Here is a 72,089-nt window from a genome sequence, read left to right as displayed (position 1 = left end):
TGGCTCCTTGCTTATTTTGGTTCTTTATGTGGATGATAAGCTGATAGCAGGGAAAGCTAATGATGAGCAGGATGCTCTTAAGTCTCAGCTGAAAAAGAGCTTTGAGATGAAGGGTTTGGGACATGCCTCTCACATTTTTGGTATGCACATTAAGTGCGACAGGCATCAAGGACTACTCTACCTCTCACAGAGGGAGTACATTCATAAAGTCCTTGAGTGTTTCCGCATATAGGACTTAAAGCCTATTGGCTATCCATTACCTTCTTATGTGAAGGTTTCACAAGCCGATTGTGTGTAGATAGATGAGAAGAGGGCCAAGATGACCAAGATCCCTTATGCATCAGCTGTGGGAAGTTTCATGTATGCCATGATAGCCACTCGTTTAGATATTTCCTTTGCAGTTGGTGTTGTGGCACGCTATATAGCTATACCTGGCAAAAAGCATTGGGATGCCATAAAGGGCATCATGAGATACTTGAAGGGCACATTAGATATGTGTATTTGCTATGGTATCTAGGATACAGGAGTTGTAGGCTACACAGACTCCAATTAAGTAGGACATGCAGATAGTAGGAAGTCCAGTTCCGGCTATGTCTTTACCTATGTTGGAGATGCTGTTTCTTGGATGTCCAGGGTTCAAAAATGTATGGCTCTCTCTACCACTGAGGCCGAGTATGTTGCATCCACTAAGGCTTGCAAGGAGGCCATATGGTTGGGACGTTTGGTTCATGACCTTGGGATTGATACTATCCCTACGTTGCATTCGGATTCTATGAGTGCTATTCAACTAGCCAAGAATCTGGTCTTCCATGCGAAGACGAAACACATTGAGGTGAGATATCACTTCATACGTGGGGTTGTGGAGGACAAGTCTGTTGACCTTGTCAAGATCTCCATTGACAAAAATCCTATAGATCTGCTCCCAAAAAGCCTCACTACTGACTCTTTGCCTTCCTCAAGAGATTGATGGGCGTCGGATGAGATACCATTTTTTTTCCTCATCCTTTTGTACATGTGTACATTGTATTGTCTTTTCTTTTTCATTTCCCTCCTCACTAGGGCAGTTTCACCTTTAAGTGGGAGGTTGTTGGGGGTAAAGTCGCCTCTGCCTAGCCACCTGTGTATTACTACAGTGATAGTGCCCGCCACTGCACACTGCAAGTGGACACCCATCACTGTCACTTTATTATTTATTCTTTTAGTGACAATTTGAATAAAGGAAGGCCCGGTCATACATTGTGATTGTTTGAGAGATGCAAGTAGGTGCTAAAACTAAAGTAAAACTTGAAGCATTTATAGTCAAATTGAAGAGGCATCAAAGTTTTCCAAGAAAAAGTGGGTGGCGCAAACATGTTGGAAGTGTTTGTTTATCAATCAGAGCTCATTAGATGGTCCATTTAAAGAGGTGAAACTTTAGTTTAATGTAACTAGGCACCAAAATTAAAGCAAAAAATGAAGCATTCGTAGTCAAAATAAAGAGGTATCTGAGTTTACTAAGTGAAAGTAAGTGGCAAAATGCGTTGGAAGTGTCCGTTCATCAACTGGAGTTCCTTAGATGGCCCATTTAAAGAGGCACACCTTTCATGTTACAAAGTAGCTACCTAATCCAAAAGCTAGAAATAGCTTCAAGAAGGCAACTTAGTAGAAAATGATGCCAAGAATCCAACTGTGTTTTTAGATCTCAAATTCGAGTTTGTTTTGTCCTCTGATTCTTTAGTGCGCCTCTTTAATCCCTATGAAATGTCATATTGGAACTACCAAAAATGCAAGGAAGGAATAGCCTTGGCCATGAGATGCTCAATTTTTTCACTCCAAATCGCTACAAAAATCATGTAATGATGCATTTCATTGACAGTTTAGCTTTTAGTCTTTCTCTCTCATGACAATTGCTGTTCATGTGGACTGAGAGGATGAGAGCGAATGGGTGCTAAAATATGGTATGATGTGAAAACTCGAGCGAAGGAGCATGAAGGTGACTATTAGTGGGTTTTTAGAGAGCAGGGTAAAAATTAGAGACAAATGTTAGCCCAAACCCTATTTTTTGGGGTCCATACATCCAAAAATTTGTATCTCATACCGTTTGCTCAATTTTCTAAACTATTTATCTTTGATCAATGAAACATTTACCCACTTATCTACAAACTAATCATAGGAGTCTATTATTTTTTACCCTGGTTGAGCCTCAATGGTTGCCTAAGCGACTTCAAAATCATTTTTTAAAAAGCCATTTTCTAGAATATTTCTTTGCAAGTCTTAGTGTCAAAGGAAATTTGATTCTATCTCAATTTTCATAAAGGAATTAGGATGCATATGGGGGGGGGGTGAAATTTTATATGAAAGTATTATGTATTATATTCAAGTGTTGCAATTTTAAAATTTTAGAATTGGTGGTTATTATAATGTAAAAATTAATTAATCAAGTCATGTAAAACTCTTAAAATTAAGAAATATGATGATAGCTGATAAAATTGATGAAAGTAATGGTGCATATGGGGTAAAATAATGCATGTTGGTTACCATGACTATGTTTCACTGCCTTATGATCTGAATTTGCAAAACTATCAGTAACTATGATAATAATAAGTGTAAAAAATAATAATTATTAAAAAATTTAAACTTAGGAAAGTAGAAAAAATTGACGAATATCTAGTGAGAAATAGGGCATGGGTTTTAGCCTTAGTCTATGCTTGCTTTTGTGTTAAAGTGGTTAGCTAAGGGTAGGTTCTATATAAAATAACACATAAAATATAAAAAACGTATATACAAGGCATTGACATAAAATGAATGTTGAAATTTTACATCTTTTCAATGAAGAACCAAATGTTTGTACATCATAGTAAGTCATTTAGGGTTCAAGCAAATATTTGAAGGAGTGAAAGCATAGGTTAGCCCAATTCCATCTCTTCAATGCCATACTATACTCGAATGAATCATGAAAATAATGGTTTTGTATGTCATATGGCTACTTTATTTGTCAAAACTATTTGAGCACCATGTGGCATGACACATTGCATATAGATATAAACATATTATTAGAATGAATCTCCTAGATGTATAGCAATTATCTACAAACACATTGATCTATGTGGAGTGAAAGAGGATTGTTATCTGTAGGTTAGAGTGTTTATTTCTTGGGGAAAAATAATGCCATGTTATAAATAATCTCCTAGAATGATAAACATCAGGATAGGAGCATGTTACAATGTGTTATATGTTTCAGATGTGGAACATCTTGGCATTACTTCCTAGGTGTAGGAGAGTCATAGGGGCCAAAGCAGTCAGCTCAGGATGCCATTTATTTATGTGATTGGAAGTGAGATATTCATCTACGTGTGGAAAAATCTTGTGCTTGCTCTTTACAAGGATCAAAGAGATGGTTTGGGCCATACGTTGTACAAGTGGTGCATGATAATGCAATCTACACTACAAGATATAGACCTTATACCGGCGTTTAAAGCGACGAAAATACAAACAATAAAATTTGCCCCCATCATCGCAAAAAGCATCGTTATTGACGACGCCATAGAAACGTCGCTATTTGTGTCGCTATATGCGTCACATTTGCAATGCATATAGCAACGCAAATAGTGACGAAATGCGACGCATATAGCGACGTGCATAGCGAGGCCAATAGCGACGCGAGCAGTAAATTTGCGATGCAAATAGCGACGGTAACAGGGGAAAAAAAAAATTGTGGCAGGGCAGCAAGCTGCCCTGCCACATATAGCATTGTGTGCTATATGAGAGCCATACAAAATAGTTTCTGCACTACTGCATACAAAGCACTTGCAAACAAAAAGAACGTATACTGAAATCATAAAACTGATACATGAAATAAATACATGATCACATAAAATGTGATTTGTACAATCATAAAAGGATATCACTAATACATAGAAAATGTCTACATAGATCAGGCGACTAAAAACTAAAGGTGTGTGAGCTCCAAGGATCCAAGGGCGAGCTATCAATCCTCGTCCCCCGAAAGCTCGTCCCGTCGCAAAGGAGCATCGAATGGATTCTGCAGAAAAAGAAACAACATATCAATCCACCATACACTAATGCATTCAAATATCTCATGGTAACTACAGAGAAGAAAGATGAGTGATTTACAGGGCCGCCGCGTCTATACAATCAGTCGATCAATGCATTGAGACCGTGCCTCTCTGCATATTGAGTCTCAAGGCCTTGCGGATCGCGATTTGTAATGGAGTGCTGCAAAGAAAACAAAATGCTAACTGTTAGAAACATGATTGTCAGTACAAAGAATATTTCAAAAAAACAAACAAGTAAAACATAAGAGAAACTTACAAAGTTCTCCAAATATGTCCTGTGGTTGCCACTCCCAAGATGATGGACCACTCCGGCCTCGAGTCATGCCCTTGCCGCCTCCCGCTTGTTGACTCCAACATCCTGGCGAATCTGTAGCCTCCTCCCTCAGTCAGCGTCAGTCGTCTGCATCTAACCACTCGGGCTTTGCAACCCCACTCTTGATTGCCTTGCGTACGTCGGATCGTCTATGTGACATGTATGCATGCATGCAATCCATCATCCAGCCCGTAGAGAATCTATCTACTGCGGCTGGCACCGGAAACTCCTTGTGCAAGGATCCTACTATGTAGTCCTTGCTCCCCTCCGGTATGTTCTTCCAATGATCTAGGACGTTGTGCGGAAAAACTTGTTGGCACAACTCTCTCATGCGAGCCATCACCCTCCTTCCCTCATCATTCATGATGATGGCTCCTGACCTACTATCAACCAGGTATCCATAACCCCTAGGAGTCTGTCTAAGATGGGTCCTCTCCCATCTCCGTCCACGCTCCTGGGCATATCCAGGAGACCCCTCTACATCCGATGTACCGACGGGGGTAACCTCTCTTGGAGTGGCACTCAAAGGGATGCCACCAAAGGGGGTGCCACCAAAAGGGGTGCCACTTGCTGACGGCTGCACAAAAGCCGGAGTAACTGGAGTAGATGTCCCCACAGGTGTGACAAATCTTGGAGGTGACGTAGCTCCAGCTGAACGACGAGATGGAGACACCACATCCGTGTCTCCACAGCAGCACCCCCTGATCCTGATGCAGTCCCTCCCTCTGGCCCAAGTCGTGAGCGTCGAGATCGTCTGCTCGAAGCTGAAGCATCTGATCGCGCTGAAGCAGATCTAGTAGAGCGCCTTGACGAAGAACGAGACAGCTCCTGGTCTGCCATCTCTCTGAATCTCACGAGCTGGTCTGGAGACATGCGTGCCATCATGTCCTAAAACTCCTCATCGCTCATCCCTCGACTCATCCTGAAAATGTCACCTGCACAGATAAAAAATGGTGTTAGAATAATCAATTTAAACTATACAAAGCACAGTAATATAAATCATTTTTGAAAAATCCCTCTTAAAATGCATATCTTATGTACCTTTATGGAAGATCTAAACAACGAATTGAGTAATACAATTCTCCAAGAATGGAGTATTCTATGGTCCCATGTTAATCTCCTGACACAACTCTGCATACACTGGAAGGTCGATAGACATGTCACCACAAAAGAACGAGTCTGCCTCGTTCTCAAAAAATTCTTGGACTACTATATTTCCATCATTGTTAGCCGATGCGGGCTCCAAGCTTGTGGTGGCGCCTCCACCCCTTGTAATATCGACCCCTCTATTTGCATATTATCTTTATCTATGCCCGGAACATCGCTTTGATCATATACTCTCACACTTCGAGGAGTTGAAGGTATAACATACCACCATCGAGGTTGTCGGGGGTTTGGATAGAAGATTACCTGTTCACAAACACGTACAAAGCGAGTTCAAACCATTGTGACATAAACCATGTCGTATTACAATTAGCAAGCAAATGACTCTATGCACCTGTTCACAATGGGCCGGCAACACAAAGGTGTCGCGTAAATCCGTCCATTTTTTTTCAAAATCTATTTCGAGAAATCTAGATGGACCTCGTCGAACTGTTACTCCAGCTCCTCCAAGTACCACTTTGAACCACTGCATATCGAATAATATCATGGAGAAGCTACGGTAATCCACCGTAATAATACTTTGCAAGTTCCCAAAATACTCCATCTCATCCACAACCATGTTCGGATCCGTTGCTCGTCCTCGGCTCTCTTGCTCAAACCTTGCCATGACACCACAGTCCATTGTGAAGCGCATTTTGTCAATACGCTCCACGCGAAAATGCCGTCTGCGCGACCACGCTGCACTATATATTTTGTACTGTACATTGAAACACTCAAATTAGATGTCACATATAAAATTTAGATACAACATATTCTAAACCCCTCATCACCTTTGGACTACATCCCCTCGAGAACTCCCACTCCTCCATTGAGACCTCTATCCCTTCGCTGGATGTTGCGGTCAAGGCTCCATGCAACCATCGTGTTGACATAAACCGCGGCATCTCCTCCATGCCTTCGGGATATTGAATCGGTCGATGACGCGTACTGCGTCGGAATTCAGCTCGCGCTTCCTCTTGATCTTGCCTTGCAATCTGGTACTTGGTGAGCCACGTCTCCATGGAGGCATGGTGCAACATACAAAAGCGATTCACCTTCTCTTCCATTGAGGCATCCATTCTTTTTTCTACCCCATTTCCAACCACCACATCTCCAGTCAGTCTATCATCGTCCTTCAGCGTCCATAGCAATTCATTGTCTGGTTCCACCGTTGGTAGCCATTGTGAGATATGCACTAATGCCTCTGACACCAACCAACCTTCCGCCATGCTACCTTCTGGATGAGCTCGTTGTCGCACAAAGCCTTTTAGGGTTTTCATGAAGCGCTCCAGGAAGAACATCCATCGCGTATGGACAGGTCCAGCAATCTCCACTTCGTCCACAAGATACACAAGAAGGTGAACTTGTATCGTGAGCATGCTAGTGGGTAGGTATTTCTCAAAGAGACAGACCATATCCACTGCTCCCCGCCTTGCGGATTCAATAGACAACGTCTTAATCTCTTTCTGTGAGATTCATTGCATCAAATTCGATAACTTGTAAATGGCCCTGCGAATTTCTGGAGTAAGGCATCCTGCGATCACGATCGGTAGGAAAACCTGCCACAAATGAGAAAGCATTATGAATAATGGCCACTTTTCAAATTGCAAAATGCCCACGCTAATTGCAATCCATTCTGTTCACAAACCTGACATATCTTATGCCAATCATGGGATTTTAGCCCCGACAATTGGTCATCTTTAGAAAATGTGGACCTGAGAGAACGCATCATACCCGTTAGAGTGCGGATAGACTTGATTACTTGCTTCACAATGAGCTCTTCTTTGGTGGAAAAAACCCAAGGAGTGCGAGGAAGCTGTACTCCCCCTTCAGCATGCGACTGCGGCCAAAGCGCCTCCATCTTACCTACCTCCTTCAAATCCATTCGTGACCCTATAGTGTCTCTCTTTCCTGTGATGTGGTCCCATAGCAAGCTGCCCACATTCTTGAAAATATGCATGGGATCCAACAAGTGGTTGACCTGTAAGTGGGCCCAATATGGCAACTCGTAGAAAACTGAGAACCGTCGCATTCCATTTGGATGTGATTCCGGGTTTACTATTTTCAGCTCGTACCAGCTTGCAGCGTTCATACATGTTGGAGGTCGTCCAAGAAAACCTTCCCTGAGTTCATGATCCTCCGGCAAGAAAGCGGCGTGTCCTTGATATACCATCTTCTTCATGGTTCGTGACTTTCGGGAGTCTAACTGTGGCCCACACAATGGACATGCATGATAACCTGAGGTAACCAGACCTGTAAGGCGAGCCATGACCTAGTGAATACTTGATTCAATGAAATAAAATATAGATATTACCAGTGAGAACACAGGTCTGCTCACCTGAGCACTCTCCCAATCCCAGAAAGTCATGCATTATCTACATGAGAATGGCTCGAATGTTGGCTAACTGCCGCCGACCATCGCGCCTGCTCATATCTTGCACAGTGACCCCCTCCTCCCACAAAATCTTAAGCTCATCGACTAATGGACGAAGATACACGTCCATATTTTTTACTTTCTAGCGGCCCGGGATGAGCAAGCTAAGGATGAGATGTCCTTTCTTCGTAGAAAGCCATGGAGGGATGTTATAGTTGACAAGCACTATAGGCCACACACTGTAAGAAGTCGAGCGTAGACCGAATGGGTTCACACCATCCATGGCGAGACCGAGCCGAAGATTCCTTGGCTCTCGCGCAAAGCCTGGGAAGGTAGAGTCAATGTGGCTCTATGCACACGAATGCGCTGATATTCGTTGAACTCCATCCGTGGACATATTCTGCACATACCACGTTGTCAAGCTTACCATGCCAGACGTGCGAAACATGTGGTTTATGCGGGGGATGAGCAGAAAGTATTTGAGAACTTTTTAAGGGATGGTTTGCCCTTGCAAGTCCTATCGATACCTGTGAGCACTACACTTTGGACATGTCTCCATAGTCTCGTATTCATCTCGAAACAGTATGCAGTCGTTGATACATGCATGGATGTTATTGTAGTCCATGCCAAGCTTCCGTAAAACATGTCATGCATCATCACGAGACTCAGGTATGGTATTTGCGAGTGGTAATATATGATATTTCAATAACCTGAAAAAAAATCATAAAACACCTTGAAAAAGCACAAATTTTTGTAATAATACTGTAAAAATAAAAAAATCAATGAAGCCTATGTGCAAGGTACCTGAATAACTCAGTCACACTCGTATCGCTCCAACCGTATTTTGCTTGCATACTTAAGAGTGCAAGCAATGTCTTCAAGTGAGATACTCGGCACCCATCATATAATGGTATGGATGCTTCCTCTCTAAGCGGGTCAGATGTCTCAACATCCATGGGAATCAATGCATCGATCATTGCCTCCATCTTAGGCTCCAAGATTGTAGGTAGGTCGGGAAGGTTGTCTGTCTCCTCTGGCATTGACGGTATAGATGGGCCTTGCGAGTGGTGGATTGGCTCTTGCAATCCATCCATCGTACGTCCACGAACTCTTCTAATTGGCCGCAAAGGGTGCACTCTCCCTTGGGTCGAGACATCACCCCCTGGATAGAAAATTTGCCAACAAGACCCAATCTTATTGTGTATGGTTTTCAATTAGCTTGCGAGTACAATGCATGATTGATATTAACTTCAAATTACCATTTGCTGAAAATCCGCAATCGCTTGATCAATGATCTCAAATTGAAACTCGCCAAATCGTCATACGTGTTCTATAGACAATCGGCGTTTTTGTCTAATTGCCAACTTGCATTGAGAGCAAGGACATGGGACATGCTGATTAAGATACATCTCGTGATCGTGAACAATAAGACCTTCGTTTTCCATCTTATCTACATTACAGCAAACGAGGCTTAAATGGATAGCTTTATGGAGATGTACATCAAGTTGCAAGTTGACCATAAATCTTGCATTGTACATAGTAGTTGAGAGATTTTTTGATGTTATATCTCGGCCTTGTATCATGCTCAAGGATTTGTTTGTCCCGGTAGATAATTATTTGTTATTGTAAAAAACTGCACTAGAGGGCTTTGAGTATAAGTAATCCATTTATGAGCATCATTGAGGATCTCTTAGTCTAATAACAAATCAGTCTCAACAAAAAGCATCTTAGAAATGTGGTTTTTTTGTCCTAGGATCGCGTATTAAAATTAATGCCATCTATGAAATTTATCAACTATAGTAATAAAATTTATTTCAATCAATTCTACTCATAGTCATAAGACCTGAGAGAAAATATCATATACTCAATTTAAGGGATTCTTCTTCTATAACAATACTTTTGGGTTCATTTTGATGAAGTACCATAATGACCATTAGCTAGGATATCATTTTCTTTTAGTCCTTCCGTTGACTAGTTGGCATGATTTCTAATTTGTTATGCCTATAAAGTTAATACAAAAACAATGAATTATGCATATCACAATTAGATCCCCTACTTGGACATTATGAAGGACATGACCAATTTTAAGCCATCTTAAAGAGTCACCGATGTACGTGGCCCATGGCAAAGCACATTGCATACCATTATCAATAAGTCTATTGTCGTGCATCTTAAATCTCCTAATTAGACTTTATAAACGGTATGACTAATTTTTAGCCCCCTTAAGGAGTCGATGTAATGGTACCCATAAAAAAAGTAAAGTGGATACCATTACCATAATCATGGATATGCTATCATTCCAATATATGTTATCGTTCTCTTTCTCTCCCTCTCCCTCCCTCTCTTTCTCTTTCTCTCGTATTTCCTCTCCCTCTCACAATATATCTTAACACTCTCCAGAAGCAAAAGGGAGAGGGAGAGAGAGAATGCACTCTCCCTCCCTCTCCCTCTCCCTCTCGCTCTCTTTCTCTTTCTCTTTCTCTCCCTCTCTCATTTCCTTCCCCTCCCTCTCCCTCTCTTTCTCTCCCTCTCTCTCCCTCTCACTCTCTTTCTCTCTCATTTCCTCTCCTAAACAAGCAAAAAAGAAAGTGATTCAAACATTAAACAAGCAAGAGGGAGAGAGAGAGAGAATGCACTCCCTCTCCCTCTCCCTCTCCCTCTCTTTCTCTTTCTCTCCCTCTCTCATTTCCTTCCCCTCCCTCTCTTTCTCTCCCTCTCTTTCTCTCTTTCTCTCTCATTTCCTAAACAAGCAAAAAATAAAGTGATTTAAACATTAAACAAGCAAAAGGGAGAGGGAGAGAGACAATGCACTCTCCCTCTCTTTCTCTTTCTCTCCCTCTCTCATTTCCTTCCCCTCCCTCTCCCTCTCCCTCTCTTTCTCTCCCTCTCTTTCTCTCTCATTTCCTCTCCTAAACAAGAAAAAAAAAAGTGATTTAAACATTAAACAAGCAAAAGGGAGAGGGGGAGAGAGAATGCACTCTCCCTCCCTCTCCCTCTCTTTCTCTTTCTCTCCCTCTCTCATTTCCTCCCCCTCCCCCTCCCTCTCCCTCTCTTTCTCTTTCTCTTTCTCTCCCTCTCTCTCCCTCTCCCTCTCCCTCTCCCTCTCCCTCTCCCTCCCCCTATCTTTCTCTCTTACTCTCTCGTTTCCTCTCCTAAACAAGCAAAAAAGAAAGTGATTTAAACATTAAACAAGCAAAAGGGAGAGGGAGAGAGAGAATGCACTCTCCCTCTCCCTCCCTCTCCCTCTCTTTCTCTTTCTCTTTCTCTCCCTCTCTCATTTCCTCCCCCTCCTCCTCCCTCTCCCTCTCCCTCTCCCTCTCCCTCTCTTTCTCTTTCTCTCCCTCTCTTTCTCTCTCATTTCCTTTGCCAAACAAGCAAAAGAGAGTGATTTAAACCTTAAACAAGAAAAAGAAAGAGAGAGGGAGACTCACTGATGAGATATGGTGAGCGTGGGGTAGCTCCTCTTTGCGATGAAGGCTCCTCCTCTCCTTCGCGAACAATGGCGGCGGCGGCGGCGGCAAGTCTTCTTCCTTTCCTTCTCTCACGACGGTCGCTCTCTCCCTCACTCTCACTCTCAAAACTCACAAGCTGCAAACATGAAATGAAAACCGCGCTCGGTTTCTGCTGCTTTTTTTCCCTGTGGAGCGACGCAAATAGCGACGCCAATAGCGACGCCGCTATCCGCCATCGCTAATCGGCGTCGCTACTAGCTCAAATCCTTGTAGTGCTATTTGCTCAATGAGTTGGATGGGACTACATTAAGGATTCTAATGGCTAGTAAAAGGGTTAAACTCTTTAGGAAAAGGGGGTCTATAGCCTATGAGCTAGTTGAGTTGGTTATAGGTCTTGTTCATGACAGTGTGGAATAAGAGGATGAGGACGATATACATATGGATGAGGAGAACTCCTTTGAAGCTACTGAAATATACTAATCTGGAACATGGCAAAGGATTTGCAGGTTTAGAGAGAGTGGGTGGATTCTGAAGGAGTTTTAATACACAATGTGAAAATGGACACTTAAATGGAGGTAGAAATAGTAGAGCTATTGTCTATTAAGTAATGATATGTGGTCTATTGGAAGATTGACTCATCTTATGGCCTTGGGAAGCACTTGATAAGTCATGCTAGTGAGTGGCATAACTTAAGCCTTGACTAATCACTCAAGTAAATCACTAGAGAATTAAGTGGTAGACAAGGAGTTCTAGAGTATGGACAAGATCTTCATTGCAATTTTTGGCCTCTTTTGATAGGTGTCATGGTGCTACCCTAATCGTAGAAAAAAAGGGTTGGAGGAGAGCTCATGGGGGCCATGCAACTCAAGTGGAAAATGAGGAGGAAGCTCTCAACCATTGAAGCAAGGAAAAAGGACATTTTATTCATGAAAAGGGGCTCTCTTGGGGAGGGTGTGCTACTGTATTCTTACTTTTAGATTAGGGTCTCTAGGGCTGAATACTCATATTTATTTTCTTCTTCTCTCTCTTCACTATCCATAGCTTCTTATGCTTGCATATTCGACTTTAACAATACAAGATTCATCTTTTCTCATGGAAGGAGAGTGCTATCTGTCATGAGTACCATTAGTGGACTAATTCAGGACTATTTTGATAACCAAAAATAGAGTATACAGGGTTGAAGATAAATTATTCTCTTCTCTCTTTGAACCAAGTATGTCATCATTTGTTGGATACATAGCCTTTAACAATGGAAGATTGACCCTTGATCATTGGTGGATTAGTCTTCGATCTTTGAGTGCCATTTGTGGGCTATTTTGATTCTTTATGATAGGGAAAAATAGGGATGAATGTTGTATATGGATTTCATGCACTCTCTTTGATCACTTTATGGTGGTTTATGCTTCATTCATGGTCCAAAGAGTAGGGGCACTTGTATGTTTCACCAAAGAGGAGTTTTTGGCAATGTATGGACTTGATTTGGGTTGTTCTTGACTATAATAAATAGTTAAAATTAGGGTAGCTTGTTGTGATTTTTGATTTGGATGCATCAAAGTGGATCTTTTGAAGAATTTTTGTCCCAAAAAGGGTCTCTAATAATACTACACATACTCTAGATAGTTTCAATCATATTTATATTTGAGTTTGAGCTTCTTATGGATCTTGATTGAGTACTATAAATACATAAAAATAATAGGTCCAATGTTCTTTGGTAGCCTTGGTAGGGATTTAACAGGTGCTTTTGGTTTACCACTTGCTTGTCTTAGTAATGATGGATGAACTTTTCCATCTACCACTATTAATTTACTATCTACATGAGGAATTGAGGTGAATATCTACAATAGTATATGGATTGAGTTAGTAGAGATCATGATATGTGATTGTGTAGAAGTTGAGCTATCGCCTTGGTGTGTCTTGGGCTATTGTCCCACCTTCATGGATGTATATATATTGATTTGATTATGGGATGATGTATTATATGTATGTTAGGATGTATGCTATAATGAGCTCTTAAATAATATGACAAGATTCATCTTTGTTGGTCTCATCTAAATCTTATTTTCTTTAAAAAATCTTCTCTTTAATTTGTTTCTATATTTGAATCCCTACACACCCTTCTATCTCGTACCCTGCTGGTCAACCTTCCACTAAACATGCTCTAAAAATACCAAACAATCCCACATGACCTCGTGACCAAGTGCATCTACATCTGCATACTATAAATATTTCATTTAACTATTATGTTTGTAGATATAATTTTAGATTATAGTCCAACTAATAGTGATTTAATATAAGTAATCCAACATAGCATGTCAATATCCAAGATTGAGAAATTAGCAATCATTTCCAAAAGGGATAAACAATCAGTCTCTACCACTATATGAGCACCCATGAAATATTCTCAGCCACATTTAAGAGTGATGACCACTCCCCAAAGCTCTCTCTCTTCACTTGTGGATACCTCAATTGGCTCTCATTCAACACTTTTGCTCCTAACCTAATAGCATATCTATTTCCTTCAGCATCATCTTGACCTACAGTCCATCCAATAGCTATAGGACTCATATACATAGTGATAACGATAGCCTTTTTGTCAAATAATTAGCTTTCTTTAGTGCCAGTGTAGAATTCAACAAATTCTTTAGCTTCCAAATAGCTTTTTTTGTTTCCTTTCCCAATAAAACTTTTTCCCATTCCTCAATAGGGATCCAAATTAGATAAGAAACACATGCGGCTAGAAACCTTCTAACCTTCGAGACATTGAAATGCCTCTCTTGCATCCTACTAATCCCATCAATTTTAACTGGTGAGGCATTTTGACCATAGGGACCACATATGTGCCCTGCAATTAGCACCTCCTCAACCCAAAAGATAGATTTAACACCTGAAAGAGTGAGATGTACTTCCTCAAGTCAACAAGCCAAATTTTTCTCATAGTCATGTATATGAGCAGCCACAAATAACATGTATCCCTTCACATCTAGCTCCTCATTCTCCTCATGTACTTTCACATATTTTAATGGAGACATCATCAAGGAAAGGCATACTCAATTGTGGGATGTACTCCCTCAAAACCTTATGCATAGCATTCATCATGTGAGCAACTAAGCTATGTTGAGATATCAAGTTCCACTCGTGATATGCTAGGGTGACCGTTGTGTATTTATGTCACCGACTTGTTATTTGCAAATGCGGTTGATACACCGCCCATGAATAATAGCTAGATGACAACTATCCTTATCTACTCTAGTTTTTGGCTCAGTTAGTATGCCACCTTAGTTAGTTGAGTTTGGTTTGAGACCCATATATAGGGTTCTTCTATTTCTATGTACTTGTGTTCTTTTGGCCTACACAACTGACAAGAGGAAAACTGTTTTCAGCCTCCACCTGTGTGTGTATTCTCCCATTGTGCAAGCAAGAAAGCTACAAGTGAGACTCCTTCCTTCTCTCCCACAATCTTGACATGGTATCAGAGCCTTGTTCGTGGTAAGGAGCTCAAGAAAGCAAACCAAGTTCGCGGTGTTCTGGTAAGAGGACCAGTGTTGCTTTTATTTTTCTATTTTGGGAGCAAGTCTTTGCAGGTAGCACAGCCGGAAAGTGCAAGAGTGCATTGTCTTAGATTAAGACGCCCTTCACGGTGTAGCAAGAGGGCAATATATGCTTGACAAGAACAACTTCCAAGCATGGAAGTTTAGAATGACGAATTTCCTTATGGGAAAAGGATATTGGGAATTCGTTGCAGGAAATGAAGAAGAACCAGTTCTTCCTGATGTTCCCAATCAACAGCAAATGTAGGCATTTAAAGGATGGCATGAGAGAGCCAGAAAAGTTATGTACTGGCTATCTATCAGTATTTCAGACTATATGATTGTGCATATTCCGGATGCAAGTACGCCAAAGGAGGCATGGGATACTTTGTCAAAAATGTATAGCACAAATACGCAAGCCAGGAAAATGCAGCTCAAGCAAGAGTTGCACAATGTGCAAAGAGAAAGTATGAGCATCAATGACTACCACATGAAGGTGAAGAAGATTGCAGATGCACTTGCTTCCATTGGGTCGCCAGTGGAAGATGATGACTTAGTTTTTGTGACCTTGAATGGTCTAGGAAAGGATTATGCACAGTTTCGAACATCGATTTCCGTCCGTGAAAGATTTTCTGATTTTGAGGAGTTGATTGCTCTTCTAATTTCTGAGGAGCAGAGAAATGGTGGTGCATCTTCTTCAGGAGGAACTTCAAAAGAAACTGTCTTCTACTCAAATGCTGGAAGAGGTAGAGGCAGAGGTAGAGGAGGCCGATTTGGAGGCCGTGGTAGAAATCAAAATATGCAACAAACTCAAGAAAACTAGTCCTATGGAGGAGGACGTGGTAACTCTTGAGGCAGGGGGAGCCAATTAAGAGGTCGTGGTGGATGGCAAAGAGGCAAAAATGCAAACAACAATGTTGAATGCTACTACTGTGGTAAAATGGGTCACATGGCTAAAGACTGCTATAAAAAGCAGAATGACATCATGAATGGAAAATTGCAACAAGGGAATTATGCATATTCTAGTAGACAGGGTGATGACAGAAATGAGTATTTGTTTATGGTGCAGCACATGAACAATTCTGTGACAAGTGCAGAAGAAAGCAACAAAGTGTGGTATGTTGACTCAGGTGTGTCAAACCACATGATAAGTCATGCAGAATGGATGCAGGATGCAAGGAAAATGGAAAAACCAGGATTTGTGGAGACTGGTGATGATACTGCATATCCTATTGTGCAGATTGGAAAAATTCATTTGTCTATGCAGGATGGGAAAAAGAAATACCTATCGGATGTATTTCATGTCCCGAATATCACCAAGAACCTGGTTTCTGTTGGTCAAATGGTTGAGCAGGGCTTGCAGGTCCGATTTAATCCTCATGGATGCTTTGTTGAGGATATGAAAAATAAAGATCGCTTGATAGCAAAAGGAAAGAAGAAGGGCAGAATGTTTACATTGGATGCAGACATGCCTGAATTGAGTGTAGCAATGTTTGCACATGGGACCGGTGTAGTTACAGATATTGATATCTGGCATAAACGCATTGGTCATGTTAATGTACAGCGACTTAAATCAATGCAGGCCCAAAATATTGTTGCAGGATTGCCTAAATTCAAGGTTGCAGAAATGCATAAGGTATGTGAAGCCTGTCAATTTGGAAAACAGGCAAGGAAACCATTTCCTAGACATGTTCAAGAGAGTAAGAAGCCATTGGAATTAATCCACTCTGATGTATGGACTACTAAAGCTGCATCTATTGGAGGCTGTCATTATTTTATCACTTTTATTGATGACTATAGCAGAAAAATTTGGGTGTATTTTATGAAAAAGAAAAGTGAAATTTTTGGGCATTTCAAAACTCTTAAAGCTATGGTTGAAAAAGAAACAGGCCTGCAAATAAAATGCCTAAGGTCAGATGGAGGAGGAGAGTACCTCTCAAATGAGTTTGCAAGGTTCTTGCAAGAGCATGACATAAAGCAACAATATTCATGCATTTATACCTCACAACAAAATGGAATTGCAGAAAAGAAAAATAGGCATATTGGAGAGGTATCTCGTGCCATGCTCAATAAAAGAGACCTGCCAGATTTTTATTGGGCTGAAGCAGTTGCTATAGTAGTCTACATAATGAATAGGACTCCCACTGCAGCAATACATGGCATGACTCTAAAGGAGAGGTATACTGGTAGGAAACCAGATATTTCTCATTTGAAAATTTGTAGTTGCATTGGCTATGTTCATGTGCCAGATGAGTTGAGATCCAAGTTGGATCCAAAAGCTGAGAAGTGCATCTTTATTGGTTACTCTCTACAACAGAAAGGATATAGATGCTATAACCCTTCTACTTGTAAATTTACAATGAGCAGAGATGTTGTTTTTTATGAGATGAGTAGCTGGTATAAGCCAGTAAATGTGATTGATAATGTAGATGCACAAAATGGTAATGCTGCACAGAATTCACAGCAGCAATCACAATATGTTAGTGGACCTGGAGTGTCCTCTAGCAGTGGTTCACATTCTTCACCATGGACAGGTAGATTGAGATCAGGAGAACCTTCTCAAAGCAATGCAGATAGTGGTATGCAGATATCACGAAAAGAAAAAGAAAAGGTAGATCAGCCCATGTTTGATGTGAATGCAGGTCACTCTTATGTGGATGGTGAATCCAGTGGCTCAGAACAGAGCATTGATGATGAGTTGGGTATTCCTTCTATTGTTACACCTGGAGTAAGGAAGACCAGGGATGTTTTGAGAGCATCTGGAAGTGAGCCTACTTTGCGCAGGTCTACCAAAGCTAGGTATCCTATGGATAGGCTGAAATATGATGGATTTACAGCCATTCACTATGCCTATATAGTCAAAGTGATATAGGAACCAGAACCCACATCTTTTGAGCAAGCCATGGGAAAAGAAAAATGGGAGAAAGCCATGGATTCTTTGGAAGCAAATGCTACATGGGAATCGGTACCTTTGCCTAAAGATAAGAATGCAATTGGTTGTAAGTGGGTTTATAAGGTGAAGCACAATGCAGATGGCTCTGTGAATAGATACAATGCAAGATTAGTAGTCAAGGGGTATGCACAAACATATGGCATTGGTTATGAAGAAACATTCAGTCCGGTTGCAAGGATAGCAATCGTACGAGCAGTCATTACTATGGTTGCATCAAAGGGATGGTCTTTACATCAGATGGATGTAAAGAATGCATTCTTGCATGGTGATTTGAAAGAAGAGGTCTATATGGAGCAGCCACCAAGTTATGTGCATGTTGTTCATCCTGAGAAAGCCTTGTATGGCTTGAAGCAAGCACCTAGAGCATGGTCTGACAAGATAGGACAGTATCTTGTCACTATTGGCTTTCAGATTTCCAAGGCGGATTTCTCACTTTATGTGAGAAAAATAGAGAAAGATATTATGCTGCTTGTCATTTATGTTGATGATTTGATTATCACAGGTGATAGTGATGAAGATATCCTTCATGTGAAAATGCTATTGAAGCAGAAGTTTGAGATGAAGGATTTGGGAGAGCTGCGTTATTTCTTGGGCATTGAGGTGATTAGATCACCAAGTGGGATATGGCTCTTGCAGAGGCAGTATGGATTGGACATGCTGTCCAAATATGGGATGACAAGTTGTTAGCCTATTTCAGTTCCTTTGGAGCAGAATGTGAAGTTGAGCGTAGATGCAGGTGAGCTTCTCGAAGACCCTACTATGTACAGACGCATAGTAGGAAGTTTGATTTATATGACTATTACCAGGTCAGATTTAAGCTATGCTATTGGATTGGTAAGCCAGTTTATGCAGGCTCCAAGGAAACCACATTTGGATGCGGCTAGACGCATACTCAGGTATGTGAAGTCCACATTGCAATATGGACTATTTTATGAGACTGGGGTTCAGATATAGTTGCATGGATACACTGATGCTGATTGGGCTGGTAGTATTTCTGATAGATGATCTACCAGTGGATATGTGTTTTCTTTTGGGAGTGCTGCAGTCACTTGGAGCAGCAAGAAACAACCTACAGTTGCCTTATCGAGCACAGAGGCTGAGTACAGGGGTGCAGCAATGGCTGCATGTGAGGTAGCTTGGTTACATAAGCTACTTTATGATATGCATCAGTCTACAGATGGGCCAGTTGTCATTTATTGTGACAACATGAGTAGTATACACTTGGCAAATAACCCAGCCTATCATGCTAGAACAAAGCACATTGAGGTGCACTAGCACTATGTGTGAGAGAGAGTTTTACTAGGTCTTATTGATCTAGTTTATGTCGGCACAAAGGATCAGGTAGCTGACATATTTACGAAGGCATTGGGCGTAGAGAAGCTGCGCAAGTTCGGAGACCTGCTTGGTGTGCAGGAATTGGGATTGAGCTCGAGGGGGAGTGTTGAGATATCGAGCTCCACTCGTGATATGCCAGGGTGACCGTTGTGCATTCATGTCATTGACTTGTTAGTTGCAGATGCGGTTGGTACACCGCCCATGAATAATAGCTAGATGACAGCTATCCTTATCTACTCTAGTTTGTGGCTCAGTTAGTATGCCACCTTAGTTAGTTGAGTTTGGTTTGAGACCCATATATAGGGTTCTTCTATTTCTATGTACTTGTGTTCTTTTGACTTACACAACTGACAAGAGGAAAATTGTTTTCAGCCTCCACCTGTGTGTGTATTCCCCCATTGTGCAAGCAAGAAAGCTACAAGTGAGACTCCTTCCTTCTCTCCCACAATCTTGACAAGCTAGTCATTCTCTATGGAAGCACACACATGCATACCAAGCCAAGTGGAGTCTTCATTGTTGTGATATCTATGCTTTCTAATGCAAGTTGAAATTGATCATATCCAGAGTACAAATCACCCATAGAGGAAATAGCCTTGCTAGCAAAGGCTTTTGCAAAATCATCAACAATAGGACCTGCACCCACATTCTTGATCATGACCTTATTGACTTGCTGCATATCCTATTTAAACCACAATATCCACATCCTAATCTTCTCATTCAAGAGCTCCAACATCTTAAGAAAATATGCCCAAGGCATCAAAATAGGCCTTGAATTCAATGGAACATGTGGTACTATGAAGATAACCATTAGATCAATTATGATTGAGTCAACGCAACCAATCTCATTAGACTAAAATGCAAAAGTTTTACCATGCTTCACAAGCATCTATAGAAAACAAGCCCTCTTTGTTGGCAAGAGAAATCCATCACCACCAACTTTCAGTTCTTTCAAGCTAGCTACTATAAATTAATGGCCTACACCCTTTGGATCTCGAAGGCTTAATTGTTTTGAAACTTTTTCAATTATCCCATCACTTTGTTTTTGGAGACAAAGGCAAAGCCATAGACTTCACCTTGTTGCCAATAGTTTTGTATTTTATTTCTACCAATAGTCCAACCCTATTTTGCATCCCATTGCACTCCTATTTTGCACAATCTCATAATGGCAAGCATATCCAAAGAACATATGTGAATAACTTAATTGCTATCCCTATTTTCAAAATTAACAACTATTTTAATTTCAACAAGTGTATAAGTAGCTTTCAGCCCTATAAAAAATCTTGAAATACATTCATCTAGAGCCAAAATACCATGTTTCTTCATCCCTCCTTTAGCCTAATATACATAACTCTTTAAAGCCTTGCTCATGGGGTTGAAATAATCTTCAATCTGCATATACTAATTGTTGCCCATCCTTGCAAGCTAGCCACAAAGACAAACTCCCCTTTTCTTGGAGGCAAAAATATCTTCCTAGCACCACTAACATAGCCCCTATTTATAGTAGTGCTATCTAAAAACCATTAAATTCACAAGAATTGGATGTCACTGTAGCATATCCCGATTGCAAGGATGGTAAACACATATACTCAAGAATTGAACTACCCTTTTTCCATCCCTACTCTACACACAAGCATAAGAAGAACCATCATCTAATACTTTAGTTTCCATCCTTGACTTTGCAATGTACGGATGCCCCAAAATAACCAAGTAATTGCATGACTCTTGCACAAATAAGTGATAAGCTTCTGTAACATCTCCAATATACTGGAACAAATGGGCATGCTTCATAGAGTTCTCTGAATGAGTTGTTTGCTACTCGCATACACCATCCCAGATCTACATCAATAGGACATCCTCCATTTTCATAAAGATTGTGTTCCATGATGTTTATTTTGGACCCATGATCCAAGAGAGTGATGCATGATGTCTCCTTTTCACCAATCTTCACAATAGTCTCTATTGTTGCTCGTGCCCAATATGTATGCGAGTAGTAGCTACTAGGAATAAAATGAGCATCCTCTTTCTCATGTGCCTTTTGTTGCACATCTCCATTTTTCATAATGCTCCCCCTATGATTACTATTGTCAATCATGACATTTCTAGCCATAACCTCACCTTTAGCACTTCCATATAATCCATTTTCAGCGTTAGCATGTTTCTTAACAGCAGCAGCTACTCCTGATGCATCCACATATTCTAATTGAATGTCTTGTACTTACATACCCTCATCAACTTGCAACTGTGCTTGAGTGGGCTCTCCCACAAACTTCCCCTTTCTTTTGATTATGTCAATAATCTCATCATGGAACTCATGCTTGTTGATGCCAAGAACTGCATGAATTTAATCCTATCGCCAAGTATGCACTCTTCAAGCACATTTTTTTATGTTTGTAGTAGTTTCAATATCTGACTGCAACTTGTAGCCAAGCTACTTGTCCCTCCTCTTTTCTTCTTTCTTCTTCTCTTGTGATGCATCTTCCATGTCATACTTTGGAATGGCCTTTTCAATGGTCTTTTGCTTGCTTGGCTTTGCTTCATGTCATACATTTGGAAGGTCCTGCTAAAGGTCCTACAACCTCCTCATCTCTCCTTCTCTTCTCTTGCACAATAGCATCCATATTATTTACCTCAGTAATGTATGAAATTGTTGTAGATGAATCAACTGGCTACATTCCATCCACTCATTTCCCATATAGGCTGACTTGTATTTGTCAAATCATCCCTTGCTATTTTGCCCTCTCCACACAATCTAGAGCCTACAACCATACTCTTGATTTTACTTTAGCTTCATATACATTGAGTGTTCCATCAGCCCTTTAATTTGTAGCCCATAAGTTGCTACATCCACAACTATAAATGATGTCCTAGTTGCCAATTCCTCTACTCTCTTTTTTATGCCTCCTTTCCCAAAGTGGGGCTCAAGAGGAAGCCCAACTTTGGGAAATAGGGCTCAAGAGGAAGCCTTATTTCTATTGTATTTATTTTCTTGTCTTTTCAAAATACCAATTTATTGGCCTCTACTTCCTGATAAGCCATGCATTCTTGCTTTTCATACTGTAAGCTATCACACAAAATATATCTCCTCTTAAACCCCTATCTGTTAGTCCTTGGGGATGCTTCCTGTCCCTTCTCTTCCACTTTTACATCCAATTTTTCAACCTTTGAGCCAATTTTTGTCAAATTCAAGAAAAGATCTCACATACCTTTGGCCAATTCATCCATAACATCCCCTTTTAAGGCCATGACCAATAGGCATAACTAGCTATTCAACCATAGGCACAATTGGCTTAGCTACAATTGCAATCCCTTTTATAAGAACTACATGTGTAGAGTCTATACCGAGTCTAATCTCATCCGTTCCTACTTCACAATCATATTGATAGCCTTTGTAACATTAGCCAAATGTCTAAAGATGCATCTTCAAGCCTGTCAGTCATTTTCTCCTGTAGTAATACGTGATCTACAGCTTTCAAAAACATCTCAATATTCTTAAATTCCAAAGATTGCTAATCATCAGTATTTAATTAAGCATAATGGCTCTCAAATTCACACAATAGGGCTATAGCTGTAAGCCCCTTGCGAGGTTTTTCAATCATGTATCCTTAAGAAAGTATTCTTCCTTGAGAGCCTTCATAAATGCTTTCCAATATGAACCAAGCATACGCCACCATTATAAAGTGATCAAAGAGATTGCATGAAATCCATATATAGCATTTAACCCTAGTTTTCCCTATCATAACTAGTTAAAATAGCCCATAAATGGCACTCAAAGCTCATAGACCAATCCACCAATGATCAAGGGTCAATCTTCCATTGTTAAAGGCTATGTATCTAGTGGATGATGACATATTGGGTTCAAAGAGAGAAGAGGATAATCAAAAGTTTGTCTTCAGGTCTGTATGCTCTATTGTTGGCTATCAAAACAATCCCAAATCAGTCTAGTAATGGTACTCATGACACATAGCACTCTCCTTCCATGAGCAAAGATGAATTTTCTATTGTTAAAGTCCAAGATGCAAGCATAATAAGATATGGATAGTGTGGAGATAGAAGAAGAGAACAAATCTGAGTATTCAATCCTAGAAACCATGTTCTAAAACTGAGAATATAGCAACACACCCTCCCCAAGAGAGCCCTTTTGCATGAATAAAAAGTCCTTTTTTCTTACTCCAATGGTTAAGAGCTTCCTCCTCACTTGCCACTTGAGTTGCATGGCTCCCATGAGCTCTTCTCCATCCCTTTTTTTCCACGATTGGGACAACACCATGACATCTATCAGAAGAGGCAAAAATTTGCACTAAAGTTCCTAACCATACTCCAGGACTCCTTGTCTACCACTTGATTCTCTAGTAAGTCACTTGAGCGACTAATCAAGCTTAAGTTATACCACTCACTAGCATGACTTGTCAAGTGCTTCCCAAGGCCATAAGATAAGTCAATCTTGTAGTAAACTATCATTACTTAGTGAACTAGACAACAACTCTACTATTGCTACCTCCAATTAAGTGTCCATTTTCACACTATGTACTAAAACTCATCCGATAACATGTTTAGGAGCTTGACTAAAGCCATTATATCTAGTGTCTATTAGGTATGGATAGGTTTTGTGTTTGCTAGGAGTTGCTAATAAGTGGTAGTTTCCAAACCTTGGATATAAGGGACCTAGTTTGTGTTTTTTAGTTTCTACCCGAGAGTCGCCTTGAAGTGATGCATTTTAAATTGGGATTAATTAAAGCCTTTTTCATTAGCATGATGGTTAGTCTAAAAAATACCCATAATCCAAAACATAATCTATCAATCTTGATGGTTTAATGGGATCTTTGGTTGTTTATGTGGCTAACTATTTCATCATTCGCCTCGTAATAAGTCAAACGATGCTTGACTTTGGGCCACTAAGAAAAAGTACCCACAGAGCTGTCTACAAGATTAATAGCCCATGGGAGTAGAGAAAAGAGAAAGTAAAAGTAATGTTAAGAGGGCAAATTCATCTATGACCATGAATGATGATAATTTTGTAGAACAAAAGACTATGATGGCAATGGTCAAACTATGATGGCAATGGTCAATATGCACACAGCAAGATATTATGATTATGAACCAAGGATACATTTGATGCTAGTGTGTGATAGTTAGGGACCATAGTAAAATTAACCACATATTCAAGAATTTGGGAATTTTCATAAAGTTTGGGAATTCCTTATGTGGTTAATATTTGGACACATGGTCAAATCTTATCCCCTTGAAGGTGAATTTTTTCCTAGATACTACATAAGCAATCCCCCGAAGTCCCACTCTCAAATATGGGGTTAATATTTAGCCACTTGGTCAAATCTTTACTCCTTATTTGAAAGTGAAACTTGGGAGATTCTTGAATTCTCTAATATGGTATTAATTACTAAGATCCTTAAAGCATTGGATGATGTCTATGTGTGTGAGAAACCATTGTTAACAAGGAAGATTCTATTGGGACCTATCGTTGGTTCTAGTAAAGTAGTGGCAGATGAGAACATACTTGCTAAAGCACCAGTAATAAGTGATGCAGTAGAACCTGTGTTGCATAGTATTGGACTCCCTAAATTTGTTTGTGCGTTAGTGGAGAGGGAAGTCCATGTGACAAGTAACTTTCTGACACCTTTAGAGGAGGAAATGAAAGAGAGCAAAATCTCTAAGATGTTGGGACTTAGGTCAACAAGACGAAAATGAAGATCTACATGAGCCAGTGTTGATCCCAAAGAAGATGAGTAAATGAACTCCTCCTTATAGGGATCTCCTGGTGTTTTATGGGCTACTAGATGAGGATCCAATGCTACATTTTAAAGAGTATGGCCTAACTTGGCTTGCAAGTGGATTTGATGATATACATTGGATGCTTATGTTTTCAAGTATCCTAAGGAGAGAGGCCAAGAAATGGTATTAGAGTCTCCCAAGAGGGTCAATTAGACCCTTTGAGGAACTATGTCAGATGAGTATGAGAAGAAGGTTCTGTGGCTCTCGGGTAAGTTGCTCATGAATATATGTGTGCATCACATGGGTTCAAAATAAGTTATTTTTAAAATTCCATTGTTATGCATTTTTTACATACAGAAGGGTGTAATATAAAGGGGTTATTTATAGATTGAATAGAAAAGGGTTATGTTTTATTTAGGAAAAATTCATAGATAAGGATATTTATAAATAGGCCTTGAACACACGTGATGTTGAGGATATACATATAGTAACTTCCTCGAGCTATGCCTTGGGTCTTGAGACTTTTTGCACAAATTTGGCAAGAGTCATATACCTATATGAAAGAGTATGCAAGAGCCTTTGATGACATTCTAGAGCTTTGGCCAATGAAAGTTGCTCAATTGCCACAATATGTGCTTTGTGATCCCTTTATTAGTGTCCTATAAATAAAACGTGGAGTTTCAAGTTAAGACAAGAAATCCTTCGTCCTTAAAGGAGGCAAAGTTTCAAACAGATGATTATGAGAGCTATATTCAGAGGTGTTGAGAGAGCTATTGGATTTTTCCCCGCACCCTTGAAATTCATAATGATTGGTAGTATTTTTGAATGTTAAGAATGTTGGAGGTGCAAATGAGAGGCATACTAGGAAGAATTGTGGCATTAGCTGTGAAGATCCCAAGGTCCAGAGACCCTTGCATTCTAATACAACCAATCCTATGTTCCAAAGCCATGAGCTAAATGGAAATTGGTTTAGACTTGATGTGGGGAGTAGAGTGGTTAAGAAACCCTTAAATGGTCCAAATTCAAAGAAATATTATATCAATGAGATGACTCCTAGAAAGATAGCTGATGCATGGTATCATGTGGAGGCAATTGCAATTATAGAAAGCCGAGGTGATAGGAAACCTAAGGTTTATGATGGTAAAGATCCTCTTAGACCTGGATTTGGTAAAAGAAGCTGACTTAGAGATAGTAATGGGCAACAAGTGAGTTAACATAGATCAATCATGAGAGAATTGAAAATTAGAAGGAGTGGTGGCATCCAATAATCAAGCCATACAAAGATTAAAAGGCAATGGATTTGGAAGCCCAAACCCTACAATGATGATAATAGTTCACTAGGTAAAGTCCCAGTGCTAGATAATGAGAGCATTATGCAAAATAAGTCTAATAAAGAGAATTACCTTATGAGGACCAATGTCAAGAAAGGAGATTCTGCAAGTGGTGCTCCTAGAGTGTTGAGGGATGGTAATTAAAAAGAAGGAGAGATCATTAAAAAAGTTATCCTTGAGATGCCATCCCAATTTTTTGTGACACTACGGGGGTAGTAGTGGGGTAAGTTACTATTATGAAATTATTAAGGCTTGGTTTGGTTAGTGTCCACAAGGTGGAAGAGACTGTCCTTGGAAGTACAATTAGTTAGGGGCCTAAGTGGCATGATTCAATCTAGTGGTTCATAGCATGCTAATCTTTACGATCAAGGGAGTAATTCTTAGTTGTTGGAGTCTAAGTTAATATTAAAGGATATATTTCTTTAGGCCAAGAGGGCCATGTGTCTAGTTGTTGTAGGTGCATTTGATTGTTCTTTGTATTAGTGTTGCACTAGATAGGTTTGAAGAAGCACTTGGAGGGAGCCAATTGTTGTGTAGAAGCTTCTTCTGGCCATTCTAGGGTGTTGTCTTTCCTTTCTATGGTTTTTTCCCTTTAAGCAAAATGTGTATGTGTACTTGGTGATGTTTCTTTCTTTGTTGGGGACTGTAGTCAAGGAATGAAGTCCTAGGATTAGAATAGCTATGTTTGGAGAGCATTGAGTAGCCTCCTACAAAGACATTGTTAGGCATACAAAGATCTTTCTTCATGGTAGCCCTAGTGACCTTGTCCATCTATCCTGCTAGGAAGATGGTCCTTGGAATATCTATTAGCTGTGAGAAAGCTAGGGAAGACTGACAAATAAAAGAAGAAAATGATAAATGTGTCTGAAATAAAAAAAATATAGAGATGTAAAAAAATGTTATAACCCTTGAAAAAAACATAAAGAGAGAAGAATCCAAATATCAGATGTTTATCGTCTTGCAAAAGCCTTGTAGGTTCCTGGGGATGACCAGGCCAATACCTTGCCTTCTAGTTAGGGGTAGGATCTGGTCAAAAGAAAATAAGGATGATTGGAGTGAAAATAAAAGTGAGTAGAAAAAAAAAATTAGTGTTGCCTCGCAAGAGCTTGGCAGGTTCTTGGATATCCAGATTGGACCTGAGGCTACTACCCTATTCTCCTTGGGATGCAACTCCCTCCTTTTTACACATCCGAGTACCAAATAATGAAGAACAAAAATGAAAAAATGAAAAAATATATGAATTCAATTTGACCAAGCTATAGGAATCCTCACCCAATCAAAGTTCTTGGTACACTTGTCCTAGGTTAGGTAGGCGAGTTAGACTACCATTTAGGATGACCTCTTTGGTAAATCTTTTAGTTAGTTCGTGTTGGAGCAACTGGTTGGAAACTAGTTCTTAATCTTTTTGTTAGATTATGCTTGGCCTATCCCCTTGTGAAATTCAAGTCTTGATCTTTGTTATGGGGCAGGGTGGTGACAATTGTGTTCTATGTTATATTATGTCTTACTTGAAACAGCTTGATGCTTATTATATTCTTGGGGGAGGTCATTTATAAATATATGTATCTATCATGTGGATACAATATAAGGGATTTTTAAAATACAATTTTTACACATTTTTTACATATACAAAAGGATCCCATATAACAGGGTTACTTACAAATTGAATAGAAAAGGGTTATGTTTTATTAAGGAAAATTTTACATATAATGATATTTATAAATAGACCTTGAACACATGCGATATAGAGAATATGTTCTATTTGTATACAAATCTATCCATGGATTCAGCAGCCTAAGTCGCCCTATCCCAAGGTTACGAATGAGATTTGTGAGACCAAAAATCGAAATTGAAGTAGAAAATGAAGCATTTATGATCAAAATGAAGAGATGCAAGAGTTTTCTAAGTGAAATCATGTGGCCTAAACACATTGAAAGTGTCAGTTCTCATCAAATGGAGTTCATTAGACGGCCCATTTAAAGAGGTGCAACTATCACATTACAAAGTAGCTACTTGATCCAACAGCTAAAAGTAGCATCAAGGAAGCTAAGTTAATAGAAATAATGCCAAGAATGTAACTATGTTTTTAGATCTGAAATCTAAGTTTGTTTGGGCCTTCGATTTTAGATGAACGACTTGCTTGCATTTCTTGCTTACAGTGCAAACCTCAGGGGGTAGGGTTAGATCACTCATGAATATATGTATGTATAACATGAGTTCAAAATAAGAGGTTTTTTTACATTTTTTACATACAAAAGGGTGTCATATAAAGGGATTACTTATGGATTGAATAAAAAGGGTTGTATTTTGTTCAAGAAAAATTCGTAGATTAGGATATTTATAAATAGGCCATGAATCCACGTTTTATATATATATATATATACACAGGCTGAACCACTTTTTTGAGTAACTAAGCTTAAGGGGATTAAAGACCCATAAAATCTTCATGGGAGGAAAGACACATTTTTCAATGCACCTCTTCAATCCCCATGAAATGTCATTTTGGAATAGATAGAGATGCAAGGAGCAGCCTCGGCCATAAGATGGTAAAATTTTTCACTCCAAATCATTGTAGAAATCGTGCAAAATTATGCATTCTATTGAAAGTTTAGTTTTTAGCCTTTATCTCTCCTCTTTCTCTCTCTCCATAATTATTGTTTATGTGGGTTGAGAGGATGATGGAGAATGGGTACTAGAATGTGGTATGATATGAGAAACAAAGAAAATGAGCATGAAGGTGACTATTAGAGCAGCTGTGTGGAGTATCAACATGTTGTCCTAAGTGACTCCAAAATCATTAAAATTTAGAATGATTTTTTGCAATATTTTTTTATAAGTCTCTATTTTAAAGAAAATTTGATTCTATTTCTATTTTTATAATAGAATTAGGATGCATATGGAGTAAAATCCGATATAGAAATAGTATGTATTGTATATTTCAAGTGCTACAATTTTAAAATTTTAGAATTGGTGGTTATTATAGTGAAAATTTAATTATTCAAACAAAAAATTTCTAAAGTTTAAAAATATGAATATGATTTATAAATTTAATGAAAGTAATGGTGCGTATGGGGCAAAATAATGCACATTGTTGGTTACCATGAGTATGTTTCTCTATTTTATGATCAAAATTTTAAAAATATCAATATTTATGATAATAATCTAAATTTAAGAAAAATTTAAAATTTAAAATTAAAGCTTAGAAAAATAGAAAATTTAAGAAAACATTGACAAATGTGTATGAGTAGTAACACATGGGGTTTAGCCTTAGTCTACACTCACTTTTATATTATATTAAAGGAGTCGATAAGGGTAGGTTCTATATAAAATGACACGTAAAATATAAAAATCAATATATACAAGGTAAATATATAAGTATCATAGTAAGGCATTTAGGGTTCTAGCAAATATTTGAAAGAGTGAAACCACATGTTTGCTCGGTTCTGTCTCTTTACCACACTACACTAGAATAAATCATGAAAAGATTGGTTTCGCATATCAAGTGGTTGTTTTATTAGTTAGAATTGTTTGAGCACTATATGGCATGACACTTTGTAAATGCATATAAGCACATTAGCATAATGAATATTCTAGATGCGTAGCAGTTGTTTGCAAACCTTTGACCTACATGGAGTGGAAGAGGATCCCTAACTATAGGTTAGAGTGTTTATTTCTTGGAAAAAAACTATGTGAGGATATAAACAATCTCTTGGAATGATAAATATAAAGAGAGGAGCATATTAGGATGTGTTATATATTTCAAATGGTGCATATTGGGGCCAATCCTCAGGGTGTAAGAGAGTCATAGGGGCCATATCATTCAGTTGGAGGGGTGCCCTTTATGTATGTGATTCGAGGTGAGATATCACCTACATGTAGGAAACTCCTTTACTCGGAGTCACTAGGGGTAATTAGTTGGGTTACAATCTGAATTTATATCTACAAACAAAAAAATGAGAAGAATTATTTATAGTGCCCAAACGCTACTAGTGGCGAGGCTGTGTGGGGTCATTTAGTGTGTTTAAGCTGAGCCTGGCTAAAGCTATTAGAGTCAATGTCAGGCCCATTTTGAGTCCCGATACATGTTGAAATTTTTGGGATTCAAGCCTCAAATTGGTAGTTTCTTATCATTATAGGAAATACATGTCAAACAATTTGAGACTCAAGCCTCAAACCCTTGGTAGTGAGAGTGTTTTTGCACAACTCCAACATGAACCATCACCTTTTATCATCTCAAATCTCTCAACAACCTCTCTAAACCCATACCAATCTTCCTTTCTAGTGTTTCTCTTGCACTCCATAGTGTCTTGAAGAGAGCATGCTACTCATTATGTAATTGGACACGAGCTAATTGGGTTTCAAAGCTTGAGATGCAACTAGATCATTATGGTGATTTCAAACATTGACACATAGCAAGATGCAATGTAGGTGATTATATTTTAGATCATTGGAATATTAGAGTATTTTTATAGTAAGATGGACATGAACATACACCACGTATTAATAGACCCTTGCATCATTCATTCCACTATACTATATCAAAGAACTAGAAGAGAAGATATATTGAAAATGGTTCTTTTGATAACCAATTGAGAGGGAATTGATCTCTTTCCAAATAGATAATATTTCAAGTGACTATTGATTGAGCAAGTAGCTTGAAAACTTTGTCCACTTCTCTGTTTCCCTTTTAGCACCACTTATACACTTGTTCAAGCTCTTGATTGTTTAACACTAATGCTACATCATCCATCCCCATCCATATCAATCGGACTTTATTGGGAATGTTTGGATCGAATCCTCTTGAAATTCCCTCTTTTCCATGTTTTGGGAAGAATAATTTTGCTCTAATAGGTCAATATAATTCATGTAAGGTCAATTTTTTTTGCATCCTTATTCAAGAATACTTTATAGTTTGACACTCATAGCTTTTCACATCAACTCTAACCTTTTCAGCTAAAAAGCCCATGGCACTATGACCAACATTGCCTCTTCCACTTTATCACCATTCTCTTCTTCCTTCCATTGCCTTAACTTGCAAACTTGAAAATCCGAAATGTACTACTATATTCTTGTTGAATTCTCCCATTATTCTTTTATTTCCATCTACTTTAAATTTAGTCATCCAAATAGGATGCTTAACAAGCCAAGACATTCACCCTTACAGCTCCATCATTTCTGTTTATGCATAGCATGAAGGACATAAGTGCCAAATGAGAACAAACTTAGGACTAAATGAAGGCACATGGTATGTAGGAATATTTTGCAACTCATTTTAAGATTTTTTTTAAACATCTCAAGCCAATCATGAGAGATAGAATTAGCATGCACAAATTAATATACATGCCAATTAGTCTTGCTATTAAATACCCACAATAACTTTCTTAATATCATTCTCTTCTACCTATCCAAGTTTTATGTTCACCATATATATATTCTCTATATCATATGCATTCAAGGGCTATTTATAAATACCCATTTCTATCAATGTGAATTTTCCCTTAAATTAAATAAAACCTTTTTCTATTCAATCTATAAATAACTCCTTTATATGTACCCTTATGTCTATAAATAAATATGTAAAAATGGTACTTGAAATATCTCTTATGTTGAATCCACATGATAAACACATATATTTATGAGTGACCCCCCTCCCACCAACCTTAGAGAGGAACAAGGAGCAAGAGAGTACTATTCAACTCTCACTAGTTCTTTAGTTTTTAAAGAATATATAAGATACTTATATTAGTTTATTATTATCCATAGAAAAGCTTTGAGGGGAGTTATAAGTTTATTACTGTGAGCCTTCTTTCTGATGCCGTAACCATCAGCTCAACCACCAACCATTTGAATAGACTAAAATTTCAAGGATTTTTGTGTTAAAGACCTTGTAACAATGATTTTTTGACCTATAGTGTGATATACTCAAATATTCCTTCACTTCAAATTTCGTATCACATATCTAATGACTAAGATTCTTCTATGTCCATGATGGTATAGTTTCTTCTCACATTTCAATTCTAGTTAACATTGCCACAAAGGCTACAATAATTTGTAACATACTAGTATTGTGCTCATTCAACAGAATTCCAAATTCCTTACCACACATGCAAGGACTAAGATTCTTCTACATCCATGATTGGTATAATTTCCTCTCACATTTTAATTCTCATTAGCATTGCCACAAAGACTATAATTATTTGTAGTGTATTACTAGTTGATTTCATTCAATTAAATATGATTGGATAGCAATTGACATTATGTAATTAATAGTTGAGTGAATCTTGAATTGTGAGCCAGATGCTCGAGCATGTTTTGAGGTTGTTCAACATGAAGCACATTTCCACAAAGTGGCTTATTTGATCAAGTTGACTGCGTAAATCAACAATTTGTTGTAGAAGTAGCAGGCTTGAAGTTCAAGATGGAATGTGATAAATTATTGAGATGCTTTAGTTGAAATAGACCTTGTACATAATATGTCATTAAGCAAGGTGAAAAGCACTAGTCCTTAAAACCTTCAAACTAATTGTTAAGTAGTGAAGCTCAAACACTCTCACCTACAAACTAAATTTTAGGCTCTTGTATACCTTTTATCGAGACAACCAACTCAATTTACAATTTCAATATAGCTTGGTCAAATTGGTCGTATTGAAATATCTAAAAGGTACTACTTATTAAAGGAATGACAATTAAGTCATATTGTAACAAATTTACCTTGGAGTGATCTTCCCATTGGCTCCATCACTATGCTTCTGAGTGAGTAGAGAAGAAAAGGAGGAGGCTATGGAAGCAAATGGGGTTAATGTGATGATCAAGGGAGTAAGGTTGTGGAAGCAACTATCATGTGATTATGCTTCTTGGAGGAAAATAGAAGAGGTTTAATATGGAGCAAGTCCATGTGCTTCGTTCAAAGAACATGCTCTATTGTGGAAGAGGATTCATGATGTTTGCATTGACAAGGGCGGTAAGAGTGTCCACCTGTGTTTGAAGAGCAAGGATGTAGTCAGAGGTCTCATGGAGGAGGGAGGGGAGGTCCATGCCATGATATAAATTGTGTGTACATGACCTACTAGAGTTGCCAGGCTTAGATGATGTATCCATGGCAGCATCCACACGAGGAAGTATGTCTAGCAAGCAAGATGCAAGGGTTCTCTCATCAAGGAGAGAAGGCTTAACTCCTGAGGATGATACAGAATTAGGGCCACACATTCCTTCATCGTCCAAGCAAGGCCACGTAAAGCGGCTGCCAATACTGATAATGGGCTGAGGCGGCGCAGAGTGTGACCGGCTGACTGCACGATGATATCGCCGACAGACGGTACTACTCTCACGAGCATAATTGCAGGTATCGCCAGCCGGCCTGTGATGATCACCGATGCCATGGAAGCTCCGCGTCCTCTTGATGGCCCTGCGGCTGCGATTGTCCGGCTGCTCGCTGAGGGCTTGGCTCCAGCGCGACCGGCTACCGGCGGTGCAGCCCCCGAGCTGACCGAGGCACGTGTCTGCGGCCTGCCGAACATCGCGTGATCGCTCCCAGATCGGCACCTGTCGGTCGGGGGATTGGACGGGACCCATGGCAGCCTGCAAGGCCGGCAGGAGGAGCTGCAGGTAACGCTGCTTTAGGGCAGATCTGCTGAGGAATGATGATGCATCGCCCTCGGTGCTGCTAATCGATGAATTGATCATCGTCATCTGATAATCGTGATGATGAACTATGGAGCTCGTGTCAGTGATGGTACTGGCAGATGGCCGATCGGCTGATGATATTGCTGGCTCGATATGATCCATTCTGCAGGCTAGACAGGGATAGAGATAGAGAGATAAACAGAGAGGGATTCAAAGCAAGCTATCCTAAAGTGAGATATCCATCAGATGGAGCCAATGATCGGGCGACCATCTCTGGCTCAGAACGGATGCACAGAGAGAGAGAGAGAGAGAGAGAGAGAGAGAGAGAGAGAGAGAGAGAGAGAGAGAGAGAAGTACAGCAGCCGTGTGGTCTCGGAAGGTGTGTCTATGTGCGTGTCTCTCTCTCAGAGGGAAAAGAGGCAGAGACAAGCAAACTCTTGTGTCAGAAAGAGTATTTGAGAGAGAGAGAGAGAGAGAGAGAGAGAGAGAGAGAGCGTTCAAGCCTCAAACATCCTCCTTTCTTTTCTCCCTTGGAGCATACCCTTGCACATAATTGCATGCATCCTACCCTACCATGTGCCTTGGACTACTCACCTTCCTTTTCACTCATCATGAGTTGTGTGTATATATGCAATGTACTCAATCCTTTCTCCCACCTATGACATTCCCATTACCTACCTTCCCCCACTTTTCACACTTAAAAAAACCACTCCATTTTCCCCTTGCCTCCAAAACATGACTTTCCTATATTATACCCCAGCTTGCCTCCCTCTTCCAAATGTGCTCTCCATCATGTGCATGCCCATGAGACAAGAAAACTTGAACTACAATTGATACGTGTAATCATTTTGCATCATTGCACAAGCCTAGACAATGACATAAGGAAGGGCTAAAGTGGTATACCTAGCTTTTCTTCAAACGTAGATGTTGCACTCCTCTTTTTCAAGCCACTTATGCATCCAACACATTTACCAAGTGCTCACGAAAAACCGAGGTTTAATGTAAAGTGAATTGCAAATTTTTTAAAATAACTTTCAAAATTGAAAGAAGAAGGTTATAAACCTCGAACCTTTGAAAATTTTTTGTTATAAAAATGGCAAATACATATAATTTGATTCAAAAATCCCTGCAAATTTTTGAGTTAAAAGTTTTCGTATTTGCTACGAAAAATGTTTTTCGTGAACACTACTTTGGACTTGCCATAGTTGCATTTCCACGCTACACATAAACATGCTCTAACAAAGGGTCACATCTCCATTCAATTACAAGGCTAGAGTGTGTCAACTCAAATAGATGTTATACCCTCATGTGTTAGGCATTCATGGCATTGTTGATAGCTTACCTCAACTTAGCTAATAGGTTCCTTTTGATTTCTACTTCTCTATCTTAAAGAAAAAGATACTATAGGAATGACAAGCAACTCATCTTGAATGGAAAGTTATGCATCTCACATGGTCTTCCATGTAAATATGGACTTGTTTATTCTCAACTATTGTTGACATTGTTAAGTTGTTAATTCAAATTCACTTTTCGATTCTAAAAATTGAATATTATAATTTGGAGCATGAGTCTTTGCCATGGGATGGGTCATTCCCCTTTCAATGCTTTTGCACAAGTTGAAGTACAATGACAACTTTTTAAAGGATAATAAGTTGAATTAGATGATCCTAGGTATCCAAGTACAAAGTAACACTTATGCATAGTATGTGCACAATGTGATTATTCTTGCTTCTTAACATCTTTTACATATAACTCTATGCAAACATAAAAGCAAGGGTACACATTCTTTTTACACATTGTGTGCGTCTCTAGAGACTAAGCTACAATCTCTTTATTAGAGTAATAAGTCCTTATATGCTTTCCACATCAAAACATAGCATGCATACAAACACTACCAAAAGTAAAAGGAACAAAAACAAAAAACGTGAACACTATTCAATTAAAGAGCATGACTTAATAAATTTGGGGGATAACTATATATGAATTGTTTCTTGTCCCTTTAGTATGTTTCATTGTCTAATCAAAGGACGCTAACACAATAACCACTCTTGCCTTTACAAAAGTAATGATGAGGAAGAATAATACAAATTTTCAAAGTTAGTTGTAGTTGATAATGCTTCATTTATGTTTGTTGACAAGATGCAAATATTTTGTGCCACATATGAAAACCATTCTATTCATCACAAGTGGTAGTTTGCACTCACTTTGAATGGACTCAATATATTGGATACAAAAAGATAAGCCCTATAATCTCTTTTCTTAATTGAATAAATTCCTCCAAAATGTTCTTCATGTAACATTGCATGATGCCCCATCTCATACAAAAACAATTGAGTGGGTTTAGTTGGGTTCAATACACAAGGCTAGTAATTTTAAAATATAGATAGCAATGAAAAATGAGGTTATATTAAGACTTCACTTGATTTGTAACGATTGAACGTTTATCTACCACTTTTACTTATTGCTTTCCATGTTAAGATTTGATATATTGTGCTAGATGCTATGAGGACAAAAGATCTCTAGATATAATACTGTTATATGTGAGCTTTCTAGTTAGTCTATCTTTCACCATTATGGGTGTTTGAATCATGTCTGTAGGCACCACAAACCATGATAGAAGAGGAGGATTTTGATTTATTGCATTGGAAATAGCTACAAACTTACTCTATAATAATGCATTCACATTACTCTTATCTATCTAATTATTACACAATACATAAATCTTGCATCAATTATTTATGAAGAAAAGGGCACCTTTAATTGCAAGCATCACTAGATTTTATGATATATGCAAGGTATAATATTTGCATGAATAAATCACCCAAATCTAAAGAAATTGTAGTTCCAATGTCATAAGGATTACCATTGACTCTAAAATCTTGAAATCCATCACATTATCTATAATAACAATCCATTGGCACACTAAACTTAAACTAAGTTCTCAAATTGGATGTAATGAGAAAGTAAGTAATCTTGCAACTTCCATCAACTAGGTGTAAATATTTTATCACCACTATGGTGAATTTTGATGTGGCGAGGGTAGGAAGGAGAGAGCCAAGGATGCATGTCCACACATACATACATGTGCATGCACACACACACACATACACAATATAATTTTTTAATTGATGAGCTAGTAGCAAGAAAGTAGAAAATATAAATGGAAAGGACATAGACTATGTAAATGGATAATACATTCTAAGGAAATAAGTGTACTGACACTACAAGGACATGAAGACTAACCCATGGTCATTTTTTATGCACCTTGGTGGTGTCACTATTAGCGTTGCTAGTAGTGTTGCTAATAGCGATGCTTTTTGCAACGCTAATAGCAATGAAATTCTAAGAAAAGAAAAGGGGTGAAAACCTGAGTGTTGCATTTTTAGTACAATAAAACAAAAACAAATGAAAGAGAGAGGGAGAGAGCTCAAAGCTTTGTGAGAGAGAGATAGAGAGAGGGGGGAGAGAAAGAGATCTCAAAGCTTTGAGAGAGAGAGAGAGAGAGAGAGAGAGAGAGAGAGAGAGAGAGAGAGAGAGAGAGAGAGAGAGAGAGAGAGAGAGAGAGAGAGAGAGAGAGAGAGAGAGAGAGAGAGAGAGAGAGAGCACATCAACCATCAGTGTTGCCATTGTTACCACTCTTAGAAGGAAGGAGGAGAGGAGTGAGAAAGAAAAAAGGGAGAGAAGTAGTGAAAGCGCATGGTTTCTTCTTCGAGTCCTTAAGGTAGATGCATTATTTCTCCTCTTTTTTTAAAAAAATCTTATCTTTATCTTATTGTTTGTAAAGAGATACAATGAGAAGGAGAGAGAGAGATAGAGAAATAGAGAGAGGAAGGGAGAGTGAGAAACAAAGAAGACGAGATATGTGTGTGTGTGTGTGTGTGTGTGTGTGTCTATAGAGAGAGAGGGGGGAAGAAAGAGAGAGACGAGGGAGAGGAAAAGAAACAAAGAAAGAGGGGGAAAGAGAGAGGAAGAGAGGGAGGGAGGGAGGGAGGGAGGGAGGGAGGGAGGGAGGGAGCAAGAGAGAAATAGAGGGAGGAAGGGAGGGAGAGAATGAGAGAAAGTGCGAGAGAAGCAAAGAGAGAGAAGGGGGGAAGGGAGAGAGAGATAAAGAGAGGAGAGAAGGGGGGAAGGGAGAGAGAGATGAAGAGAGGGAGGGAGAGAGAAAAACAGAGAGAGATGAGGAGAGAAACAAAGAGAGAGAGAGAGAGAGAGAGAGAGAGAAGGGGAGAAGGGGAGAGAAACCAAGAGAAAGGGGTGGGGTAAAGAAACAATGAGGTAGAGAGAGGGGAGGAGAGGAAAAAACAGAGAGATGGAGGAAGGGAGAGAAAGAAATAGAAACAATGAAAGGGGGAGAGAAAAAAATAAAGAAATAGAGAGAGGGTGGGAGAGAAACAAAAATTAAATACAAATAAAAATTTAAACAATAAAGAAAAAACAAAAATAAAGTATAAATAAAAAAAGAAATAGAGGGAGAGAAACAAACAAAGACGAGGGAAAAGAGAGATAAAGAGAGGGAGGGGAGAGAGAAATAAAGAGAGATTGGAGGAAAGAAATAAAAAGAGAGGGGAGTAGAAGAATAGAGAGAGAAAGAAAGAAAGAAAGAAAGTTATATTAACGTCTTCTAAAGACCAAAACTGGCCTATGAGACAAACTATGATACAACTGATGAGGTCCAGCTATCCAAAATAAAAGTGCTAAATAAAAAGCTAAAAACTAGAAACTGAAAATACGGTGCTGTGAGTGTGATAAGTGTCATGTATGTGTATGTGCGTATGTAGCTCTGGTACTCCAGATAATGGCTACAAAAGGGGAACAAATGTCGGCTGTGATAGGGAAACAACTGTCGGCTGTGATAAAGTGGTGCGATGTGTATATGTAACGGATGCAGGGAGATATACTATCCTGGGATGTAGTAGCAGTCGTCGAAGTCGCTAATAGCAGGTGATCCCTCCTGGATGCAGGATGTGGTACATCGGCGGTGGAGAAAGAGCAAACTCGAGATCTGAGATCCAATGTGTCGAGTGTCGTCGAATCTCAGTTTGCTGTCGATGTAGATCAAGAATCCTCCGGATCTCCTGTTGGTGTGGATGTGGGGTCCGAAACCCACGGATCCTCGTGCGGCGTCGGGTACGCTGGTCCTCAACCTGCTGTAGAGAGAGAGAGAGAGAGAGAGAGAGAGAGAGAGAGAGAGAGAGAGAGAGAGAGAGAGAGAGAGAGAGAGAGAGAGAGAGAGAGAGAGAGAGGGGGGGGGAGAAATGGAATAGAGAAGAGGGAGGGAGAAATGGAATAGAAAGAGAGAGATAGAGGGGGGAGATAAACAAAGAGGGGAGAGAGAGAAACAAAGAGGAGAGGGATGGAGAGGTGTAGAAAGAATGAGGGAGAGAAAGAAATAGAAATAAAGAGAGAGGAGGAAGAGAAATAAAGATGTGAAGGGAGAGAGGGGGGAGGGAGAGAAAGAGAGAGATGAGAGAGTGAGAGAAATAAAGAAAGGGAGAATGAGAGAAGAAGAGAGAGACAATGAGAGAGGGAGAGAAACAAAGAGAAAGGAATGGGGGTTAAAGAAACAAAGAGGTAGAGAGAGGGGGGGAGAGAAATAAACATGTAGAGGAAGAGAAGGAGAGAGGGAGGTTTCAAGAGAGTGATTTGAGAGAGAATAGTATATTGTCTACCATGACATAGCTTGAAATGAGGATTGCGACATTCGAGATCGAGAGGCGTATCTCAATCAACATGTCTCGTGTCCATGCTTTCAATGTAAGCTTATGGTTTGACGAAAATGTTGCTTTTCTATAGAACACATGCAACATTTGAATAAGCTTCAATCGAAAATCATGAATCAAGCGGTCTTGGACTTTGAGTTAATGGTGAGGAAAATGTACATTGTTCATGCTTTGCAATCAAAATCTAGTTGAAATAAACTTCCATAGAAATATCTAGAGATAGGTGTCGATAAATCTTAAGTAATGCACCTATTTTTTATCGTGGCCATGAAGTGAAAGGAGGGCTCGAGCCCATAAGCATGTTAGAGGGCACTTTGCTAACTACGCCCTCGACACTAGAAGACATTGAAAATTGTCCAAATCTTCCTTAAATGTTGGAGTCTAAGATGAAGGCCATGATAGATACATTACTACCCATGGATACGAGGTCATTTGATCCATTAAGACAAGAGACACCCATACCATTATATGAGAGTATCAGGTATCTCGATATAAGAATGCTCCTTGCACTCTTAAATGGCAAAGTATAGATGGAGCGATGCAAGTATGACCAAGTTATTCAGGTATATACTACACTTCTCTATCTTAATGTATAAATAAGAATAATTGTTTATTTCTTTAAGTGTATTTGGATTTTTTTCACACTAGTAAAATATCATATAATACCATCAGGAAAAAATACAATACTCGAGTCTTGTACAACAAGTGTTGTGGAAGCTTAGCATGGATTATAACGGGCTTCACACATGTGTCAATGATTGTGTGCTCTTTTGAGAAGAATACAAGTCCATGGAAACATATCCAAAGTGTAGTGCTACAAGTATTGCCATGACTTGTAGGAGTAACTATCTCCCAACAGATTATCAAACACTTATACTGCACATCTATCACATGTTTTGCACATTAGATATGGCAAGTTTGATCATGTGGCATGTGTGAAGTAGGTCCACAAATGGAATCCAATGAATACCAACAGAAATCTTTGACTTGGTCTTGCTACCAATGATGTGACCTCATTGGAACTCTACTCCACTTCTTAGAATGTGTGCCCCTAGTAGTCCTTGTGAACTACAACATCCCACCATGGCTTTCTACAAAGAAGGGACAACTGATCCTTAGCTTGCTCGTTCCTAGGTGCTACAAATTCAAGAATATGGATGTTTATCTCTATCAATTAGTTGATGAGAGCAAGATTTTGTGGGAGAAGGGGGTTACTATGGAAGATATGAGCAAGCATATTGGGAGATGATCTGTTGACATACAACCCATTCTTATGTGGACCATGCATGAATTTTCAGGATTCAATGAGTACTCAAGTAAATGAGTTTCCATTCTCATTGTAGGCATCTCATATGGCTCGCTTATGTTTGTGTTGACTAGATATAGAGACTATGATAGACCTAGTCACCTCAAGTTATCATGCGTGTCTATTGTGCGGACCAAAGTTAGACTCCCAAATATCACGAAGGACCATGAAGAGGTTAGTCTATATATTTTTCATGTAAAAACTATTGCCTTGCTTGCATTCAAAACTGACATGCTTTATAGACTTTATGCAAATTTTCAGCTCTAAATATAGACAAATCTATAATCAACCATTTTCACTATATTAATTTTAGCTTTTGTAGATTTGCATATCCAATATGTTTGAGCTATATTTTAATATCTGCAACCACATCTTTGCCTTTAGCACACGTAGCAACATTTATAGTAGAAATTCTATAATCCAAAGTAAACATAAAGCCAACTCTACTTTCTTTTGCACTCAACTTGTACTTGTCAAAGTCTTCAATGGCCCTTTGCACTGAGTCTAACTTGCAGCCCTTGCTCTAACATTTGACCAATAGATACAAACTCTTTGTGATGGATGGCACGTGTAAAACATTTGACAAACACTTTGTTTAACCATCATGCAAGGACAATGGAACTTTTCCAATATGTAAAATTGGATGACATAAATCATCACTATCTCTACATAACCAAGACTTTGTAAATCTTGCATCTCTCCAAACCATTCAGCATGGCTAGTTATATAATTTGATACACCCAAATTAACATACCATATATCATCACATATCCACTTTCTTATAATAGCATTCATTATATACTGCATGATTAAAAAACACTCATTTTGGTCATTTTCCATCTTGAAGATGATGTATAATCTCATTGCTATAATTTTACATCGTGAATTGCATCCTTCTTATCGAAATAATGGGTTGCAATATGACCTATTCTTCCACAATAATGGTAGTTAATACCAAAATTTTGAAACCTCTAGTGTGCTATCCACCTCTTATCTATAGTTCCCCTTGCTTCTAGAATTAGCATGTCCTTCCATAATTTGCATATCACCAAATTGTTGATTTAACCTATTTTATTAATTACCACCAGCATGACCCATACCACAACCTCTTGAAGAGGATCTATCGTGTCCCCTTTCTAAACTTTAGTAAAAATCTTAGACATGTTCACAACTGCTTTTAGATAATCTACCTTGCATATATTGATCTCTTCAATGATCATGAGAAAGACCAACTCATCAAAATCTAGAAAGAACTTTTGTACATACACAAAAGTAACAAAGGATTCACAAGATTTCTCATTATTAAGTCCACCTAAAGTAGATGAAACAAAATCATCATCATTAGGTATTGCATCAATAGCTACTAAGGGATTTGTAGTGCTTCTCACCTTTAAAATATACTCATTTATAGATGTCTTCTCTTTCTTCAAAGTATTCAACTCTTGCTTGGGTTAAATCTTTTGTATGTTTGCATTTATTAAAAACATATTCTCAAAGGTTGCCTAAACTTTTTCCATTTTTGATATACCGCAGCATAGTGTTATCAATCTTAAAGATAGCCATTGCATTGCCTTTTTGTCTTTTGCATTACATTCTTTCCGTATCTCTAATTCTTATGTAGTCTTCACAAGTTTACTTAGCTACGGTTCCTTTTTTTTACTTGAAATAAACTCAAAGAGGCCTTTTCTAATAACAAAGTTTGTCACACCGAACTTTCATGATGGTTAGTCTTGTTTAGCTTCTCAATAAAAGTATTTCCACTATTCTCAGTCATTTTGATACAACTAAGTACCAAATAGTAAGCAAAACTTATGCGACTCTTCATAAGATGTGCACAATAATAAGTAGCCTCTTTTATTGATTACTCAATAATACATATAATTTGCAAACTATTTGTAGATCAACCTTGTGTTTTCTTCTTGAAAAACACTTCATGACTTAGAGATTTAAAATCTTTAACTTGTGTACCAAAGAAAGGTTGACACAGTCGAAATTACAGTATGCCCTAAAATTATTGACTGCAATCCTACAAAGCTAAAACAAGGCCCAATATCACCTCAAATGGCCAAAAACACAATGGAAAAGCCATAAAGGACTTATCTCAAAATATACAATATTATGCTTGCTCATCAAATCTCACATCAATCTGAGATTTTTTCTCTACCATGCTTCCAATGCCCCATAGGCACTAGCCAAGGGAAAGATAGAGAATGGGAGAGCTTCTAAACAATTACTTGCTTACTTGAATCCTTGCTTCTTTTCCTTTACTTAAACCTTGAAAACAAGCCTCTCTTAGTGATGCAGATTTGATATCATGTGATGAATCTCGTGGTGGGGAGACTTGCTTCAGTCTTTATGCCAAATAATATCATACACACAAGAGAAAGCTCACTCAAGAGCACAAGAAGAGAGATGGAGGCCAAGATGTTTTCTTGCTAGTTTTTCTTATTTCTTCCTCCCACAATGTAATGTACACAAAGCATAGGTCATATAAAATATAAGGAATATGGTCTACTAAGTCAAATAGTACATAATTGACTATACTAATCAACTAACATTATAACTATGTCTGTTGTAGGTAGGTGTAACAAACAAAACATAATAAGTGCTAAGTCAGCAGCCATGTAAGAATCATAATGAATACCAACATGCTAAGTGTAGATGTGTGGAGGCATCTAACTACATGGTCCATCTTCAATGTTTGCAGGTGTTGAGCTTGCCATCTCAAATAGAGAGGGGTCCATCTTCAATGTTTGCACGTGTTGAGCTTGCCATCTCAAATAGAGAGGGGTCCAAGCCCTATCAAACATTACATCAAGCTAGTTGCACTAGGATAGGTACATCTCAACTATAAATTGCATAATGAAAATTTTAAAGATCTAATAAATTTTAATTTTAAAGATTACACAATTTCAAGATAATTTTATATATATCTATACACATCATGTGTATGTGAGTTTATTCTAAGTAGATGTGTTTGTAATATACCTTGTATACATCAATTGGAAGCCACCATGCGTAACAAAATTTATATATATTACAATTATAAAGCACATAATATAAATAAAATACATCCAAAATGTATACATTAGTTGGAAGCCACCTAGTGTGGCTTATACTAGAGGGCATCGCTAGGGGCAATTCCAAGGTCAAAATAGAGCCGCTCATGGCCAAAGAACCACCGTTATGGCTAGAGGGAGAACCTCCAATGTTTCCACCAAGAAGCTGGACAATGAAGAAGATCCATCCATGGATGCTGACATTGAGAGGGCAACGGTTCACGCCACTCTTCACAAGAAGGGTCAGAATCACCAATTCTCGGTGATTCAAACTCCATCAAAATATCAAGGTAAAAGCTTCAAAACCTTGATTGACTGTGGCAATACACATTCCTTCATTTCACCATACTGTGCAAAAAGATTAGGGATAGCCACAATAGATGCACCTACATTATTTGTGGAATTAGCAAATGGTTGTGAGGTCACTTGTACTAGGCAAAGTGCTAAGGAAAAAGGTTGCCTACTATATACATCTCATAAACTAGATTATATCTTCTTTGAGGAGCTATAATCATCATCCCTTCTCTTCTAGGTGCCATCCTCGTTGCCCTTCCCTTCTCTTCACCCTTCTCTTGGCCTATCAACACCTCTTCATCCAAAATGCAACAATCCATATCAATTCGTTTGGGATTTTTCACACCTTCCTCTACTATGGTTGAATATCCATACACCACCCTCTTCTTTGTGCTTCTCTCTACTTATTGGGATGGGAAATCTTCAACGTTTATAGTGGAGTCATTGGTTTTTATGTCCTTCTCTTATTGTTTAGTACTCTCTATTTAAGAAAGGACCTCTCATTGTACATCTTTTTTATCTTTTCTAATGCCCAATGGTCAAATTTGTATCCCAATGGAGAGAATTATATTATTAGAGAGAATGCTAGGTATCCCTATTGAATTGTAGGTAGTAAATTGGGATACATTTCTTATGCATATACTACCTTAATCTCACTAGATGAGACACATGTGAAAGATAGAAATGCATATCCTTTTCAATTAGCTAAGGAAAAGGATTGGGTTGATCATATTTGGGGTCCAATTAGTTCTCTATCATAATTCTTAATTCATGTTCTAACTTTAAATACCTTGAGATTAATTTATGTTCTATCTTTAACCATTGTGAGACTATTCAAAACCTTTGTCAAAATACTTATGCCCATGAAGTTCTTGAGTGGGCATGCTTCCATGCTAGTGATAGGTGTGTGAATTAGGGTTTTAAAAAATGCATATCCACTAAGATCCCAAGGATAGCTCAATTTAAAGAGAACTTATCAAATAGACTCTTGAATAACCTATAATCTTACTATGGCAACAACTGAGAGGAGATTTGGGTTAAGAAAGGGAACTAACATTTACCTAATTGTGTTTCTCTATTGTATTGAGGAATGGTTTTTGGTTTCCCTATAGATGTTTATTTAAAAGAAGTGTAAAATTAGCATGAAAAAGGGAGTCCTAGCCCCACAAGACCTTCTTGAAAGAGATGTTCTATTGTACTTGAAAGAGAGTTAGCAAAATAGATCTTTGGACAAGCAATCAAATTTCTTTGAATGGCTAAGAATCCAATGAAGTAATATTTCCTCACTGCTTTTATAAGCCCATGGCATTTACTATAAGTAAACAAGAAGTAAATCCTTACTATCATGTTGGTGGGTGAAAATGAGGGACCAAGGACATGATGTTGCATGGGGTCAAGTGGGGTAACACATGCAAATATCATTTTTTTGTCTTTTTAACACCTACCCATTGTGGGAGTCGGGTTGATAGGTGGAAATCCCAAGTGGTACCATGCATGTTCAACATGTGGTTGTGATATTTCAATTTTGAGACACATGCCTCATGCAGGAAGAGATATTCTCATACACGAAACGTGTTCTCCCTTCCAATTTTGAGTCCCCAAGAGTGGAATTTTATGTGGCATGGGGCATGTTTGCCATCTAGCAACTAAGGGGAAGTAGGGACAACCTGGTAAAATAGGGAAAAAAGTAAAAACGTGAGGAGTTTTTTTGGAAAAAAAGAAGAGAGAGGGAGAGGGGTTCTACACAAGACAATTAGCATATCTCACACACACACACACACACACACACACATAGAGAGAGAGAGAGAGAGAGAGAGAGAGAGAGAGAGAGAGAGAGAGAGAGAGAGAGAGAGAGAGAGAGAGAGAGAGAGAGAGAGAGAGAGAGAGAGAGAGAGAGAGAGAGAGATCTTGTAGCCTAAAGAGAAGGGAGAAATCTGATGCTCAAAAGAAGAAGAACAAGTTTTTAGAAGAAAGAGGCTGTGCAACTAAAGTTATTGGAGTCGTGGAGCATGATGGCAGGGCTGTTGAAGCCAATTGGCTAATGTGAGTTCTCAGTTTTCAAATGATAGTAATAAGAGTCTTCCTTTTGTCTTGTTTCCTTCTTCTATTGCGTGGGGCATAGAGTATGCAGATCTCTTCTGGTATAGGGATATGAGTGAGAGACAGCTGAGGGCTATTCTTCGTCATGTGGAGAGTAATGCATGTTAGTTGTTTGCATGAGGCTTCCCTCCAGGAGAAAAGAATGGAAGTAAAGGATCTCTACAATTTGAAACTAAGTATGTGGCAGAGAATATGTACTATGGGCAAGTTAGTGGAAATTCAAAAGGATTTGCAGCCAGGAAAATGATGAATTAGAGCTCATAACATTCGAAGCTCCCGTAACTCTTCATCAATACAAGATATGCTAAGATGTATCTGTTGGTATGCTGAAATGATAATTTGAAATCAAAGAAACTGTCCTCTTGTTTGCAAGTTTGTGCTTCTTGGACAAATATAGCTATGTCCTACTTCTATCTCTTCACTTTAGTCTATATGTCTTCAATATTCATTTATTTCCCTACTTTGTATAGCTAAAAAATAGAGTAGTACTTTGTTTCATCCATCTTTTGACTCTTATAAGTTTGCTTTCATGGGCAAAAACCTTTGGGGTGGGATGGATTGTAAGAAGCAGGGAAGAAGATATATTTAGCGTAAAACTAATAATAGTACCTTGTTACACTAACTCGTGGACTAGTGCAGCCTATAGAAGTATGTAGAGAAGGTCGGCTATAGCAAGTACACAGAGTTTTTGAGGAGTTTCAATGCCAAAGGAAACTGTGGCACTGGTGATGATCAAGAAAGGGGAATAAGTCCACCAGTAGAGGTGGATTTGAGCCCTATAGTGGTGGAGAAGGCCCTAGGTTTGACTAGCAGGATAGAGAGATGCCCAAAGAGGGATGTGTATAGCATGCTACGGATAAATAATGCTGTCGTACACATAGTGGATGGGATAAGCTTGGTGAACATCCCAAATCCTAAGATCAAGCTGCAAGCAAAGATGGTTCATACTCTCTTTTCCAGTCAAAGGCACAATGCCCTTATGAACACAATCGGGGTGCCATTGTTGGAAAGCATTGCAACTAGATCCCCAGATGATGTAGACTAGAATGCCTTTGTGTGAAAGACTATTGAAAGCTCAGTGAAAGCCTTGACCACAAGCACGGCAACAGCAAGAGGATAATCCCTACCATCCATAGTAAGGTCAGCCCCGAAAGAAGTCCTCCTCCAAGGCATCCACCATCAGGTTCTATGTAGAAAGGATCTACAACTGAATTTGCACTAGTTGAGGCAACCACACTTCGTGGGGAAGTTGTTGTGAAAAATAGGAGTTGTGTGAATCTAAAAGCTTGTGTTGTCAGAGTCTCAGTCATGGTTGTTTCTACATCAGATTCTCTCTAAAAATGGTAAATTTTGAGCTTGAAGGTTTAAACTCCTTAAGTGTTGAGTTGAAGTCCCAGTGTGAGGAGTGAGTAATCAAGAACATTTAATCGTGTGTTCAGTGGTGCTGTCTCATGGGTTTTGTTGAGGGCACATCCTCGGTCTTTATCCTGTGGTGTTGTCTTGGGGGTTGTTAGAGGCCGACTACCCAATTCACCTACCAACATGAGTTCAATCTTGGTTTAAAAACAATTTAGTTGTTTGTAAGCTTATCATAAATAAAACACTTAGATGTGAGCTTATCATGAATAAATCATACCTTTTTCTATTCAATCTATGAAAATCTTCATTAAATTGCACCATGCTACATGTAAAAAAGGACTAAAGAAGGCACTTTAAAAATCCTTTTTGTTGAAACCATATCATAGACTTACATATATTTGAGTGAGCCTCGCTCTCTCTAAGGTGTAAGCTATCTCTATGTATAACTCTTTCGAGGGTTGATTGTGATGTTTAAGAAAATGTTTCACAAACAAACAACATTTAATGGAGAATGAATTATGAAAATTTCCTTCAAAATTTTAAAGAAAATTGTTCCAAACCCTAAAAATTTTAAAAACATTTGGAGATAAAAATAACCAAAACATGTGGTTTGGCTCTTATTTCCCCAACCTCACCTCTAAAAACTACTATATGGTGATTCCAATGTAATTGCACATAGTTTTTGTTAGGCCTTGCCAAGACTCATCAATAGCATTTGCATTAGAACTTGCATTGATATGAGCATGACTATAGATGCCTTAGAAGTACCTCAATAGAAGCAACATGTTCCTTACATGCCATTACTTCTATTGAGACCCTTTCTAAAGCAATTACCTTGGTAAGTCCAAAACATGTGTTGGCACACTTATTAAGGGTCATTTATTAGTAAGATACCAAAACATATATTAAGTTATACTTAGGAAAAATACTACAATGCTATAATTCCTTTCAATTAGCAAAAGCTTTCCTACCAATTGAAAAAAGGTGTAGCTATTAATAGATTCAAGTCCATGAAGTTGAACTACATGAACTGCAAGTAGAAGAAGAAATACACCTTGCTTTTATTAATACAATTTCTTGAGTGCACCACACAACAAGGGAAGTATATACATGTATGAAGATTATGGTCAAAATTTAGATGTTTTGGTGATTGAGGCTAAGTGGCCCCAATAGAATAGTAATGTAGAATGGAGGTCAAGCCTCTCAAAAAAAATAGTATATTCCTCCTATATTCTTGCAACCACAACAAGGCCATAGTGTCACACATCTTGTACTCAAAGATGTCCTCCTCACCCAACCACCAATGATTACCCAACTAGATATTGTAAAGGTAACATGTAGTTATGCATGTAATGAGCATACTAGTATGCTCCAACCAAAGAGCTTACTAATTAGCTTTTGCAATCCATGCCTACACCCGTATTCCTTTTCCCTAGTCGTAAGGACTTACTACATATGCTAAATTCAAAAAAAAATAAAAATTGAAAAGTAATTATTGAACAAGCCTTAAAAGTCGGACATCCACTAAAAAAATGGTGTGATCCACCACCTATGCTTGCATTATCTCGTTATGATACTTCCACTCATTTGGCTCCTCCTTTGCATTATCTTGCTCCTTCTTTGATATGTCTCTATATCTAATCACCCCTCCCCTTCTTGTAAGCATTCCAAGCCTCTAATAAATGATGCAATAAGTGAGCCTTGTGAAAGCAAGGAGAACCCTATAATTGTGGACGCTATGCATGGAGGGGACAAATCACATAGGATTTTGATGAGGGCTCTTCATCCTTCCATTCCCTAAGTAGATAATTTCTAGAATCACGTGCAATGAGCTTCTACATCTTTGAAATGAAAGGTTTTTCCTCTACATTCATTACTACACCACCAATATATGTGTCTACTAAATGGGGCCAATTAGGAGAAATAGGGGGTAAATAGTTAAAAACTTCTAGCTCCATGAGGAGTGTTAGATAGTGATCCCAATGCCTATAGATCAAAGCATGTAAGTGTACCATGTACACTTAGCATAAAGGTTACTTCATTTGATGAAAATTTTATAAATTGGTTACATTTACAAAAGGGTATTTTCTATTGTGATTTGGAGAAACTTATGTATTTCTTTAAAAATTTTAGGGGCCATATTATTGGTTTATAATGTTGAAGTAGAGGGGGTATCTTGAAACCCTTTGAATACATATGAAATGATGGTTCATTGTAGGTACACATCTTGATACTATGATGTAATAAAAATAGTGCCAACATGACACTAGGCATTATAGGACTAGGTAAAGGATCATCTAAAAACATCAATCTAACCATGCAACAAGGTCTAAGGGGCTATCCATAGGGATTGATGTGCCTTTGATGAAGTGGTATGGCCATGCATAGCTAGGTATAGGACACTTGGAGAGCTCTTAGGAGCCATTAACCTAAAAAACCTTTGGTTCCACGACAATTTTCTAAGCATCTGGATTGCAAGAAAGCTATCACTAAAGGAAGGCAAGGAAGGGGCTATTCATTGTGTGGGGGTGAAGAAGAAACAACATCATCTTCCCCAAATAAAGTACGCTATCATTATTGACTCCTACCCCCAATCAACCACTATTGATTGGCTCCCCTAGGCTAGGTGATCAAAGTTATGCTCCATGGAGGACCAGTATGGTACAAAACCTCATAAAAATTACTATGCAATATTTAGCTACTCTAATAACATGCTCAACATAATGGTAGCAATATCCTTGCCATTATTCCTTTTTGCATTCACCATTTTCAGTATTGTAGTTGCTACCTACAAAAGTAAGACGACTTTTAGCATATACAGTCACTCAACTCACACACACACACACACTCTCTCTCTCTCTCTCTCTCTCTCTCTCTCTCTCTCTCTCTCTCTCTCTCTCTCTCTCTCTCTCTCTCTCTCTCTCTCTCAACCTATTGTGTCCTTCAATGTCTCGTAATAACCAATTTATTCATTTTTGTTTGAAGAGGTCTATCATAAACAAGCCTTGATTGGGAATGAAGGACCCTTAACTAGATGTAGTGAGGTTGTTATATTGCTATGGTTTGCAAGTTTTAGACATATGATGTAGGTATGAAATGATCCTCAATGCCATTTTGGTAGATTTTAGCATAGACTTCTAGACGGCATATAGAGTTCTCCACCCACACACAAGTCGAGGTCATTTGCATCAATGCCAAGCTCCTTTAGTGTTGGCCTCTTTGAGTGCAAGCCCATCCCTAGTCTCTTTGTCTTGGTGTCCTTAAAATTTGAGGGAAACTAAGGGTCTCCATGATGTAGTACTCTTGATATATTATGTGCTCATCATGTAGGTTTGATACAATTTGGATGGCATTAAGCCACCTCCCATCCATTGTTTTGGAATGGAAAATCACTTTATAGTGAAAACATGCATTTAGTCACTTTAAGTAGTGAGTACATGCTCTAAATGCAAATCACAAGGCCTATATTGACATGCTCACAAATGAACCTAAAAGTATCCTATAGGTCTATCCACAATATTGTAAAAGATACAATAAGAAAGCACTGCTTCTAATAGTTACTCTTCATCCCCCTAAGAATACCTTAAGCCTTTGCATATCAAAGATAAACATACAAAATTTGTAGTGCTCTACTTATAATATCCATTGAATCTAACCAAAGTAACATATGGCAAACATAGTGGCATTTGGGTTTGTATCTTCTCTTTGGCTCACTTGTTCAAACTTTTCTATGGCATCATAGTAAAAGGTCAAGTGCTTGTAATCCATTAACTCCACTCAAATAGTTTTGACCATATTTCCAAAATGGCATGAATGTCTCACACTATAATATCAAGGCCTACACAACCAAGTTAAGCAACATGAATGTGCTAGTAAGATCCAATATCAAAAAGAAAGGAAAGGAACAAAATAAAGAATATCTTGATTGGCCTTTTTACTATAGCCTTGTGCCATCTCTAATTTATCATCAAGAACTTTAAGACCTTCTTGTCTTTCTTTTTTCTATGCTTCTTTTTTCTAGGTTTTGTGCAACCATCTAAGTGTGAATAATCTAAGAAGTGACTCTAGCTCATCTAGATAATTTCCATTTCTATGAGCTATCCTAAAAGTGTGTCTAGCTATGCTCCATTGGTCTTATATATCCTCATTTAGTACAAGTCAATTTTCCATCTCCTAGTTTAATAAAAGATGTGTCCATTAGTTTCTCTTTGACTTGGAATTTTGGAACCTCACCAAGTGCCCTTGCATCATCAAAGAGGTGTCATAGAAACATCAATTCCATGTGACATTCTCTAAGAAGCTTTGGTACATTAACAATAGACTCTTGGATTAGCCAACTTCTTATGTGCTACCTGCTAGCCTTGCCTTCTTGACAAACCTATAAAGGGTCCCTTTACAATGAATCAATCCCAAGCACTTCTTGGGGAAAACCTAGGTTTAGTGTAATTGCACCTTCAATTTTGAGATTTCACCTAAACTTTTTTATTTTGAAGGTTCGGCCTACCTTAGAGTTTCTTATAATTAACACTTTTTTATCCTTTTACTGTGGAAATTTGGGTTTTTAGTGTATATGGAGTTCACATAATTAATTAATTTATCAATTATTTTAAAATAATTAGGTTTTGTGTATATACTATGTATGTATGTATGTATGTATGTATGTGTGCATGCATGCATGCATGTATGTGTGTATGTGTGTATGTATGTATGTATGTATGTATGTATGTATGTATGTGTGTGTGTGTGTGTGTGTACACACACACACACACACACACATATATAGACATATTACCCTTAACATTAATACTCAAGAGTCAAGAGTATAAAACTTATTAGAATGAAAACGTTACATTCTGAAAAAAGAGAGAACTACAAGTATAAAATCCACAATTTCCCGCCTAGAGGCTCAAATTGCAATCTTATATTTTCAAGTTCTCTCTTCTGTAACTCTCATCAATCACGAGTCATAACTCACAAAGCAAGTACATGTGCTCCTGCTTAGCTCAATCTGGAGCTCAAACTTTGGTATTTAATTGCTTCTCTCTTTCTCATCCTCTTTTGTGTCTGTCGCATTCGCCTCCAGTGAGAGAGAAAAAGGAAAAGATAGTACAACATGTACACATACAATAGGATGAGGAAAAAGACATCATCTCATCCAATGCCCATCAATCTCCTGAGGAAGGCAAAGCACTCAGTAGTGAGGCTCTTTGTGAGCAAGTTTGCAAGATTCTACTCAGTCAGAATATTGACAAGGTCAACAGTCATGTCCTCAACAACCTCGCAAATGAAGTGATACCTCACCTCAATATGTTTTGTCTTTGCATGGAAGACCGAATTCTTGGCCAATTGAATGGCACTCATAAAATCCAAATGCAGTGTAGGCATAACATGTGTCATACCAAGGTTAACAATCAAACAACCTAACTAGATAGCCTCCTTGCAAGCCTCTGTGGCTGCAATATACTGGGCCTCTATAGTAGTAGAAAGGGCTATACACTTCTGCGCCCTGGACATCCAAGAGATAGCCCCTCCAGCATAAGTGAACACATAGCTAGAAGTGGACTTCCTACTATCTGCATGTCCTACATAATCAGAGTCAGTATACCCCACGATTTCTGTATCTTGGTTGCCATAACAAAGACACATATCTGATGTGCCCTTTAGGTACCTCATGATACCCTTCACGGCATCCCAATGTTTCTTGCTAGTTGTAGCCATATAACGTGCCACAACCCCAACTGCAAAGCAATATCTGGACGGGTGGCTATCATGGCATACATAAGACTACTGATGCATAGGGAATATTGGCCATCTCGACCCTCTGCTCATTTGTCTACAGACAATTGGCCTGTGAAACTTTCACATGAGAAGTTAATGGACAGCCAATAGGCTTAACATCCTGCATGCGGAAGTGCTCAAGGACTTTGTGAATGTACTCCCTCTATGATGACAGATAGAGTAGTCCCTGAGATCGATCGCATGTAATGCGCATACCAAGTGTATGAGATGCATGTCCCACATCTTTCATCTCAAAGCTCTTCTTGAGTTGAGTCTTAAGAGCATCTAGCTCCTCATGAGCGGTCCCTGCTAAAAGCACATCATCCACATAGAGTACTAAAATCAGTAAAGAACCATCATGGGCTTTCCTCGTGTACAAGCACGGATCCATAGCACTGTGGTTGTAGCCCGCGGCTGTAGCCTTGTGACTGCATGAATGCATCAAACTTATGGTACCACTCCCTAGGTGTCTACTTCAAACCATATAGACTCTTCTTTTGTTTGCACACTAGGTGTTCCCTACCAGGGTCTGCAAAGCCCTTAGGCTGCTCCATGTAAATCTCATCATATAATTCCCCATGTAGAAAAGTCATCTTGACATCCATTTGGTACAAGTCCAGGTCAAGCTGTGCAACCAAGGCCAAGACTAAGCGTAGGGTGGTCATCTTGACCACAGGAGAAAAAAATTCATCAAAGTCAACACCATGCTCCTCCTTAAAACCCTTAGCAACCAATCGAGCCTTGTATGCCGGCTTGGGGTGTCCAGGGGTACACTTCAGCTTGTACACACTACAAGATATAGACCTTATACCGACATTAAAAGCGATGAAAATGAAAATAACAAAATTTGTCCCATCATCGCAAAAAGTGTCATTATTGATGATGCCATAGAACAGTCAGTATCACCGTCGGTATTGGCGTCGGTATCAGCGTACACCAATACTGATGCTGATAGCGACAATTTGCGATGTAAATAACAACGCCATTAATGACACGAGCAGTCAAATTTGCGACGCTAATAGAGAAGGTAACAGGGGGAAAAAAAATTTGTGGCAGGGTGCTTTATTAGAGCCATACAAAATAGTTTCTGCATTGTGTACAATGCGCTTGCAAACAAAAACAATGTATACTAAAAATCATAACACTGATACATGAAATAAATACATGATCGCATAATAAGCGATTGATACAATCATGACAAGATATCATTAATACATAGAAAATGTCTACATAGATTAGGCGACTCAAAAATAAAGGTATGTGAGCTCCAGGGATCCAAGGGCGAGCTATATATCCTTGCCCTCCGAAAGCTCACCGTCTCGCCGCAAAGGAGCATTGAACGAACTCTGCAGAAAAAGAAACAACACATCAGTCCACCATACAATAGTGCATTCTAATTAAACATGGTAACTACGGACAAGAAAGATGAGTGACTTATAGGGCCGCCGCGTCTATACAATTGGTTGATAAATGAAGTGAGACCGTGCCTCTCTGCATATTGAGTCTCAAGGCCAATCGGATCGCGATTTGTAATGGAGTGTTGCAAAGAAAACAAAATGCTAACTATTAGAAACATGATTGTCAATACAAAGGATATTGCAAAAAAATAAACAAGCAAAACAAAAGAAAAACTTACAAAGTCCTCCAAATATGTCATGTGGCCACCACTCCCAAGATGATAGACCACTCCGGCCTCAAGTCGTGCCCTCGCCACCTTGCACTGCTAACTCCAACTTCCTGGAGAATCTGTAGCCTCCTCTCTCAATCGGCGCCAGTCGTTTGCATCTAACCACTCGAGCTTTGCAGCCCCACTCTTGATTACCTTGCGTGCGTCAGATCATCTGTGTGACATATATTCACTCATGCAATCCATCATCCAGCCCCCCCGTAGAGAATCTATCTACTGAGGCTGGAACCGGAAACTCCTCATGCAAGGATGCTACTATATAGTCCTTGTTCTCCTCCGGTATGTTCTTCCAATGATCTAAGACATTGTGCCGAAAAACTTGTTGGCACAACTCTCTCATGCGAGCCATCACCCTCCTTCCCTCATCATTCATAATGATGGCTCTTGACCTACCATCGACTAGATATCCATATCCCCTGGAGTCTGCCTAAGATAGGTCCTCTCCCATCTGCGTCCATGCTCCTTGGCATATCTAGGAGACCCCTATGCATCCGATGTACCGACTGGGGTAATATCTCTCGAAGTGGCACCCATAGGGATGCCACCTACTGACGGCTGAGTAAAAGCCAGAGTAACTGGAGTAGACGTCCCCACAGGTGTGAAAAATCCCTGAGGTGACGCAACTCCAGCTGAACGATGAGATGGAGACACCGCGTCCGTGCTTCCACAACATCCACTTGAGCCTGAGCCATGCTCCCTGGAAGGGCCACGAGAGCGAGGAGTTGCACCTATATCCCATGTTGACCGCAGGCTCACTGCATTCGTATCTCTGCAACATCCCCCTGACCCCGAAGCACTCCCTCCCTCTGGCCCAAGTCTGGAGCGTCGAGCCCATCTGCTTGAAGTCAAAGCATCCGATCACGCTAAAGTAGATCTAGCAGAGTGCCCTGACGAAGACCGAGATAGCTCCTGGTCTACCATATCTCTGAATCTTGTGATCTGGTCTAGAGATATGCATGCGAAGATATCATCTAACTCCTCATCGCTCATCCCTCAACTCATCCTGAAAATGTCACCTGCACAGACAAAATATGATGTTAAAATAATCAATTTAAATCATACAAAGCATAGTAATATAAATTCTTTAAAAAAAATCTCACTTAAAATGCATATCTTATGTACCCTTATAAGCGATTGGTCAATGAATTGAGTAAGTGGATGCTCCAAGTATGAAGTATCCTATGGTCCCATGTCAATCTCTTGACACAACTCTGCATACACTGGAAGGTCGATAGACATGTCACCACAAAAGGATGAGTCCATCTCGTTCTCAAAGAATTCTTGGACTCTTGTATTTCCATCATTGTTAGCCGATGCTGGCTCCAAGCTTTCGACGGCCTCCACCCCTTGCAATATCGATCCCTCTATTTGCATATTATCTTCATCTATTCTCGGAACATCTCTTTGATCATATACTCTCGTACTTCGAGGAGTTGAAGGTATAACATACCACCATCGAGGTTATCGGGGGTTTGGATAGAAGATTACCTATTCACAAGCACGTACAAGAGATTTCAAACCATTATGACATAAACCATGTCGTAATACAATTAGCAAACAAATGAGTCCATGTACCTGTTCACAATGGGTCGGCAACAAAAAGGTGTCGCGCAAATACGTTCATTTTTTTTCGAAATCTATTTCGAGAAATCCAAATGGACCTAATCAAAGTGTTGCTCCAGCTTCTCCAAGTACCACTTTGAACCACTGCACATCGAATAGTATCATGGAGAAGCTATGGTAATCCACCGTAACAATACTTTGCAAGTTTCCAAAATACTCCATCTCATCCACAACCGTATTTGGATCCATTGCTCGTCGCCGGCTCTATTGCTCAAACCTTGCCATGATACCACATTCCATTGTGGAGCGCATTTTGTCAATACGTTCCACGCGAAAATGTCGTCCGCGCGACCATGCTGCACTATATATTTTGTACTATGCATTGAAACACTCAAATTAGATGTCGCATATAAAATTTAGATATGAAAAATTCTAAACCCCTCATCACCTTTGGACTACATCCCCTCGAGAATTCCCACTCCTCCATTGAGACCTCTGTCCCTTCGCGAGACGCTGCGGTCAGAGTTCCATGCAACCATCGCATTGACATGAACAGCAGCATCTCCTCCATGCCTTCGGGATATCGAATCGGTCGATGACGCATACTACATCAGAATTCAACTAGCGCTTCCTCTCAATCTTGCCTAGCAATCTGGTACTTGGTGAGCCACGTCACCATAGAGGCATGGTACAACATACAAAAGCGATTCGCCTTCTCCTCCATTGAGGCATCCATTCTTTTTTCTACTCCATTTCCAACCGCCACATCTCCAATCAGTCTATGATCGTCCTTCAGCGACCATAGCATTTCATTGTCTGGATCCACCGTTGGTAGCCATTGTGAAATATGCACTAGCGCCTCAGGCACCAACCAACCTTTAGCCATGCTACCTTCTGCCAAGCTCGTTGTCACATAAAGCGTTTCAGGGTTTTCATGAAGCGCTCCAAGAAGAACATCCATCACGTATGGATAGGTCCAGCAATCTCCACTTCATCTACAAGATGCACAAGAAGGTGGATTTGTATCGTGAGCATGCTGGTGGGCAGGTATTTCTCAAAGAGACAAACCGTCTCCACTACTCCCCACCTTGCAGATTCAATAGAGGACATCTTAATCTCCTTCTGTGAGATCCATTGCACCAAAGTCGACAACCTGTAAATGGCCTCGCGTATTTCAGGAGTAAGATATCCTGTGATCGCGATCGGTAATACAAACTGCCACAAATGAGAAAGCATTATGAATAATGGCTACACTCCAAATAGCAAAATGTGCACGCCAATTACAATCCATTCGTACCTGACATATCTTATGCCAGTCATGGGATTTTAGCCCTGATAATTGGTCGTCTTTAGAAAATGCGGACTGAGAGAACGCATCATACCCATCGGAGTGCCGATAGACTTGACTACTTGCTTCACAATGTGCTCTTCTTTAGTGGACAAAACCCAAGGAGCATGAGAAAGCTACACACGACCATCAGCACTCGAATGCGGCCAAAGCGCCTCCATCTTACCTACCTCCTTCAAATCCATTCGTGCCCCTATAGTGTCTCTCTTTCCTATGATGTGGTCCCATAGCAAGCTGCCCACATTCTTGAAAATATGCATGGGATCCAACAAGTGGTTGACCTGTAAGTGGGTCCAATATGGCAACTAGTAGAAAACTGAGAACCACCGCATTCCGTTTGGATGTGATTCCGTGTGGACCATTTTCAGCTCGTACCAGCTTGCAGCGTTCATACGTATTGGAGGTCGTCCAAGGAAACCTTCCTTGAGTTCATGCTTATTCATGGTTAGTGACCTTCGGGAGTCTAACTCTGGCCCGCACAATGGACATGCATGATAACCTGAGGTAACCAGACCTGTTCCAACACCACGACCTAGTGAATACTTGCTTGAATGAGATAAAATATAGATATTACCAATGAGAATGGAGGCCTGTTCACCTAAGCACTCTCCAAATCCCGAAAAGTCATGCATCATCCACATGAGAATGGCTTGAATATTGGCTGACCGCCGACCATCGTGCCTACTCATATCTTGCACGATAACTTGCTCATATCATAAGACTCAGGCATGGTATTTGTAGGTGGTAATATATGATATTTCAATAACCTGAAAAAAAATCATAAACACCTTTAAAAAGCATACATGTTTGTAATAATAGTGCCGAAAAAAAAATCAACGAAGCATACGTACAAGGTACCTGAACAACTCGATCACACTCGTATCGCTCCACCCGTATTTTGCTTGCACGCTTAAGAGTGCAAGCAGTGTCTTCAGGCGAGATACTCGGCACACATCATATAATGGTATGGATGCTTCCTCTCTATGCGGATCAGAAGTCTCGACATCCATGGGAATCAATGCATCGATCATTGCCTCCATCTCATGCTCCAAGATTGTAGGTAGGTCTGGAAGGTTGCCTATCTCCTCTGGCATTGACGGTATAGATTGGCCTTGCAAGTGGTGGATTGGCTCTTGCACTCCATCCATCGCATGCCCACATACTCTTCTAATTCGCCGCAAATGGTGCACTCCTCCTTGGGATGAGACATCACCTCCCTAGATAGAAAATTTTCCAACGAGACCCAATCTTATTGTATATGATATTCAATTAGCTTGCAAGTACAATGCATGATTGATATTAACTTTTCTTATCGTTTGCTGAAAATCCGCAATCACTTGATCAATTATCTCAGATTGAAACTCGCCAAATCGTCGTATGTGTTCTATAGACAATCGGCATTTTCCTCTATTTGCCAGCTTGCATTGAGAGCAAGGACATGGGACACGCTAATTAAGATACGCCTTGTGATCTTGAACAACAGTACCTTCTTTGTTTTCCATTTTGTCTATGTTACAACAAACAATTTATTTTTGTTATCTTTTTCTTTCTTAGATTATTATCCTCTCCTTCCATCTCTCTCTTTTTCTTAGATTGTTATCCTCTCCTTCCATCTCTCTCTTTTTCTATGACCACGACTACGACTACGACTATGACCATGACCACGACCATGACCACGACCACGACCACGACCATGACCACGACTACGACCATGACTACGACTATGACTACGACTACGACCATGGCTACATAGTACCTAGCATATAGTACCTAGTACCTAGTACCTAGTACCTAGCATATAGTATCATAGAACACTAGTATTTAGTACCTAGTACTCAGTACCTAGCACATAATATCATAGCATCTTAATATCTAGCACCTAGTACTCTGGTATCATAGTGCCAAGTACCCAGTACTATGATACTATGTAGCAGGTGGTAGGGTACCTTAAGCATTATGCAGTAAATGTGAGGTTCTAGGGTACTATGATAGTATGTAATAGGTACAAGGTAGTACATACTAGGGTACTATGATACTATCTATCTATCTATCTATTTTTCTATCTATCTATCTACCTTCATAATACTTGGGTACAATAGAAAATATGGGTAGTAAAGAAGAAGAGAAGTTGTAACACTGACTATTATACCCACATATTGTTACATTTGTCTATTTGGCTTCTCTTCTGTTTGTTTTTATTTGTACCCTTTGTACGTAGATGCATACACAAATATAGAGAGGGGGAGGGTGAAATATGATGGTACCCTTGTGCCAACACAAGTGGAAGCTTCTATAATGTATTTTCTAGGATAATGTATTTGTACCCTTTGTACCTAGATGGACTCATTCTTAGTGAGGTGAATCGCCAATCCTATTCTTAGTGAGGTGGACTCATTCTTAGTACACACTATCATAGTACCCTAAGCTTATTGTAAGGTCCTATTTACTTTTCTCTCTTTCCCTCCCTCTCTCATTTCCTCTCCCTCCCTCTTCCTCTCCCTCCCTCATTTCCTCTCCCTCCCTCACCCTGACCCTCTCTTTCTCTCTTTCCCTATTAGGTTTAATGATTTTTATCTCTTTTTCTCTCTCCTCTCTCTCTCATATTTCTTTTTCTCTCTCCTTTCCATCTCTCATTTCCCTTTCTCTCTTTCTCCCTCTCTCATTTCCTGTCCCTCCCTCACTTGACCCTCTCTTTCTCTCTTTCTCTATTAGATTTAATGATTTTTTTCTCTTTTTCTCTCTCCTCTCTCTCTCTCTCATTTTTTTCTCTCTCCTCTCCCTCTCTCATTTACCTTTCTTTCTTTCTCTCCCTCTCTTATTTCCTCTCCCTCCCTCACCATGACCCTCTCTTTCTCTCTTTTCCCATTAGGTTTAATGATCTTTCTGTCTCCTCTCTCTCTCATTTCTTCTTCTCTCTCCTCTCCCTCTCTCATTTCCTTTTCTCTCTTCCTCTCCCTCTCTCATTTCCTCTCCCTCCCTCGCCCTCACCCTCACCCACACCCTCTCTTTCTCTCTTTTCCTATTATGTTTAACATCTTATCTCTTTTTCTCTCTCCTCTCATTCTCTCTTTTTTTCTCTATCCTCTCCCTCTCTCATTTCCTTTCGCTCTCTTCCTCTCCTTCTCTCATTTCTTCTCCCTCCCTCTCCCTCTCTTATTTCCCTATTATGTTTTTGTCTCCCCCCCCTCTCCCTCTCCCTCTCTCATTTTCCTATTATGTTTAATGTCTCCCTCCCTCTCTCTCTCCCTCTCCCTCTCTCATTTCCCTATTATGTTTAATGTCTCCCTCTCCCTCTCTCATTTCCTCCCCCTCTCTTTCTCTCTCTCTCCCTCCCTCTTCCTTTCCCATTTCCTCCCCCTCTCCCTCTCCCTCTTTCTCTCTCTCTTCCTCCCTCTCCCTCTCTCATTTTCTCCCCCTCCCTCTCCCATTTCCTCCCTCTCCCTCTCTTTAATTTCCCTCTCTTTCTATCTCTCCCTCTCCCTCTCCCTCTCCCTCATTTCTTCTCCCTCTCTCATTATACACAAATTATACAAAAAATAAATAAATAAGAGAGAGAATACATCTCCCTCCCTCTCGTTCTCTCATTTCATCCCCCTCCCTCTTCCATTTCCTCCCTCTCCCTCTCCCTCTCTCTCTCTCTCTCTCTCTCTCTCTCTCTCTCTCTCTCTCTCTCTCTCTCTCTCTCTCTCGCCCTCCCTCTCCCTCTCTTTCTCTCTCTCTCTCTCCCTCCCCCTCCCTCTCCCATTTTCTCCCTCTCCCTCTCCCTCTCTTTATCTCTCATTTCCTCTCCCTCTCTCAATATATATACACAAATCATATAAGCAAAAATAAAAGAGAGAGAGAATGCACTCTCCCTCTCTCATTTCCTCCCCATCCCTCTCCCTCTCCCTCTCTTTCTCTTTCTCTCCCTCCCTCTCCCTCTCTTTCTCTCTCTCCCCCTCTCTTTCTCTTTCTCTCCCTCCCTCCCTCTCCCTCTCCCTCTCTTTCTCTCTCATTTCCTCTCCCTCTCTCAATATACACAAATTAAACCCTAAACAAGCAAAAGAGAGAGAATGGACTCACCGTAAAGATTTGGCAAGGGTTTAGTGGCTCCTCTTCTCCTTCGCGAGCAATGGCGGCAGTGGCAGTGACGGTGAGCCTTCTTCCTCTCCCTCTCTCACCCTCTATGCAAAACGGTCGCTCTCTCTCTCGCTCTCCCTCTCAAAATGTCTCATGAATGCACAAAATGAAATGCCCCCGCCGTCGCTACACTTGTGTTTCCTTGTAGTGACATCCACTTGCATGGCAAAGCCTTCTTACCCATAGGCAAGGGAACTAAATCCCAAGCCTGATTCTTATGCAATGATTCAAGCTCAGACTGCATATCCCTCTCCCAAGAGTGACACCCCTGCGCATAGCCTCATCATAAGTGAGAGGCTCTCCTGCATCTGTAACCAATACATAATCCATAGAGGGTGCAAACGGTTAGGAGGTCATCTATCTCTAGTAGAACACCTCAATCCAGGCTCTACTACCTGATCGACATCCTGTCTAATATCATCATGTCTAACATCTGGGCCATGAGAATCAAGTGATGTTGCATGCTGTCTAGCTGGCCATGGAGTGGGGGACTAAACGGGAGCAGGTGGCTCCTCTTGAAAGATAACTCTACGCACCTCAACAGTGGTGGCATTGGGAAGCACTTGCAATAGCGTGTATTCAAGTTATTTAGAAAAAATTATCATTTTGATGGGCGTGCATCTTAGGCGTGGTGCCAATATTTATTTTGACGCGCTTATTTATTGAAGTACATGATATTTATTTATTATTTTGTATGCGCATGGATACGCGATTTAAATATTTATTATTGGACGTTGTATTTGGGCACAACCCGACTCTTTGGGCACCCAATCGCTTTAATTCTTTAGTGGGACAAAAGCAAACACAAAAGCTAAAACATGCTAATTGTAAATTGGGCTATTTTTTGAGCTTGGAGATTAATAATATACCAAATACATGCTTTGTGGAGCGCTCACACAAGGCATGGGGGGAGATTGTACCCAATTAGTATTTTACTTCATGTTGTGCAAGTCCTCTCTTGTTTTTTGTGCAAAAGTAGAGTTCTTTTGTTCTTGGGGACCTTCCAGTGCTCGCTACATACGCATACAGCCATCCGATCTGTGCACCATCTTCTAAGAGTGACAAAATAATGATAGACTTGCATAGCTCATCAACTTCCATCCAAACATCATCATCCATATCCTCAAGTTTAACACCCTTGAAATGTAAGGGTCTAATCTGTAATTTTTGCACTAAAATCTACTATATTTGGGACTTCCAATATCCATAGTTGGTGCCATCCAACTTGGCAATGTTAAAGAGAGCTGTATCTTTCAGATGACCATCCAAACTGTCCCAAATCAAAGCAAAAAAGCAAAATTGCAACTTGTTATAATTAGCAAAAAATGCACTAAAACCATTGCTAAAACTGGCTGAAAGGGTGGATTTCACCAAGAGAAGCACCTATCCACCGAATATGACCAAGATAACATCAAATAGTAAGCATTACCCTCATAGAAGTGCTCAAAATCTGTAGATTTCAGCTTGCTATAATAAATGACATTAGTATGTAAAACTGTCCCAAATTGAAGCAATCACTTATACATATGTCACTGCAACTGCCAAGTAGCAAGATACATCCAACAGTGAGTTTCCAAGGGCAATAAGGTACCAAGAACTGTCAAACCAATCACTTGCTAGGCAAGAGACATCTCATAGGTCTAGAAGTCATGCATATAATGGGTCTCAAGGTAAGAGAAGAGACCAAGTACAAGCACAATTGATAGAGCAAGTAGCTCAATACATAACCATCCAAGATGCATACAAAACTGAAAAACATGTGACAGAGATAGGTGCTTGCCCCAATAGGCATATCAAATCAGCCCACTACAACAAATTGTAGATATAAAGCTCTTAAGAGAGAAAATGCATGTAATTGTCCCACAAGCTCAAGCTCATCTGTAAATAAGACTCTCTGTACATTCAAATATACTAAGAGGCTCCCACTGGAAGTGAAGTCAGATGCAAAGAGAGCAAGCAATGCTCTAATACATTGAATGCATAGCATCAGACATGCCAAATCCCAGTAGGGTACATTCGGAGCATAAATCCCAAGCTATCTCAGACCCGTAAAGCATAAGCTTGAGAGCATTCAAAGAGCATGTAATTGACAACCAAATGTAATGCCTAGTAGATCCAAAATGCTCAAATATATCTGAAGATGAAGCTCCAAGTAACTGTCAAGCATGGACAAACCAAGTGGCATCCATATCTGACCAAAGCATAAATGCAAGAGGCCTAAATGTCAAGCAGTGACAATAGGCATAGACCGGTCCAAAGCATGCCAACTAAAGCTAAATGCCGGTGAAGCATGACTAAGTCCAAGCTCAAAAGCATTTTGGAACCAAGAAGAAGCATTTGACAACCTCCAAATACATTGGTATGATCATTCAAACCTCCAGTAAGCACCCTGTATCCATAAACCAATGCATACACCAAGTAAATGAGCTTCAACCCACTATATTACAGCAAGCAATTTACTGTTAAATGAAGCTCAAACAGTGTTCAAATCTACTCCAAATCAGTCCCAAAGCATAGACATAGCATCCCATAATATATAGGCATCACCGGGCATCAATAGGCATCAAATGGGCAATGCCAAGAAGCATCAAACAGTAAATGTCAAGTGTTGCCACGTTTTGACAGTCCTGGGACTATGTATATAGCAAAGAGCTGAAGGGAAAGCACTCAAATTGATCACGAGGAGTCAAGCACTAATTCTGGGGAGTCAAGCAATGCTCGAGAAGGTTGATAAGAGTGCCGGAAAGCCGAGGAAAAGCAAGGAAATGCCAGGAGAGTAGGTCAGCCCAACCCCCTAAAAAAGTGTCAAAAATTGTGTTGGTTGTTCTTGGGGGCTAGGGGATCTTTAATAACCCTCTGGGCACTTCACAATGTCGAGGGGGCTCCAATGCAGCCCGAGAAGAAGCCGATGAAGGTCCAAAAGCTCGGGGAGGAGGCGAGAGATCAAAACATACCTGCAAATGAAGGTGCCATGGCTGCCATTGAAGCTCAAGTTAAAACTCTTCAAATCTGAACTGAAGAGAATGCCGGGCAAGCTCCAATGCCTTTGTTGTGATACCAATTGAAAGGGAAGTGGAACCCATGAGGAAGAAGCTTGGCAGTGAGAGATATGGCGAATGGAGAGCAAGAGCCAAGAGAGAGAGAGAGAGAGAGAGAGAGAGAGAGAGAGAGAGAGAGAGAGAGAGAGACTCAAAAGTGGGAACTCCAATGACCACAATGTGTGGCCATGCCTTCCTTTATTCAAACTGTCACTCAAAGAATAAAGAATAAGTGACGATGACAAGCAGATGGCGAGTGCTTGTCAATGTAGTAATACACGAGTGGCTAGGCGAAGGTGCCTTTATCCCCAACAGAGTTTACATAAAGCCCAATTTTGGCCTACATATAATATTTGAAAATCGAAATGTACTAAATCTTGGCTTAGATTTTTAAGCACAAGTTCTACCAAATCCTAAGGAGGAGCATGCCTTATTCATGCATGTGTGGTCCACTCCTTGGAAAGTGCTTGTTGTGGATGAGGATTCAGATCTCTTTGTGATGATGTACACATCATATGTGGAGTGAGAAAAATGCTTTTCTCTTCATTATGCATCGCCACTTTGGTTTTCAAAATATGCAAGCCATTGCAATGCAAAGCAGTATGGCACCTACAATGACTTACAGGAGGACATGTGCCGTCATCTATAAAACAAGACCAAAGGAAATGAAAATAAGCATAGTAGATATTAAAACAAAGATATATGGACCAAAAGCCCTAGACAATATAAAAAAAACCTATAGATTCTTCCATATCAAGAAAGACAAAGAAAATACCAATTTTGGAAAGCCTTATTCATTGTTATTCTCTTTCTTTCTTCCCTTATTATTTCCCTTTGTATGTCTGCATGGACAACTAAAAAAAGATAAATAGAAGTTTGAAAAAGGAAAATTAGAACTCAAAAACTTTCTACAAACCCTTTCAAAGTACATCTAGTCATATTTTCACTTGACTAAACAAAGATCCATACAATTTTGTAGTTCATGTTTCTACAACGTGTACACATTTACAAATCCATGTTATTGTGCATTTTTCACATTCTTGTAACTTACCACCACTAGTAGAGAGCACTTGAGGATGCATGTAAAAATGCATTTGAGTACATCTCTACACATTTTTTATGTATTTATCTACTCAAACACACATGCTTCCTACTCTCTTCCTACTCTAAAAAATCTCTCAGAGAGCTCTTTCAAGCTCGTCTTAATCAAAATCAGATTTAAAAAGTCATAGCATTAACACACAATGAAAATATTTCTACATAATATTAAGAGACTAAAGGAAAAAGAGAAGAGAAATTTATCTATATGATCTCACCTTGTTTGAAACCTACAGAACTTAGCTTGCCTCCTTTTACAAATATAAAGCCCATTACTTTTGACAAACAAGAGAAATAAGAAGAAGAAAAATAACAATACAGTGGAGAAGATGAAGAGGCAAAACAAAGAAGATTGCCATTCTCCCATGTCTCTACTTTGATTTTGTTGTAGTGTATATTTCACTCCCAATTGTTATTGTGCCATTTACAAATCCATATATTCATCCCCATTATATTTATATATCACTATCAAAATCTTGTGTATCTTGATTGAACCTACCAAATCCATTCAAGAGAGCCCTCATGAAGGAAAGCACAATACATCCATCCATCACTTCTCTTTCTAGTCAAATAGAGTATATGTTCTTTTCTTGCATGCTCTCATATTTTCAAGATATTTTATAGGTAGAAGTAGGGATTGCAATAACATGATTATGGTTTTGTGTTTACACTATAATAACATGTTATGAATGTTGATGACTTATGTTAACTGATTGAAACTACCTATGTAGGTAATCCTATCGTGCTTTATGCATTTGTCGATGGGCCTGTTAGGATTGTGCCATTTCCCAGAGGGCTTGTCAAGAAATGGCTGAAGCTTGATGGAAAACTATATATAAGTAAGTAGGCCATTGAATTGGTTGCTTCTTTTCACTAGGTGAGCCTCTTGGGATTTTCATCCTTGCTTGCGTGAAGAACTCTCCTATGGACCAAAAACCTAAGAGTACTTATGCATCAAGTGGATGGTTATAACTATTTTTGATGATCTAGATTACATTCTTAGAAGTTGCCATAGAGGTACTTAAAAATATTTAGTCAAAGCCTAGGTAAGCACAATTGGGTTACCTATTCTAATTTGAGAAAAGGTAGTCCTTTCTTGTTTGCTAGTTCTTTTGTTCATGTTTTTCAAGTGACCTTGGGGTTAAATGTTTTATCACTTGGGTAATTGGTCCTATTATGGGCTATACTTATCCTATAGATAAGTCATTGGGATAGATGAATGAACGAGGGCATTGCATAGTTATTAGACTAGTATCCTAAACTTGAGCAATGCTAGTTCATGTGAAGCATATGGTTGTATCTATTGATTGGACTATGTTGTCTTGAATTGGGAAAGTTTAGTTCATAATTGTTTAATGTTTTTAAAGGTGTTGATTGGACCATGTCATTCTTCATCAACTAAGATTTGTTTACGGTTGGTCCTTTTGTGCTAAATTTAGCTAAAATATTGTTTTGTGTAGAAAAAGGCTATCTCATAAAATTTCAAACTGTGATTGTGTATTGTCTTTCTAGTTGTTCAAACCATTTTCTTGAGCAAGTAGATAGATTGTCGATATAATTTAGGACATGTGTATATAGTCTTGTATCAAAGTAAAAATTATTTAATGCATATATACATACACCACAAGATACAGGCCTCATACTGACATTCAAAGGGACGAAATTGTTCATAAAAATTTTCCCCCGTCATCACTAAACGTTTCGATATTTGCATTGGTATTTTCATTGCAAAAGCGATGCAAATATCGACACTGATAGTGATGGTTTGCGATCATATTGTGATACCAATAATGACACCTGCAGTTTAATTTGCAATACTAATAGCGACGGTTACATAGAAAAAGAAAATTTTGTGGCAGGGCAGCAAGCTACCTTGCCACATGTAGCACTGTGTGATGTATTTACATTCTACAAATGGATTACATGTTAAGTGTACAATGATCGTCAAAATGAGCACAAAATGTACTAGAACCCAGAAGATTGAAACATAGAATAAATACAAGATCATTGATGAAAACACATGGAATCATGGCAAGATACAAAGGATGATAATAACATAGTACATAGAAGATGACTGCATAAATCACATGACCAAAAAGGAAGAGGATGTGCACTCCACGAATCCAAGTACAAGCTATAGATCCTTTCCATTCGAAAGCGGTCCCGATGCAAAGGAGTATCAAATGGAGTCTACAAGAAAAAAACAACTACACATCAGTCCACCATACATAATGCATTTTAGTAAAAACTACGGACAAGATAGATGAGTGACTTACCGTGCCGCTGCGTACATACAATCTATCGATCAATGCAATGAGACCATGTCTCTCTGCATATCAAATCTCTAGGCTGGTGGGATCGCAGTTTGTAATGGACTGTTGCAAAGAAAACAAAATGCAACTGTTAGAAACATGATTGTCAGTACAAGCGATATTGCAAAAAAGAAAGTGAGAATAACAAACTAAAAACTTATAAAGTCCTCCAGATAAGTCTTGTAGTTGCCACTCCCAAGATGATGGACCACCCTTACCTCTAGTCGTGCCCTTGCTACCTCACGCTATTGTCTTCAACGTCTCGAAGAATCTATAGTCTCCTCCTTGAGTCTTCACCAGTCATTTGCATCAAGCCACTCTGGCTTCAAGGTGCCACTCTTGAGTGTCTTGCGTGCATCCGATCGTCTGTGTGATGACATGTACGCATGCATGCACTCCATCATCTAGCCTGTGGAAAACCTCTTTGTCGCAATGGGTATGGGAAACTCCTCATGCAAGGTTGCTACTATGTACTCCTTGCTCCCCTCAGGTATGTTCTTCCAATGGTCCAAGATGTTGTGCCGAAAAACTTATTGACACAACTCTCTCAAACGAGCCATCACCGTCCTCCCCTCATCATTCATGATCATGGCTCCTACTATGTCATCTACAAGGTATTCATACCCCTTTGGGATATGTCTAAGATGTGTCCTCTCCCACCTACAACCACACTCTTGAGCATAAACAGGATACATGTACCCATGAGGGTAGTATCTCTTGAAGTAGCACCCATAGGGGTGCCACCTACGAATGGATTGAGTCATTGGAGTAGACGTCCCCACAGGTGTGATAAATCCTACAGGTGATAGAACTCCATGAGAATGACGAGATGAGAATGCCTCTACAACAACCACCTAAGCCACTCTCTGTCAAACTTGAATGAGAGCAAGGAGTAACATTGTATCTTGAGCCAACCGTGGGCTCACCGCATCCACGTCCCCATAACATCTCCTAGAACCACTCCCTCCATCTAGTCCAAGTCTGAAACATTGACTTCATCTACTAAGAGTCCCTTATAAGTGATTCATCAACGAATTTGTGTAGGCAGATGCTACAAGTATGACGTAGCCTATGGTCCCATGTCAATCTCCTAGCACAACTCCACATACACTGGATGATCAATAGACAGGTCACCACAAAAGGATGAATACACCTTGTTCTCAAAGAATTCTTGGCCTCCTATCTTTCCATCATCGTTATCCACCGATTCTGCCTCCTCTACACACTCCAAGCCATCTCCGACCTCCACCTCTTGCAATATCGACCCCTCCATCTGCATACTGTCCTCACCTACACTAGGAACATTGCTTTCATCATATATTCTCGCACTTCGGGGAGCTGAAGGCTTAACATACCATCATCGAGGTTGTCAGGGGTTTGGATAGAAAATTGCCTATTCAAAATCACATCTAGACTAATTCAACGTTTGTGGCATATACCATGTCGTAATAAAATTGTGAAAAATAGTTCATGTACCTATTCACAATGGGCCAGCAAGATAAACGTCTCATGTAGATCTGTCCATCTTTTTTTGGAATCTATTTCGAAAAATCCAGATGGACCTCATCGAGTGGTTACCCCGACTCCTTCCATTACCACTTTGAACAACTGCACATGGAATATGATCATGGAGAAGCTACAGTAATCCATTGTGATAACACTTTTCAAGTTCCCAAAATACTCCATCTGATCTATAGCAGTGTTTGGATTCATAGCTCACCATCGTCTCTCTTGCTCGAACTTTACCATAACACTACAATCCATTGTGGAGTGCATTTTGTCAATGCACTCGACGTAGAAATGTCACCCATATGACCACGCCGCACTGTATATTTTGTGTTGTACATTGAAATGGTTAGATTAATTATCAAATATAAAATCTAGATATGATAGCTTATAAAGCATATGGTCACCTTTGGACTACATCCCCTCGAGAATTCCCACTCCTTAGTAGAGACCTCCACCCCTTCCCGAGAGGCTACGATCAAAGCTCCGTGCAACCATCGCATAGACATAAACCGCAGAATCTCCTCCATGCCCTCGGGATATCGAATTGGTCGATGGTGCATACTGCATCAAAATTTTGATCGTGCTTGCTCCTAATCTTTCATGGCTTGCTCGTACCTAGTGAGCCATGTCTCTACGGATGTATGGTGCAACATACAAAAACGATTTACTTTCTCCTCCACTATAGCATCCATCCTTTTTTCTACTCCATTTCCAACCACCACATCTCGGATCAGTCTATCATCGTCCTTTAGCGACCATAGCATACTATTGTCTGAATCCATCATTGGTAGCCACTGTGAAATATGCACTAATGCCTTAGACACAAACCAACCTTTAGCCATGCTAGGAGGCATATTCCATAGTGGATTCCGTAAAACTAGAGGCATGTTCCACAGTGGATTCTGTAAAATTATATGTATTTTTTGGGGCTCGTACACAAGGTGGATTCCTTGTGCGAGAAGTTGACAGGGACGCTTGGTCCTTTTTTGGGTGTCAGATTAATTTAATGTGCACGTGGGTGATTCCGCAGTGGGTGATTCTGCAAAATACATATTTAAATTAATGGAAGTTTATGAGTTTAGAGTGCACTTGTATTAAATTAAGGTTAGGACAGAGTTACAACCTATTTAATTATTTTGTAGCTAAAGACTACTAGAAATTCACTTTTGTGGGTTTTATCTTATTATTTTCTAACAATTGTGAATGCTTCAGTTGATGTGTAGAGCAGGTAGCGGTGGCATTGGGAAGTACCGAGCGATAGCATGTATTCAAATTATGTAGAAGAATTATTATTTTTTATGGGCGCGCATCTTATCACTTAAGGCATGGCATCAATATTTATTTAGGAGTGCTTATTTATTAAAGCACTTGATAAACATTTATTATTTTGCATGCAGATAGGTGCTCAGTTTTAAATATTTTATTATTGGACATTGTATTTAGGCATAGCCCGACTTTTTGGATGCCCAAATGCTTTACTCTTTATTTGGAAAAAAGTAAACACAAAAGCTAAAAGCATGCTAATTGTAAATTGGTCTATTTTTTAGCTTTTAGATTAATAAATTTATAAATACATGCCTTGTGAAGCGCTCACATAAGGCATGGGGGGAGATTGTACCCAATTTGTCTTTTTGTCTCATGTCGTGCAAACCTCTCTTCTTGCTTTATGAGCTTTTGTAGAGTTCTGTGTTCTTGGGGACCTTCCAGTATTCACTATGCGTGCATACAATATCTGATTTATGCACCAGTGGTATCAGAGCGAATTTGAGATCAAGGGCTTCCAATCCCTTACCATCTCGGAATGAAGGTGAAGCTCCTAGAATGAACGGGCTCTACGGGCAGACCATCAATACTAGCATGTTCCTAGCAGTGAAGAACCCCCTACTGTGCTGCCAGATCGCGAAGGACCTCTTCTAGGAAGCAAAGGACTACCTCCCAAGCTTCTTTGCAAGACGTCTTGTTTGCA

The sequence above is a fragment of the Lygodium microphyllum genome, chromosome 13, assembly GCF_053477565.2.
Source record: "Lygodium microphyllum isolate KBCC chromosome 13, Lygodium_microphyllum_v1.1.10, whole genome shotgun sequence".
Classification (NCBI taxonomy): Eukaryota; Viridiplantae; Streptophyta; class Polypodiopsida; order Schizaeales; family Lygodiaceae; genus Lygodium; species Lygodium microphyllum.
Note: the sequence above shows the minus strand (reverse complement) of the source record.